Source organism: Hyperolius riggenbachi, chromosome 5, assembly GCF_040937935.1.
Source record: "Hyperolius riggenbachi isolate aHypRig1 chromosome 5, aHypRig1.pri, whole genome shotgun sequence".
In the NCBI taxonomy this organism is placed as follows: Eukaryota; Metazoa; Chordata; class Amphibia; order Anura; family Hyperoliidae; genus Hyperolius; species Hyperolius riggenbachi.
In genome coordinates, this window is record NC_090650.1 from 214,633,148 (window position 1) to 214,705,236 (window position 72,089).

A 72,089-nucleotide genomic window follows, 5' to 3' on the forward strand; every position below is an offset into this window, starting at 1 on the left:
GGGCGTATTGCGGTCGTTTAGGCCGGGGGCGGTCCTTAAGTGGTTCATTAACCTGCCTGGCGTTCTATTAAGATCCCCAGGCTGGCGACCGGACGTTTTTTTTTTTTTATAAAAAAAAAACGATTTCATGCAGCCAACTGAAAGTTGGCTGCATGAAAGCCCACTAGAGGGCGCTCCTAATCTGTATTTCCGATCGCCTCCGGCGATCAGAAGTAACAAGAAGGGCCGCGATTTTGCTTTCCACGTCGCCATGGCGACGAGCGGAGTGACGTCATGGACGTCAGCCGACGTCCTGACGTCAGCCGCCTCCGATCCAGCCCTTTGCGCTGGCCGGAACTGTTTGGTCCAGCTGCGCTGGGCTCGGGCGGCTGGGGGGACCCTCTTTGCGCACGGTGTTGGCGATCAGGTAGCACACGCGGCTGGCAAAGTGCCGGCTGCGTGTGCTCCTTTTTATTTTGAGTAAATCGGCTCAGCAGGGCCTGAGCGACACCCTCCGGCGTCTCTGAACGAGCTCAGCTCATCCAGAACGCTCAGGAGGTTAAGCAGAAGCCCTAAATTAATAAATCAAATTGGTCAATGGGTGCTAAGTCTGTAAAACGGGCACATGAATGGCCCTAAAATACCATAATATATACAAAATATATACAAAAACCATTAAAAGAAACTTCTACCCCCATGGGGCCTCCTGAAGCTTCTGGGGCCCCCTGCAGCTGCATCCCTTGCAGGGTCTATTGTTACACCCCTGTAATAGAAAGACATGCTGGTTCATTGCCACAGGTACCTTAAGCTGTGTACCCATGTCGCGATTTTCCCGATGACCAACAATTTTTTTGTGTGCCAAGTGGTCATTTCCATGATATCACGATGTGGGTACAGGAGCATGACCACGCAAACAACGCTTAGCACCACAATAATGGCGGATCAGATCGCTAAGATCCTCAACGACTCTCGCCCAAAGTACAGCAATAGCATGAAGTCCCGTTCACTCCCAGCATGTAGCGTCGCGTGATATCATGCATACCCGCCGGCAGGAAGTTGCTTCGCTGACGACCGTTGTCAAGGGGACGTCGTAGGGCCCATCGGACAGTGAGTACGAAGCTTAAAACCTTACAGTACTCTCCTTGCCCTCAATAAGCTCCCATCTTCCTTTGGAACGTTCTCAGGCTTACAGGTTAACCCCGATAAAACTAAGGCATTAAATATCTCACTACCTCATAAACTTATGCAAGCTCTTCAGGACGCCTTCGAGTTCCAATGGGAGCATCAAAAACTCCCACATTTAGGCATCTACCTTACAAACTCATATGAGACTCTATTCCAAAATAATTATCCAGCATTAACAAAAGAACTGCTCCAACTTCTGGAATGCTGGAAGAGATACTCCATTTCCTGGCTAGGTAGAATTTCGGCGATTAAAATGACGCTTCTCCCAAAACTTCTCTACGCTTTTCGCATGCTGCCTATCCCACTGTCGCCCTCTTTCCTCGACAATATCCAAAGCAAGCTTAACCACTTTATTTGGGGTTCCAAAAAGCCAAGGTTCCGCAGTCTCTACTTATTCCGGTTACGACACGACGGAGGCCTAGACGCTCCTAACCTTAAGTACTATTACAAGGCAGCACAACTTTCCCAACTAACCCTTTGGCATCTAGATACCAACAGACCCTCTTGGGTTGACATTGAAGAAACCCTCACTAATCCAATCAAGCCCTCTAACCTTCTTTGGATCACTCCTGCTGGCAGAGGCTCAATTACTAATCCCATCATCAAACATTCACTGTCAGTCTGGGATAGTTGCAAATACTCTGGGAATCTCCTTTCCCCCCACAGATCGTTGGCCTCCTTTATGGGCAATCCCTCTTTCCCCGCGGCTTTGGAATCCCCGGCCAGCTTCCGCTGGTGGGTTACTTCAGATCTAACTAAAGTCCTCGACCTTTCCACCGACACTGGAATGAAGTCCTTGGCTTCCCTACGAGAGCAAAAGCGGCTCCCCCCTAACGAAAACTTTCGCTTCTTGCAGATCTCCCATTTCGTAAAAGCACATCTTTCCTTTACGGAGTCCCCATTAACTAGGACCCCATTTGAACATATTTGTGCCTCAGACCCGCATTCCTCAGGTATCATCTCATCTATTTATAAATCGCTATCCCATGAACAATCTAAGCATAAGCCAAAATATATCACTGACTGGGAAAAAGATCTAAAAATCTCAATGGATTCTGAGGACCTTTCAGATATCTGGACCAATATCCCCAAAATCTCTATGAATGCAGACTTAGTGGAAGTAAACTACAAACTACTTTTCAGATGGTATATGGTCCCCTCCCGGCTGGCTAAATTTAATAACGACATTTTTCCCAACTGTTTTAGGGGATGTAACTCTCTAGGCACACATGACCACATATGGTGGAAATGCACTAAAGTTCGTCGACTCTGGCTAAGGGTGTGCACTTGGGCCTCATCCTTAGTTAATCAACCAATACCGAGAAATCCTGTCCACACCTTATTGGGCCTCCCTTATCCTAACCTTACTAAATCGCAAAACAAGTTAGTTAATTTTATCTTTACCGCTACTAAGCTGACGATAGGAGCTGCATGGAATTCCAAAACGGTTTCCTTTGACCTAGTTAAAAACAGATTAGGCCGCACTCTCTTTTTTGAAAAACTGCGAGCCAGGCTCGAGGATAATATGGCTAAATTCAATAAAATATGGTCTCCGCTCATCGAGTACCTTTTGGGGGCAGACAATAGAGCTAGAATTGCCAACCTCTAGCCCCGCCTTGGATCCCAAATCGTGCCCTACTCGCCACAGCTGAAATTCGACACTATTGGCTCTCCTCGTCCCATACCCTACCCCTTCCTCCATACCCTACCCCTTCCTCCATACCCTCTCCCTTACTGATCTCTTTCTGCTCTCTCTTTCTGCTCAATCTTATCTTTATATCCCTTGTACTAGAATCACCTTTTAATTATAAGTACCTTATCTCCTTAAGCACAAGACGCGGACTATACCCGCAATCCACCCCTGCCTCCACTGGGAGTCAGGTTACATTAGCCTCCCACTATATCTTAACGAAATAGGCTCCTACCCAGCCAGATTTCTGGCCTAATGAAAGGGGGAGAGATATTTTGTTCTCATTATATACGCACCAGCTACCTTTTTTTAATGCAAGAACACTAAAAAAGTTATGCTACAACTATGGTTCTTCGTTACATTTAATGTCTCTGATTATGAATTTTCTGTACTACAGAAGCTCAATGGATATACCTCCCCCTCTTTTTGTACTGGTCCACTATTGTCTAATTCCAACTTTGACACTTAACTTGTCTTTGTTATTCTTCATGATTGTTACCAAAGTTTTGTTTACAATTGTTGTACGCATCTTGCTTTATAAAACCCAATAAAAAACTATTGAAATAAAACCTTACAGTACTTATTCTGAATACCAGCTTTTGCTGCACTGCAGCCTCTAGACACAGTTGCAGGGAGATGTTCCCTGTGAGTAAAAGGAATCCTGACCTAAAATAAATGTGAGGGTACCAGTGCTGACACCCTTTTCTGAAAAATGCTACAATCCTGATCGCTGCAGCTCTAATCTACACGATACGATTCTTTGTTCGATTCGATTATAATACTATTTACGATCTGATTAAATCCGACATGTCCGATCGGGTTTCAATTCGATTCAATTAGAATTGCCATTGCAAAACAATGGCAAATCGAACTGAATCAAATCGAATCCCGATCGGACATGGATTTAATCAGATCATAAATAGAATCGTAATCGAATCGCACAAAGAATTGTATCGTGTAGATGGGGCTTAAAAAAGATACGTGCAGACACTATAGATCTTTGTCCTCTAAAATGATCATTAACCACTTGCCGACCGCGCACTCATACCACGCGTCGGCAAAGTGGCAGCTGCAGGACCAGCGACGCAGTTCTGCGTCGCCGGCTGCAGGCTAATTAATCAGGAAGCAGCCGCTCGCGCGAGCGGCTGCTTCCTGTCAATTCACGGCGGGGGGCTCCGTGAATAGCCTGCGGGCCGCCGATCGCGGCTCACAGGCTAAATGTAAACACAAGCGGAAATAATCCGCTTTGTTTACATTGTACGGCGCTGCTGCGCAGCAGCGCCGTAAGGCAGATCGGCGATCCCCGGCCAATCAGCGGCCGGGGATCGCCGCCATGTGACAGGGGACAGCCTGTCACTGGCTGCACAGGACGGATAGCGTCCTATGCAGCCCAGATTGCCAGGGGGGACAGGGATGAGAGGGAGGGGGGGAATTTCGCCGCGGAGGGGGGCTTTGAGGTGCCCCCGCAACACCCAGGCAGGCAGGAGCGATCAGACCCCCTCAGCACATCATCCCCCTAGTGGGGAAAAAAGGGGGGCGATCTGATCGCTCTGCCTGCACCCTGATCTGTGCTGGGGGCTGCACAGCACACCCAGCACAGATCAGCTAAAACAGCGCTGGTCCTTAAGGGGGGGTAAAGGGTGGGTCCTCAAGTGGTTAATGATCCCATCAGACAAATATCTAGCTTCAGTGGAGGTGTTCCAGGATGCTGTGTAGCCATTAGGCCTCATTCACATTGCGTTCCGCTCACATTAGCATTCACGTCTGGCTTTTTTTACGCACATTTTTTTTATTCCCGGCGCTTGGGTGGGCGTTGTGTTTTTGTGAAAAGCGCTTTTACTAAGCGCTTTTCCCCGAGCGCTTTTTTTATTCACTCCCTGATGCAAGTCAGGAGGTGAACTCTTTGACCCGGGAAAGAATGAATACAATGTATTTATTCTTAAAAAAGCAATTGCTGCACAAAGCGATTTTGTGAGCGTTTTGCGTTTTTCCTATACCTTCCATTCAGGCAAAATTGCCTCAAAAATGGTACATGCAATGCTTTTCTGAACGGATCTGAAAAGATCCGCTCAGATGTGAACTCTCTCATAGAGAATCATTGCACAAGTGCTTGCAGGGCGATTTTTGAAAAATTGTCTGCATTTAAAAAAATCACAAAGCGCCTCTAGTGTGACTGTGAACGAGCCCTCACTCTGTGGGATCACTAAACAATAAGCATTAATGACTGCTATTGCTTTTCACTTTCTGTGCATCCCCTGTTCATTGTCTTTTTTTCCTTGCTGTACATGCAGAAAATCATTACATGTGTTTTCGTATGTGATGTTGCATTGTGGCAACATGCTGCCAAACTGCACAAGTGTGATCCCTCACTTCAAGGACCCCTCCAGCAAAAAAAGTAAGCAGTTAAAATATGACAGAACCGACAAGTTTTGGACTAGTCCATTTCATCATGGTAGATTCTCACGGTCTTCTTTGTTTTCAAAAGCATTTCCTGAATGGCAGTTTAACTCCCAAAATAGTAAGATACCAGTCAGCCTCTCTACTCGCTTGCACACCATTTTGTCAGTTAGATTGAGCATGAGCAACAGCCAATCAGGAAATGCTTTTGAAAACAAAGAAAACCCTTAGACTCCCCCATGAGGAGATGGACTAGTCCAAAACCTGTCGGTTCTGTCAGATTTTAACTGCTTACTTTTTTTGCTGGAGTGGTCCTTTAAACAATACTAATTGCCTGGCTGTCCTGATGTTCTCTTTGGCTGCAGCAGTGTCTGAATCACACACCTGAAACAAGCATGCAGCCAATCCTGTCTGAGGCCCAGTGCACTCCGAGCGGTTTTAGCAGTGATCCGCCAACCGCATCCGCCTGTGAAAACGCTTGGCTAATGTATTTCAATGAGATGGTGCACACCAGCGGTTTGAGGTTTTTAGCAAACCGCAAACGTGTCTTCTGCTGCACGTTTGCGGTTTGCAGAAGCGTTTCTGCCTTAATGTAAAGTATAGGAAAAACGCAAACCGCTCTGGAAAACGCTACTTCAGAGCGGTTTTCCAGGCGTTTTTGTTACAGAAGCTGTTCAGTAAGGGCCTGTTCAGACTGTCAGCGTATGAAGAACGCGTATAAAATCAAAGAAACGCAAGTTGAAAAAACGCATGCGTTTTTCTTGCGTTCTAATGCGTTTTCAATTGCGTTTTGCACACACACGTGACCCAGGGGAAAAAAAAGAATTATGGGAACCGCAGAGGGAAACGTACGCTAAAAACGCAATAGTACGCATTTTTGATACACGTCCATAGACTTTCATTGCGTCCGTTTCTATGCGTGACGCATAGAACTGCATGCAGCAATGCGCATAAGAAACGTATGCGTCTTATACGCATACATGTGAACTAGCCCATTCAAAAGCATTAGGAGCCGTTTCTATGCGTTTTTGGTACCCGTACGCGTTCCCTGAAAACGGCTAGGAACGCGCATAGTCTGAACAGGCCCTTAGCTTTTACTGTAACAATATGTGTAATCTGCTACACAAAAACGCACCCAAAAACGCTAGGCATGTTTAGAAAACATCTCTAAACATGCCTAGAATTGCTCTGAAATCTGCTCCAAAAACCGCTAGCGTTTTGAGGATCTGCTAGCGGTTTTGGTGTTCACTGGGCCTTACTTCACTCAGAAACATCCCACCTGCATGCATGTTCAGAGTCTATGGCTTAAAGTATCAAAGGCAGAGGAGCAGCAGGACAGCCAGGCAATGTGCATTGTTTAAAAGGAAATAACATGTCAGCCTTCATATCCCTCTCACCTCAGGTTCCCTCTGTGCTGGTACACATCTACAGCCAATAATTCTATGCATGCATAGAGGATAAAGTGTGTCTTCACATTCCATGCTTCTTCTAGCAATCTTTGTAAATCACACAAGGTTTTTTTTTTTTTTTTTCCAGTCTGTATTTAAAAGTAAAAGTGTGTGGAGGGGACCCAGCAGCATCTCTCACGCATTGCATGTCGGATGCTTTCTATTTTCTGCCAATCCTAACAGGTGACTTACTGGACGGCCTCGTAAATTGTGGCTTTAATTGAGTCCTATTGAGGTTTATTCATCCCTGTTCTCAGGTCAAGTGCTCCTTTCACACAGGGCGGAAGAAGCACTTGGGCTGGAAGGAATGGCGTGACCCTTTTCCCTCTTTATAGTAAATAAAATAAATGGCTTCCTCAGCGCTTTCCACTGAAGGCAATTGTAATCCAAAAAAAAAAAAAAATGACATCAATGCAATTTTCACCGGTGACTCGCTATGATTAAAATGTCTTTGCAGCTTGACAATGTGCAAAATTGGACATTTTCATGTATTGTTCTAAGGCGAAAAAAAAAGAAAGAAAGAAAAAAAGCAAAGCGCTTCTAAATATATATGTGCACCCGGGTCATTAAAAATAGGACGAGGTGGATGCGAGAAGGTGGGTAGCGGCATCTCTACCTGGAGTCCTCTTCTGCTGTTTGAAGTGAGACTTTCCACATAGAAGCCCCTTAGGGTTTCATTGTAGTCATTAAGCCCGTGCGCCTTTTATCTGCTTCTTTCAATTAATTGAATGTGCCAAAAAATAAGTAAAAAAAAAATCAGATTTCTTTAGTAAAAAAAAAAAAAAAGAAAGAAAGAAAGTAATTCCCATAGCCTAGTAGTGAGTGATTTCCTGTAACAGTAATTAAAAGCGTCATGTCCTGGTCAATGCAAGCAGCACTGTCAGCCTCTAGCTATGGTTTAAATAAAATCATACATTGTACTTGAGACTGCAACACTTGTAAAGCACGGTAAGAGCTTTTTGTTTTATTATATGTGCTGTGTTGTAAAGTCACAAGAAGGACCGGCTGAATGAATGTAAATATGATGTCTATTAATGGGCTAATTATCTGTTAGTGTACATGGCAGGCTAGCAGACAAGTAAAGTAAGGCTGTCAGTATGGTGTGTTTGGGAGATGCTTGGAACAAGTTGTGCGTGCCTAGGATGATGAAGCCATAGCACTTCTGTATAGATTGGGTACCACTGATGGAAGACAGCGCAGCCTGCACTCTTTCTAATATCACTCCCCTCGAGTTGTTTGCTGGGAAACACAAGATTATCCAGCACTTCCAGACAGATGAGGGGAATCACTAGCTGGAAAATAAAGCTGGCTTTTTATGTAAATCACAGTGAGCTAAAGAACTGCAGCTAAGGCAGAATTCATGGGAGGTGTGTGCATGAGATAGTACAGAACTGGAGACTCTCTCAGTCAGACTTTGTATACTGTTGCGTGTCTATAAAAGCCATCTTAATCTATAATTTGATGACGGACCGCTTTATTATGTATATATACTGATCGCATCAGGTGAGGTGCCCATCAGTGATACACTCTTGATAGTACAATTTTACCAAATCTATGTAGTGGAAAGTTAAATAGAGTGATGTATACTTAAGTAGTCCGATATATTACATAAAAGTGATACAATTGCACAGTCAAGATTGTATCATTATGGAGCATCTTTAAATATAATTGATTATTATTTTCTTTTCCAAAACTTGAGTGAATACTGATGCAAATAACGGAAGCTCCTCATAGCAATCCACGTATTCTGCCTGTCGGAGTCCATGGAGGAGGGATCGCTAGTTCCAGCAGGAAAGTAGAAATGTAATAGTTCTGCAGAGCAGTGAGGAAAGTGGAGCTGAGATCTAAAGTGGATGGGCTTGAACTTTTTTCTTCAGCCTAAGTAAATTTGCAAAGTAACAAGAACATGTGGCTATACAATAGAGAAGGTCATGTTCTTCTGGATGAGTTTAGTTAGAAGACAATGACTGAAGTCTTAACAACCTGTGTATTAGATATGGGTCATTAGAGGGTGACCTTGAACAAGTCACTGTAAATCCTTTGACTTCAGGCACTGCAGTGGGAAGCTGTGCAATATCAGCTTCGGTAGCACATTATTATTAGACAAGCTCAGTCTTATAAGTGTTGCGTGTTACTAGTGCGCCTGGATGCACTACAGGCATCCAATGTATACAGCTAGATGATAGATAGATAGATAGATAGATAGATAGATAGATAGATAGATAGATAGATAGATAGATAGATAGATAGATAGATAGATAGATAGATAGATAGCACTCATTATAGAATGTGCATAAAACACCCCTGGCCAGCCAATCCCTCTAATCGATGTGTTGCCCCCCTGCTGTGCCATTTTGATAAATAACATCTATGTTGACCTTTTGCATACATCTGATATCCTAGTCAGGGTGATCTCTGTGGGCCTCTGCTCTGCTGATTGATCCTTGAACTTGCCTACAATATATTAATTACAGTAGTATCATATATTAATCAGAGGGATACTGAATTGTTAGGCACACCCTATGCAAACATGTGATTTGATGTGAAGTTTGCAGGAGCAGTTTGGGATAGGGATAAGTTAGCAATGGTAGTAGATTGCCTGCAGGAGTCCAGGTCTTGTGGCCATAGGTCACACACTCATGTGCAAAGCTAGAGGACTTATCATGCCAGGTGTGATGCCTGTGTGTATTGTATGATCTCAGCTGTATGATGCCAGGTGTGCATTGTATGATCCCATGTGTGCATTGTATGATCTCAGGTGTGCATTGTATGACCTCATGTGTGCATTGTATGATGCCAGGTGTGTATTGTATGGTCTCAGGTGTGCATTGTATGATCTCAGCTGTATGATGCCAGATGTGCATTGTATGATGCCAGGTGTGCATTGTATGACCTCATGTGTGCATTGTATGATCCCAGGTGTGCATTGTATGATCTCAGGTGTGCATTGTATAATCGCAGGTGTGTATTGTATGATCTCAGTTGTATGATGCCAGGTGTGCAATGTATGATGCCAGGTGTGTATTGTATAATCTCAGCTGTATGATACTAGGTGTGCATTGTATGATGCCAGGTGTTTTGTATGATCTCAGCTGTATGATGCCAGGTGTGCATTGTATGATGCCAGGTGTGTATTATATGATCTCTGCTGTATGATGCCAGGTGTGCATTGTATGACCTCATGTGTGCATTATATGATCCCAGGTGTGCATTGTATGATCTCAGGTGTGCATTGTATAATCGCAGGTGTGTATTGTATGATCTCAGTTGTATGATGCCAGGTGTGCAATGTATGATGCCAGGTGTGTATTGTATAATCTCAGCTGTATGATACTAGGTGTGCATTGTATGATGCCAGGTGTTTTGTATGATCTCAGCTGTATGATGCCAGGTGTGCATTGTATGATGCCAGGTGTGTATTATATGATCTCTGCTGTATGATGCCAGGTGTGCATTGTATGATGCCAGGTGTGCATTGTATAATCTCAGGTGTGCATTGTATGATCTCAGGTGTGCATTGTTTAATTTCAGATGTATGATGCCAGGTGTGTGGTGTATGATCTAAGGCAGGCATGGGCAAACTTGGCCCTCCATCTGTTACGGATCTACAAGTCCCACAATGCATTTGCCTTTATGAGTCATGACTGTCGCTGTCAGACTCCTGCAATGAATTGTGGGACTTGTAGTTCCTTAACAGCTGGAGGGCCAAGTTTGCCCATGCCTGATCTAAGGTTTACATTGTATGATCTCAGGTGGGCATTGTATGATCTCAGATGTGCATTGTATGATCTCAGATGTGCATTGTATGATCTCAGGTGTGCATTGTATGATCTCAGATGTGCTTTGTATGATTTCAGGTGTGCATTGTATGATCTCAGATGTGCATTGTATGATCTCAGGTGTGCATTGTATGATCTAAGATGTGCATTGTATGATCTCAGATGTGCATTGTATGATCTCAGATGTGCATTGTATGATCTCAGATGTGCATTGTATGATCTCAGATGTGCATTGTATGATTTCAGGTGTGCATTGTATGATCTAGGATGTATGATCCCAGGTATGCATTGTATGATCTCAGGTGTGCATTATATGATCTCAGATGTGCGATCCCAGGTGTGCATTGTATGATCTCAGGTGTGCATTATATGATCTCACATATGATACCAGGTGTGCATTATATGATGCCAGGTGTATATTGTATGATATCAGATGCATGATGCCAGGTGGACATTGTATGATCTCAGATGCATGATGCCAGGTAGGCATTGTATGATATCAGATGCATGATGCCAGGTGGGCATTGTATGATCCAAGGTATATGATGCAAGGCGGGCATAGTATGATCTCAGATGTATGATGCCAGGTGGGCATTGCATGATATCAGATGCATGATTCCAGGTGGGCATTGTATGATCTCAGATGCATGATGCCAGGTGGGCATTGTATAATCTCAGATGCATGATGCCAGATGGGCATTGTATGATTTGAGATGTATGATGCCAGGTGTATTATGCCAGGTGGGCATTGTATGATCTGAGTTGTATGATGCCAAGTGTGCATTGTATGATCTGAGTTGTATGATGCCAGGTGGGCATTGCATGATCTGAGTTGTATGATGCCAGGTGGGCATTGCATGATCTGAGTTGTATGATGCCAGGTGGGCATTGTATGATCTGAGTTATATGATCCCAGGTGGGCATTGCATGATCTGAGTTGTATGATGCCAGGTGGGCATTGCATGATCTGCGTTGTATGATGCCAGGTGGGCATTGCATGGTCTGAGTTGTATGATGCCAGGTGGGCATTGCATGGTCTGAGTTGTATGATGCCAGGTGGACATTGCATGGTCTGAGTTGTATGATGCCAGGTGGGCATTGCATGATCTGAGTTGTATGATGCCAGGTGGGCATTGCATGATCTGAGTTGTATGATGCCAGGTGGGCATTGCATGATCTGAGTTGTATGATGCCAGGTGAGCATTGCATGATCTGAGTTGTATATGATGCCAGGTGGGCATTGCATGATCTGAATTGTATGATGCCAGGTGGGCATTGCATGATCTAATGTGTATGATGCCAGGTGTGCATTGTATGATCTGAGGTGTATGATGCCAGGTAGGCATTGCATGATCTGAGTTGAATGATGCCAGATGGGCATTGTATGATTTGAGATGTATGATGCCAGGTGTATTATGCCAGGTGGGCATTGTATGATCTGAGTTGTATGATGCCAAGTGTGCATTGTATGATCTGAGTTGTATGATGCCAGGTGGGCATTGCATGATCTGAGTTGTATGATGCCAGGTGGGCATTGCATGATCTGAGTTGTATGATGCCAGGTGGGCATTGTATGATCTGAGTTATATGATCCCAGGTGGGCATTGCATGATCTGAGTTGTATGATGCCAGGTGGGCATTGCATGGTCTGAGTTGTATGATGCCAGGTGGGCATTGCATGGTCTGAGTTGTATGATGCCAGGTGGGCATTGCATGGTCTGAGTTGTATGATGCCAGGTGGGCATTGCATGATCTGAGTTGTATGATGCCAGGTGGGCATTGCATGATCTGAGTTGTATGATGCCAGGTGGGCATTGCATGATCTGAGTTGTATGATGCCAGGTGGGCATTGCATGATCTGAGTTGTATATGATGCCAGGTGGGCATTGCATGATCTGAATTGTATGATGCCAGGTGGGCACTGCATGACCTAATGTGCATGATGCCAGGTGTGCATTGTATGATCTGAGGTGTATGATGCCAGGTGGGCATTGCATGATCTGAGTTGAATGATGCCAGGTGGGCATTGCATGATCTGAGTTGTATGATGCCAGGTGGGCATTGCATGGTCTGAGTTGTATGATGCCAGGTGGGCATTGCATGGTCTGAGTTGTATGATGCCAGGTGGGCATTGCATGATCTGAGTTGTATGATGCCAGGTGGGCATTGTATGATCTGAGTTGTATATGATGCCAGGTGGGCATTGCATGATCTGAATTGTATGATGCCAGGTGGGCATTGCATGATCTAATGTGTATGATGCCAGGTGTGCATTGTATGATCTGAGGTGTATGATGCCAGGTGTGCATTGTATGATCTGAGTTGTATGATGCCAGGTGTGCATTGCATGGTCTGAGTTGTATAATGCCAGGTGAGCATTGTATGATCTGAGTTGTATAATGCCAGGTGTGCATTGTATGATCTGAGGTGTATGATGCCAGGTGAGCATTGTATGATCCCCGCATGAATCTGTACAGGACAGAAATAAAAGTACACAGCAGCGCTTGGAGTGGAACAGGCTAGCAGCAGCTTTCATTTATTTTGCCCCTTGTCAGCCTGTCATCATTTGTGTTTGTGATGGTGATAGATGATGTGGGCTCAGCCATAAAGACTGAGCCTGTGTAGCTACATCAGAATTCCTGTTCAGAGATTACATAAGGGTTCTCAACACGCTTTAAAAAGTGATGGGGTTCACCCTAGGCTCAGAAACTCTGGAGGAAAGTGTAATTTGAAAAGCAATCCGCCGCGGCTGGATTGTACACTCCATCCTCTTATATTGCGCTGAAGCATTTGTTTCCTTTGCCTTGTCTGGAGCTGTGTTGTGTGAATGGCTCTCTGGTGTTCCCGGGACGTTTATTGTCTGCTCCCTGTAAATACTAAATAAACACCTTACTGCTTGTCACACATTAACTGTGAGCATGCTGGGGCCAGGGTGACACGGCTGCAGGAGATTGCATGCTGTGTACAAGAAAGGGGACATGGCAAACACACATCCCATATAGCACACAAGGGAAGGCATGAAACAGAAAAGACAAGTGGGGACAACTAAAACTATAGTGTGATTCACATAATAATAATAATCATTATCATGAAAATATTTAACATTAGCTATCATGCATTTACACTGTGCTGTTTGTGGCCTATTTAGGTCAGATCATATACATGCGTACATTTCATACAAGCTGGCTCTATCACTACCCAAACTAATGCATAGGGGAATGCCAGGGCACATGCAGACAATGATACTCTGTATTTGCAGGGGCACCCCGTTCCCTTTGACTGGCAATAAGTTCATTGTTGTAAATTGTGAATAGGTGTTACTATCTGTACTCACCGAGTCCTCTAAATAAGGCTAATTATGAATGTTATACCTGCAGTGGATAAGCCTGCACCTTTATCTGGCTGTGTCACTGCACAATGAAATCTGACCTTTTTGTATTATGCTAATATTTATCTGAATAAAGACTGGGAAACCTTGCCTTTTTATTCTCTCCCTCTAAATGGAGATGATATAGATAGATAGATAGATAGATAGATAGATAGATAGATAGATAGATAGATAGATAGATAGATAGATAGATAGATAGATAGATAGATAACATATATAATCAGTAAATATGTAGATACAAGTTTGAAAAGTTAATATTTAAAATGATATAATTAGTGATTAGCAAGTTCCAGGAATTTGTAAAGAGAAAGATAAATGGATGGATAGGTATATAGATAGATAGATAGATAGATAGATAGATAGATAGATAGATAGATAGATAGATGAGAAGGGTTTAATGAAAGATGAGTTGATGAAAGTAAATGAGTGATGTTTTAATAGAAGTTTCTGGGGGAATAATTGTGTGGGCTCAGTGATGTGCCTCTGCTGAGCTGCGTTAATCAGTGAAGCACCGTGCTCAGTGGAGCTGTACAGTTTAACGTCACTCCAGTACAGAGGGTTAGTGAAGTGATTGCGGTGCCTGGGGACTGAGAGCAGCACTACTCCACTCTAGTCAGGTAGGATACACACAGAAATGTCTCCATTACTCCCTCGTAGCCCCTTCCAGAGTGAGACGGAGCAGGCGAGAGCATATCTCTAGTCTTCAGCCAAGCCAGCAGGGAGAAGACTTTTAGCTGCAGTCTGCAAGAAACCCAGGTAAAACACCTTTCTGTTATTTGCTGCTTTCACAGAATAATAGCCAGGTGGGGTGGGAATATAGAAAGAAATCTGCCCTTCAATTGCGAGAAAAGATAGAAGCAGATTCATATCAAGGAGATCAACTGTCTCCCCACTATGATGACATTTGTAAGCGTTCGCAGCTAGATTGCACTTGACCATGATGTATGTTATTGATGAAGGGATATGCAGATCTAAAGTTTGGTGTTTGAGTAAAATGGTGTTAGCCTCCATTATATAACCGAGGCTGTATGTGATCTTTTATTCTGCACAGGTAAAACTTTGCCTGACAGCATTCACTTTAACTGGCATCTGTGTTAATGACTTTAAGTCAGTTAGTGCTGTGGCGGTGCACACCGCTCAGACTTCAAACTTTGCTGCTAGACCGACACTAAAGTTATTGCCAGAATAATTAGACTTCGGCAAGAGTTTACGGCTGGAAATCATGTCTATAGGTGAGTATAGGTATGCAATGTCTAGTGCTATTTTTGTATCTGTGCCCTGCACACCTCTTTCTTCAGTCTGCTCTTTGTAACCATATGTATTATATATTTACAGTCAGGCTGACTGTCTTTCTGTGTGTTAGTAAATAAAGATGCCGCTGAAACATACACAACAGCAGCATAACAGTCCAGGTAACAGTAACAACAAGTAATAAGTGCAGGCGTGCTGACTGTATTTGGATGCTCCGCTGATGTGATGGGTAGCAGAAGGACTCGCTTTTCCTGCTATCTATCTAGCAATCTTGTGGAGCTCTTGTAAGATAAGCGAGGCCTTGGCCAGGCAGTGTATTGTGCCATTCACATCTGACATGCCCTAATATGCCATATGTTTGGAAATGTTAACCTACACAGAGATCATGTTCTGGGCATTCCCTAGAAGCACAAGCCTTGTGGAAAGTTTCTCCTAACTGACAAGTTTGCACAGCAAAGGCCACCCGTATCGATCTGCTTTACTTTATCAGCCCAATTTCCAGTGTGCTCATTGATAAACCGAGTCGTTTAGATGTCTATTAATGATACAATAAATTTTGTTGTCCAATTTTATAATGTCTTTATAATATGAGGGACTGCCTAAAATACACAAACGCCACTCTAAGCTTGGATTGCATGACTTTCCAGTTTCCTTTCATTTGACAGTTTTTGTTATGCAGATCAGACGTTTTCCAGGCAAGATAGACACTTATTAGAGTGGCATGCTTGTCAGCTGTGTGATTGCATATGCCATTATCAAGGCCCGAGAATAAGGAAATCCTGGTCACTTTAATGATAATTTTATTGCTGCTTTCTCTGGAGTGAACACGCTTCTAGCTGTGTCCTGCTCCTTATATCTAATGCTGTACAGCCCTGATCATATCATCATTACCTATAAAGTTACTTTATGGAAGTCATTACCAAATGACTGGAGCATGTAGGCATGTCTGGAACTGTTGCTGCTTCAAAACGTACTTCATTACAGCGTACATATAAAGTCACACTGAACTATATACATTATTAAGCAAATCTGACACCTAGTACTTTATTAGCTACTGAGCCAGCCCATTGAAAGCAGCGTTCTGCGCGTTATTATAAATGGCAAAAGTGTATGCAAGTTTAGACGTAGCAGCAGCAGAGTGCATGAAATGGATCGCTAGCCACCATAGCATGTGGCTGTATAGGTGAATGCAACGCGATGACAAGTACTTTCATCTGTAAATGAAAGCAATTAAGCAGTATATATTATATTAGGCGTACAGTGGTCTCCAGATAGTCATCAATCATCCTCAATCGAGCTGTCAGGAGTGGGCAGATTCGTTTCTGGGAGGCAGTCTTCCAGCTGGGGAAAAGAAGAGAACACCGTCATTAATTAGAGTGCGACCCTGGGGCTATCCACATGTCTGAACCCAGGAAGCTATCTGAGCAAGTCAGCACACCATGGAGAGAGAGAGGGAGAGAGAGAGAGGGAATGAGAGAGAGAAAGAGAGAGAGTGCACTGAACTGGTCCATCCTGTCCTTTGTCAGGGTGTACATAGCTCACTCACCCCATTTATTCTCACTCTGATTCTATCCTATGCCCACTGCAGCTACTCCTGGCTCTCTCACACCATTCATGTTAAAGGGAACCTGAAGTGAGATGCATTCAGAGGCTGTCATATTTATTCGATTTTAAACAATACCAGTTGCCGGGCAGTCCTGATGAACCTTCAGGCATCACACACCTGAAACAAGCATGCGGCTAATCCAGTCAAACTCCAGTCAGAAACACCTGATTTGTATGCTTGTTCAGGGTCTATGGTTAAAATTACTACAGCCATAGGATCAGCAGGACAGCCAGGCAATGTGCATTGTTGAGAAGGAAATAAATATGTCAGCCTCCATATCCCTCTCACTTCGGGTTCCTTTAATGTATAACCGTCTCAGCTCAGGAGGATTCGTGTGATTTCCACAGTGTACTGAGGTTTGTTACAAGAGACAGGAAAAGTAATAAAGTAACAAGTTATCACTGAAAATGACCCGTGTTGTGGTTATAGACATTAGAGGATACGACATGCTCTCTGACTTGATACATTTTGGGTAAAGTTATAAACAACATCAGAACACGATCATTAGATTATGTTTGTTCTGAAATACACGAACTGAACAAATAAACAAATATAGAAAGGACTGAACAATTATACAAATACAAAAGGACAGTATAGCGCTTATTGTAGCCAGAAGATTTACGTTCGACTATAGCCGTTCTACAGACCAATATAAAGTCTGATTTAAAATAGACCACAGTGACATTCAGATTCCGTTTTAAAATGAGAATTTTTAGACACACATAAAAAAAGCGTGAGCTACAAAGAGCATCCCTGTAATAATAATCTCTCAGGTCTGATCATAGCCAGCAGGTCACATGTACCGAGCTGTGTTTTGGAAGGTGTTTGAGTTCACTGGAAAGCCACATTTCTGTCCTTACATGGCTCTCATTTGTAACTGAGACCGATTATTTAGCGCGAGGTGGGGAGAAACAGATGCTCATTAATTAATTTCTAATTAAAAGTGCTTACCACCCTTCAGTGAGTAAAGGGAGAAAAAAAATCATTAATGGGTGTTTTGGCGATTGTTTAAATCAAATCATTCATTTCCTCCACTTGCACGAGTGCTATAAGAACACACTATAATTAGCTTGTAAGATCACTTGAGCAATCCATAAAAGCAATCGTTGTAGATCAGTATTTTGCACCCTTGGATGCACAGCATCCGACTCTGGACAGGAAAAGACACTTCTGGCAAGGAAAGGGTTTCGTGACGTCACTTCGAGCCCCGTTTAAAGCTACTTGTTTCTGGCCTGATGGGGTTTTTTTCTATATATTTATTTTTTTTTATTATTTTTCTTCCTTTGTTTTGAGCATTTCGATGCTGTTAGATGTCTGACATGTTTTACTGTCTGTATGATATTTTAATCGTTTCCAAGTGCTCTGAAGGATTAACTTGGACACGTGTAAAAAGCATTTTTTGGAGGAGGCTAATATTAAAGATGGTGTTTTGATTCTTCTTCTCTAAGCATCCAGAAACCTGTGGCCAGCCATCCATCGCTTGGGAAGAGAAGCCAGCTAAGTTGCAGAAAGTCCCTCACCTGCTTTTCTCCCTGGGATCCGGGAGTTTATGTATCATGTCATATCCTCAGTTTGGCTATCCCTACTCAACCACACCACAGGTAAGACCTATCGCTGATAAGCCAGACAGCAGCAAATATTGCACATTAACCTCAACTGGGCAACTGCTGGGAAGATAAACGTGCATGGTAATAGAGATGGGGGATTACAGTGATTATTCATGGATACAATCCACCCCAGCCTTTATAAGTATCTTATGCCCTGCAATTTGTTATCAGGGAATTCTATATTACACTATGTGTGATCCCACGTGTCACATTTATGCATGGGTTGGGAGAGGGGCAAGTAACAGTCCTGTATGCCACAATGTAGTAGTATATTTAAATTCGAAACAACAGATGATTTTTTTATTCTCCTATTTATTTGTTCCTCTTGATATATTTGAATTAGCGATATTGTTTGCAGTCCGGACCATCATTTTTCTACAGTTTTAAATGAGCGCTTTTCTTTTGCAGTTCTTAATGACCACCAATTCACTCTCTACCTGCTGCGAGTCCAGTGGAAGGAGCTTGTCTGATACAGCTGTTGCAGCCTCTGCCCAGACCCCTGTCTATTGTCCTGTGTATGAGAGCAGGTTACTGGCCACTGCTAGGCATGAGCTCAACTCTGCTGCTGCCCTAGGAGTCTACGGAAACCCCTATACTGGCTCCCAGGGCTATGGGAACTATGTCACCTATGGCACGGACGCCTCTGCTTTCTACTCGCTGGTAAGAGCATCACTTTATTGTAAAACCGCTTACTATATAGTGCTGCTGAGGAAGACATTCCACTGTGTGACTATAACGCAAAGCAAGATCATTACATAGATACACTTTAAGGACACACGCCTACTTCAGCTGTACATAGACACACGCACACGCACACAAAACACAAACACACAAAACACCACAAAATACAGTTTAGCACACACATTTTGGTCTTTTTCTGCACAATGGCAGATATACAGTTATACAGTTTGCATGGACACACACTTATAAGTATATAACACTAACACATTAATTATATAACATACACTTTAGTACATACATTTGTATCTACTTTGTACATTGATAGACATACAGTTTATTTGCATGAACTCTCTCTCTCTCTCTCTCTCTCTCTCTCTCTCTCTCTCTCTCTCTCTCTCTCTCTCTCTCTCTCTCTCTCTCTCTCTCTCTCTCTCTCTCTCTCTCCTTGCATGGACACACATAAATAGACACATGCATATACACACACTAGGAACACCCCTGCATCATGCTTTTCTGTTCCATTTATCTGATAGTATTACAGCTATTCTGCAGATTAGCATACACTATTTATCTTCCCTATTTTCAGAAGATAAGCCGGAAGTGACAGCATGAGATGGATGTTGTCAGTTCTTTTATCTTTTTTTAGTAGAGCAGAATATGTATTAAATGTGTATGGATTGTTTCTCTTATCTATAAACATATTAACCATAGAATGAGTTTTGGAAGAGGATGTATAATGCTGCCATTCATTATATATCTATGAGCCATATACAAATCTGTCATGAGAATGAGCTAATTTGTCTTGTATTTACAAATGTTATATTAGTATTATTATTATACAGTCCCTGTATTATGCTGATAAAATAAAATCATCACTGGAAGTGAGTAAGGGTAGTTGTCTGTGTGTTGTAGCAAGCACAATAGATGAATGCATGTGTATATAACAGTGTATATAACAGTATAAAGAACATTTGACCTTTTGTTGCAGAATACATTTGATTCAAAAGATAGCACCGGATCTGCACATGCTGGCATCACCCAGACTGCTGCCTATTACCCCTATGACCATACCCTCAGCCAGTACCAGTACGACAGGTAAGCACTTTACAAATGCCACTTTTAGTAGTAATAAACTATAAGTACCTTGTTTAAAAAAAGTGACAATTTAAAAAAGAAAATTTCAAAATGAAGTGACCATAAAGTAAACTGAGATCATTTAGTTTGGTTGACGGAGTGTTAGAATTTGCATAACTGTGTATAGAGTCATTGATGCCATAGGTCTGTTTATGCCACATGATGTTATTATGTAAGTTCTGACTGTGGCTCTGCCATGCTTGCTCCTGTCCTGACACTAACTTACTGTAGTATAAGAGTTGTCAGACATATATCCAGTGCAATGATGTCCAGCTGCTTGGCCTGTAGGCATCCCCTGTAGTGTAGGAGAAACAGAGAACATGTGTAGAGTGCTTGTTTGGGCTGTGCAGATTTGTACAAGTGGAAGGTCACAAAAAGGCAGAATGTATGAGTTAGTTACTACTGTAGCTCTATTCCTTATGAGTGTATCAAAATAATAAAGCTTCTTCCAAAGCTAGTGGTAGCCTGTTAGTAAAATGACTGATACTACGCTGTGCTAATATCTCAGCAAGCATGTCTACAAGTACATACTAATAGTTTTGTTGGTCTTAAATGTATTAAAAGCAATCACAAATCATGCAGTCTGACTGTCTCAAGCACCCTTTATACTATGTCAGAACAATTAATATTACACCTAGGTAACTGTAACTTGTGAGACATATATATATATATATATATATATATATATATATATATATATATATATATATATATATATATATATATATATATATATATATATATATATATATATATATATAACATAGTTAGCCTATTTCCATTTGTTTCATTATCAGCAGCCAATGAACAGTTTGGACTGCCTGTGCAAGATAAGCAATTGATTTTACATGACTTTGAAAAAGTTTTAGCCAATGGTCCATTTACATCAGCTTTCTAGATTATTTTGAAGTCTCCTAAAGTTAGTTTCTTAATTTTAGCCACATTGAACAGCATGTTAAAACAACCAAATCTTTATTTATAAGCAGCTGCTCAGGGATTTCATTAGATCATTAATGCTACATGCCAGCATTGAGTATTGCTACCTGGTTATTCAGATTTGTTTATCAATACGCCAAAAAGTACATTTTAATGTGCACCAAACTGTTTCTCTTACACAGCAAAGTTAACACTGAAACTAGCCCATATTCACGGGCATCTCATGCTACACCTAAGCCAACTGAGCACTCTCTATCTGACAATTCCAGGTATAGCAAATACCAGCATCCAGTATAGACGTTCATGCTCAGGTTATCGTTACACCTGCCTGATCACTGGATATTCTTGCTATGTACAATGCTAAGAGCACAATGCAAAATGCAACAAAAATAGAACAACGACCAAATACCTTCTGCATTATTTTATTGTTATAGCCTTCCATTTGCTGCTCATTCATGATTTGTTCTTTATTGCATTAAAGCCATTGATTTGAAAATGTCAGTAATCCAATCTATTTACTAAGGAATTCTCCATCTGTTTCAAACCTTCCACTTAGTCTCCATCATTTTGTTTGTTTGAAGCAAATGAAGGGTTACTGGTAAAACTGTGTTATGCATGCTAAGCATAGGTATGATCAATAACAATGAGGGCTGCTAAAACCCTGAACATTGTACAATCTTAGGCCAAGAACATGCTGCGTGCTGTGAGTTCATTTTCTTACACTGAAGGGTCTGAGATCATAATATACTGATCTCCAGCTGGCTGCTACATGCACACAGATATAATTGATATCTGTCCCTACCTCAGCTGCCAGTGCACATTTGCAATTCTGCATGTACAGAAGGCACCCAAGTCAATCTGAAAATGTCAATGTGCTGTGACACATGGAGATGTGGTGAGAAAGGCCCACTCTGTCCCCACATGGACGCAAATGCCCGTGCCACATGCAGTGCGCATGTAGCAAGATAAAGACTCATTGCTTCCAGCTGTGACAATGCTTGTGGTGGTTATTAATTAACTTCGCTATCGGGACAGTGATATATGTATGAAAACACCACTTTCCATTTTACTTCTATTGACAGAACCATTAGTAGATTTTTTATTGCTATTCTTTATATGTAAAGCACCAGCTTATAGTTTAATGCTGTACATTAAATAATTAGTGTTAACGACAAACACAAGACAAAAAAATGTACAGGAAGAACCTTGTCCACATTTTTTCCATTCTAAAATGGATAAGCTTTAGATGTGATGTAAACATTAGGGACAGATTATCTAATGGGAGAAGGTAAAAAAAGCAGGTTTTAAAAAGATTAAAGCTACTGAATCTGCTAATCAGACACATTTCTATTGGTAAATTATTATATCATAGCTGCAATTATTTTTTGAATCAGTTTTATTATTGGATCCATTTATTTATGGAGGAAGTGCTTCAGAAATATTATTGCTTGCAGCAGCTTCCTGACTTACATGGGATAATACTGTTCCCTTGGTTAATAAACCTGAGGCAACTTTGCAATTCTCTCCATGGTCATATTGACAAAAGTACTGATGTGTGGGAAGCAGGGAAAGATAGCGCAGGCTGACAGAAGTCTTCAGGGCTTGATGTGGTCTGAGGGAAAGCCTTTATCACCTAATCGGCTTACATGTGTCCTGTGTTGCTTTGAAAGTAAACAGAGAGAGGAATGTGATGCTATGAGCAGCTAAAACTTTTCCTTTAACATTCTTTGCTTCTATAAGGCCCATGTGAAGTCCTTTTTTTATTACAGAGCTGCTATATGCTGTAGGTGGCACTAACTATTGGCCGCCAGTCATTTAACTGGGTACTTAGGCTTAATGATGCCAGTCGGGGAATAATAGGCAGTTGCTACAGCACTGTTTCAGAAAATGTGTTCAAGCCATTGTTTAATTAGTGCTTGTGATTTCACACCACCAAATCACAGGCCGATAATGCTAGTCCAAGAAATTGTGTTCAGTCTACAATGAATTTCAATGTTTTGCTTTAGCAGGGAAGGCTAAAGTTCAGCAACTCGCATGCACTTAGGTGAGCTCATTAGTTCTTTTAGACAGAGTGTTTCTTCTTGCCAGTTACACAACTGTAAAGATACCAGTTCAGGCCTTGCTGAGAAACACCAGACACATGCATTGTTACAGTATTTCATTGCTACTTGCCAAAAGTATCATTAGGCTATACGTTTTTTTTTAAAATAGATTTTTATTATTATCTTCTGCAGCACTTTTACATAGTATGTTTAGTCATGTCACTAACTGTCCCTCGGAGGAGCAAACAATCTAATCCCTACCATAGTCAGTCACTGTCTTATGTTCCCATGGCCTACCATTGCATTTCTTAAAGAGGGACTTAGATGTATAGTAGAATGCAGTGAACTATTCAAGATACCCACCATTCTGGTAATTTTCTTGGTGTCATCATGAGAAACACTTCCTATAGCTATACCTTGCTGTATATTTGTATGTAGCCCTGGCCTCCCACTGAGGCTTATCCTATGCTCTTTATTATGCCCGTATAGGTATTTTGTTGTATATAAAGGAGCAAATAGCTGAAGGAATAAACATTGTCTGTGGCAGCATGCAAGATTGGAGGAGGGTATCCGGAAATACTGGGAACTTTAATGGAGACCTAGGCCCATATGCTATTAACGTTTTCTCTCAGTTTTCTCCTAGGTGATATTTTCTTATCAATAAAATGCCTTTTAAAAAAACCACCAAGCAAGATAGTACTGATAGTACATTTGATAGTACTTCTTCACATACTTTTTAGTACTTTTTCAATTGCAAAGTTATTTCACAAACAATGGCCCATATGCAATTAACGTTTTCTCCTGCATTTTCTCCAAAGTGATAATTTTAAACTTGTCAATAAAATGCCCTTTAAGCCACTAGAAAACAAGAAAATACTCAAAATAATTTTGATATTTTTTTCCACCTACTTTTCGGTAATTTTCAGTTGCAAAGTGCTGAAAAGTTATTTTAAAGAGAAGAAGTTATGTCCTAGGAGAAAACTTGGGAGAAAAAGTTAATTGCATATGGGCCAATGTTTCCTAGGAGAAAAGTCATGAAAAAAGTGAATAGCATATTCATGGGCCTTAGTTTTTGTGCTCCACAGCTATAACAAGCTTGCGGTATTTGTCAATCCTTAGATGAGGTCATTACTATAGGTGGATTCAGTTTCTCACATAGTATAAACAGTTAACTGAATGATCCCTTAATGTTAGAAATAGTGATCATTTCATCTTAAAAGGTAAAAGAAAATAATATAAGTGCATGAAATTCATGTCTTTGAGTCTAAGAATGTAATAGGTTTCACTGTAAGTAGTTGGGTCTCTACAGTGCTGGTCAGCTGGATAGCGTACTGGTAAGGCTGTTGATGTAGGATTTGAGTCCTTGACCAGGATTTGAATCGGGAGGTAGTAGTCTTTTTTTTACCAGTGATTCCTATATAGAAGCATGAATGGCTTTCTGCTGAGCAGTATAAACTTGCCTATGAAGGTGGGAGATAGAAAGATAGTAAGCCTCCTATTGTAAGTTACCATGAAAAAAATAATAGCAATTGGCAAAATAAACCCAGTATTGCTCATTGCTGAAGAGCCCATAGACAGTAAAGACCCGACTCCTTAAACACCCTCCTTAGCAAATAATACAGCCTAGGTCAATCCCATTTATACTGAGAAATGCAGAAACAACATATGCTACAATAAATACACTACATTAAATAAATCTTAGAAAAAATAAGAGGTAACAGTGCCATGCAATTGCCATTACATATTCCCTATATTGCATGTGCAGTCATGGAAGCAAATAATTGTAGTCAATTCAGTGTTTGCTTGCAAAATCTCTGATTTGGGAGGCAAGAGAGCAGGTAGACAGAAGCAGTGAGTGGAAGAGGGCGGAGCTGTTTGTATTCAGCAATCTTCTTAAAAACAGCTGCCTGTAGTCACTTGCCTACTGTGCCTATTGGTAAATCTGGTCATGTTCTGGAGCATTGTTTGAGCGCTGGGTATTCCTCTGCAAACAGTAGTCTGCTACTTGTAGGTAATGTCAGTAAAGCTTGAAAAGAGGTGAACAGTAGGGTGATCAATATCGGTTAGCTGCTGACCTGTCCTGTCCTCTCAGCAGGCTGAAAGATGATCTTCATTCATGTTGTGTTGTTCAGGTGCAAGAGGCACACAAAAGGATATGATGGCAGCTCTGTGTTTTGAACTAAATGATTGGACTGCACAAATGAAAAGTGGCAGGCAAACCATTTCATCTGTAGCGAGAAATGTTTCTATTTGGCCCACTTTGGTGCACAACTATAATATAGGGTATAATTGTCTGGGTGTCTAATTTTGACAGTTGTGCTTGGTTAATAGGCAAATACAGGGCCATATTTATCAATTAAGGGTTGTTTAATTTAAAGAGAAAAAATGTTAAACTTCATCCCGGTCAGTAGCTGATGCCCCCTTTCCCATGAACAATCTTTACCTTTTCTCAAACGGATCATCAGGGTGCTCTGTATGGCAAATATTGTGGTGAAACCCCTCCCACAGTGTGATGTCAGCACCTCACAGCTGTGAGGTCCTGACATCACACTGTGGGACCCTTGTTGCATTGTGGGAAAAAAAAGCTTTTTATAACTACCAAAAAAGCAAGCAGCATCTACTTCCAGTGACATCACCTGCCAGCAGTAAAAATGTCACCATGTGATAAATAACTGAATGTAAATCAGGGAGGGGAAAGACTTTACAATGAGCAAATACTGGCTAAATCATTTATACGTAATTATTGTAAAAATTAAGCACTTTATTATTACATTATTTTCACTAGAGTTCCTCTTTAAGTATCAAGGATGGAAGGTTAGCATCAGTAATATAATATTTTGAATAATATATTTGTTAGTTTTGAGGTTAGTAGACGTTAGCATAAGATGGTTAAGGTTACTCTACTCCAACAATAGATCAGAATTACAAATCTCAGTGCCTTGTTTAATACTTCAAAGTCCTTTGTTACTAGAGGTGCCAGACTCCATGCAGAAAGAAAAAAAAGTGAATGGAATAAAGGCCATATGATAATTGTGCCTTAAAAACATATTTTTATTCCATAAAGACAATAGGGCAGAAATTCAAATCTGATGCAACTTTTTTTCAAGCAAGTAGACTGCACAACTTGCTTCCTCTTTTCACTTTAATTGGTCAAGGTTAGTCATAAGGAAAAGTTTTACATTAGGGAAAAAGTTTACGGTTACACAACAGAAAAGAGTAAAGAGCACCATTAGCAGAGAGTCTTAGCTAAAGCGTACTTGAACTCTTGCACAGCACACAATGAAAAGACTTTATTCAATATTTAGTCACTGAAGAAATTCACTGATTGGTGTTTGTTTAGCCAGATCAAAGTGTCTAATTACTTTTCACCAGCATCTGTGAGTAGACTGCAGAGTACTGAGGCTTAACCCTTTCAGTGCTCCCTGGAGAGTTAAACCAAGTTAAAACGTAAGTTTTTTAGGATTTTAATAAAATGTAATGAAGATTTTTTTTTTTTTTTTTTGCCGTAAAGGTTATTGTGCAGCTAAGCTTATAGAGCAGAGAGGAAATTCTGAGTATAGTTTCACTTTAAGCTCAGGAATGGGTTAAAGTTAAAAGGTAGGTTAGGGTTAGGACATGGGAACAAGTTAATGTTAGGTGGTAGGCTGGGATTAGGCATTGGTAAGTACATTTACTGGTAAGGAGATTGGTTAGCATCAAGCAGTTGATGGAGGAGAAGTGCCAAAATCACAGAAATGCAAAGTCAATACAGTAGAGCATCAGAAAGCACATTTTACTGATCAGTACTCTAGTGCTGAATCTAGCTTGCACTGCAAATATATGTGCCAATATTTGTGCTGTATATTATCTGTGCACTCAGCTGTCTGCTGAAGTTCAGCTATAAATGTGCAGTGGTGTCTGTGAAAAAATAATCTCTATATATAATTTGCAAGTGTCCCTGCGTCTTGCTTTGTCCACGTGTCAGTGCTTTTTTTGTACTGCGCATGTGCAGGGACGCAGAGACACTGAAGGCATGCAGGGGAGGACGGGGCCAGAATAGGTGGGCGTATGCGCGCACGCGGGGCGGGCGCAGGCGCAGTGACAGACCTAGCCCGTTTTTAAACTAGTCACTAGTATTTATATATTTTATTATAGGTGTAGCCAAATCACAAAGAGAGCAGCAAATTCTGTTTGTGTTTTATCAGATTCTTACAAGCAAATGGGAAATTGATTTACTAATGACTGTTGTTTACATGTGTAAGTAAGCACCAGCACACTACATTGATTGGAGAGTGGAGAAGGGATTATCTTGTAGCACTCAGCTTGCACAGGGCACACACACTTCATTATAGTAAATGATATAGAGATGAAGTATTATATGAGTAATACTCGTGAAAGCAATCTACTTTTATCAGACTTGTAGAACTGTTCCCTGAAACACAACCTGATTGCTACTAGCTCATCCATTTTTTGTACATTTTATTGCAGGGATATAAGAAAATTGACTCCTACTAACTAATTTTTGTGCTTTGAGTAACTGCAAATCATTATCAAAACCAGGGTTTTCCCATTTCAGCTTTACTGTCGCTTGCCTGAGTAGTGGGGTCACTATGCATTCCTCTGATACTGCAAAACTCACTATTTGCACTGTGAGAAATAATTATTGTGCTCCTGTATTCTATTTCTGTACACCTAACTAATGATGAGACTGCATAATTTGCAGTCTTACCTCAGCAGCTATACCATCTGTTATGTTTGCAGCAATTTACTTCCGTAATGACAACATTGCGGCATTCATTTTTGCAAGCAAGTTTCAAGAACAGCTTTTGCAATTAAGTAAAATCTGATTGACCTGAGAGTCCCTTGGACTGCAAGAAAATTCAATCAGCCAATCCTTAAAGAAATTATCCCTGACTGTTCATTGGAAGGAGCAGTGTTTTCGCTACCAGTACTTTTTGGAACTTTTTCAATTCTTAAGTGTTTAAAAGTTATTTTGAAGATCAGATGAACATGATTTTTGAAGAGAAAACTCAGGAGAAAAAGTCAGTTGTATAAGGGCCCCAGTGAGAAGGCAGGATGCATGGGAAATGCCAGGAAAAATCGAGGGCAAAAGGAGGAGGGGACAGTAGAGAATGAGATGGTGTAATGATCGGTGTAACACAGAGAGGATCTGATTACCGGTGATCTGCAGTATCACCGAGAATACAGATATATACCCGATTATTGATGATCTGCAGTATCACCGATAATCAGATATATCTCTAACCTCTAGACACCTGAGTAATATGAGTGCTTGGTGCAACAGTAATACTTTGAGGAGAGCCTCCGTATAGAGGATGCAAGGCAGTAAGAGATACTGCCCAAAGAACAGGCTCCTTCCAAAGGCCTGAGGCTCCCCAAGGGGAGGAGTCAGGCTGAGAGTGGGAAGGACCAGAGTGTGAGTGACACCAATGGTGGAGTGTCACTGACAGATCTGTGAACTATCTCTAAACAGAGGAGATAGTTCTCGAGGTCGGACAAGCCAGGTCGGCAACAGACAGACAGATCAGATACAGAGGAAAGAGACTGATAGGCAAGCAAGGTTTGGCAATGGAGTATCAGATATAGCGAAGTACCAAATCAGAGATCAGAAGAGAGGTCAGGAAAAGCAGAAGGTCATAACAAATAATCAACAATTGTCTAGTCTAAAGGTGTGAGCTCCTTGATCATCAACACCCTGGAACTAGTCTGAAGATATAACAGGATGGTAAGCTAATTCCTAGTCTTGGGTGTGAGCTCCATAGTCATCAACACCCTGGAACTAGTCTGAAGAATAACACAAATGATATACAGTATTCCTAATCTGGGGTGTGAGGTCCGCGATCATCAACACCCTGGAACTGATCTAGAGAATAACACAAATGATATACAGAATTCCTAATCTGAGGTGTGAGGTCCTTGGTCATCAACACCCAGGAACTGGTCTAAAGAATAACACAGAATCTGACAAAAAGGTCTGAGTGCTTCCACGTAGTGATCGCAACGGCAGACAACCAGAGAATGACCAGCACCCAGTATATATAGCAAGGCGCTCTCCAGCACCTCCCCTAAGTGCTGGACCAATGGGAAGTGGTGGAATTGTCAGCTGACCGGCTTGGTCAGCTGACTCCCTTCTGGCTGTCATAAAAGCTCTGCCTCTCAGCGCGCGCGCGTGTCCTTCTGAACCTGTGTGGACTATCAGTCCCAGCCACACCACACCTGTGCTGCAAACCATCCGCTGTGCTGAGCGCAGAACCAGCCACACCGCTATCAGAGCATGCGGCGGTTCCTCCGCGTTCAGCCATACTGCCAGATGTAGGCCTATGCGTGCAAACCGCCACGTCGGACGCGGAATCCGCCACCTTGTTCTCAGGACATGTGGCGGTTTCTCCGCATTCAGTCATGCTAGCGGATGCAGGCCCACGCGCGCAACCTGCCGTGTTGGACGCAGAATCAGCCGCCTTGCTCTGAGCACCCGCGGCGACTTTTCCGCGTTTTCTCACAGATGGCTAGATAGTATCATGGAAGTAACAAACATGAGCCTGGACAACCTTCAAGAGGCAGTAGAGTATTTTGAGTTCTCGAATGCCATGGGTCACACTAATAGCATAACTCGTGGTACTTACTGGTGGAAGTAAGGATACTATTGCTGTGTGCTGTCTGTGTGCAATATCACTGCTGTTACTTGTGGTCCATTCTGAACAAACAAAATATACAAATACATGGTATTCCCACCAATGTTGGGAAACATTTATAACATGGTTATAATGTGGTTTTACAAATGTATCATAGTAGACCATGCTTCATTCCAAGGACTAAAATGCAGCACAACTTTGATTAATCTGCAGCTCACACATGGCAAGACCAGTTTTAAAAAGAAAAATGCATTTTTTGTGTGTAATCCACAAAATTTTACGGATGTACGCAATCCACATTTCGGATTGGAAGCCGTGGTACACTTCTGATTCTCTGATTGGCCTAATACTTCAGAATCTTGTGACTGGCCTAAAGATTCTGAGTCTCAGTAATGCGTTATTCAGTGGAATTCCAATTATCGACTTCTGATTACCAGTTTCCCCTGTGGAAAGCCAATTTCTGATCGGAAATTGAAATTTGGAAGCTCATCCCTTCCCTAGTTATAATCACTAAGCTGGACATGGGCACTTAGGCTAAGCACAAACATTAGATGACAGGAATACCTGATTAAACATTAGAGGTATACTTGTTATTCTAGGTAAATTGTCGTTGAAGAGAATTTATTGGGAAACATGACTCAGCTGACCTGGTGACTAATTCATAATACTCTAAATGGCTAGTAAAACTCAGTAGCTACTGAATAGGTTTGGCACATTTTTAGGTTGCATATTGTTTTCATGCAAACCTAGAATATTCTTCATCTCATTGATCATCTGTAGTCAGGATCATGTCTAATTTCTGCTTCTTCTTTAAGCCAACTCAGGAAGCAGAAGTGACACATATAAAACAGCAGAGTTAAGAGGTGCCCAAGGTGTATATAATACGTTAAATGTTATAAAAGTAGGTGACTCACTGCCAAGAAAGACACCAATGTTTTAATAAAAGTGAATGGACGTTGATTAAAACAGCACACTCTGTCATGCCAGGAGCCAAAGCAAGAAGGCATTGCCTTCTATTTTTTAAAAGAATTTAGTATTTTCTGAATTTAACTCACTTCTTCAAATGCTTGGTACCTGTTAATAAATGTTTGCTCCCTGGGCATCTCTTAACTTTTTGTTTTATATTCGAACATTGCGATGAAACCCATCTTCAGATTCCTGCATTCACATGAATCTGAATGAGTATCTACAACTATTTTGAACACAGGGTGCAGCCCTTCATAAAATTTGCCCCAAAGTGCACTTAGTGGTTACCCACACTCAGGCAACCATACACTAGCCTCATCACTAGTTCCATGTAGATCTATTCTGCCAGAAGTGATACATGATAATATGATTTCAGCTATTCATTCAGAGACTTATCAGTCCCCTGCTTAAATAGATCAAGTTTATTTTATTAATTCCTCTTTAGAAGAATAAACTGAATGTCTCTGTCCAATACTCATTATGACAACCCTACAAAGTAACATACAACTTGTCTTAAATATGGCTTTGAATTGGCGTATGTGTTAATTCCTCCAATGGTGTTGCATAGAAAATCAATAGTTTTGATGGATGATTTCCTGGGAAGGCAAATTGCTGAGGTGCACTGCTCCTGGAGTGGTAATGCATGATACCTAAAGAATGTGAGAACAGGTCATCCTGCTGTGTAGCATGACACCGTAAATTGGTGAAGCTGAAAATGTAGTGCTATCCTGGTTTTTAAGGAGCTGGAGCGAGGTCAGGCAACACCAGACACAAGGTCGGCTTGTTGGCACATAAAGCTCACAGAGTACCTTGAGGGAATCTCCTACGGGACTCTATAATTTGTGCATTTTTGGGTGGGACTGTTCTGCCCACTACTGGGCAAAATGGGCCTTTTAATACCAAAGATGTCAGAGGGCCCTCAAAGGACATGGTTCCCAATGTCTCTTTGAAGTCTAACTTGAAGAACTTGTTAACTTGGTTCTGCAATCAAAGGGCTCCCCTCTTAGGGATGATCGGAAATTCCCATTTCCAATTCCGCAGAAATTCCTATTTGCACCAATGCCAATTTCCTTTTTTCCCCGATTTCTAATTTTCTATTTTCTCGTTTTTTGAGGAGTATTTTGTTAAAATGGAAAAGGAAAAATGGAAAATTACTGCAGTGATCCAATTTTTGAAAAAAAATTCTGCCTCTTCTGATTGGTCTAATGCTGTTCTATGACGGGGCTAATATTACTAAGTTGTAGTAAATCGTATTTCCATGGTATTCCAATTTCCATATTCCGATTTCCTTTTTCCAATTTCCAATTGGATATGCCGATTTTCAATTGGAAAAGTGGAAATTTCAATTCTGCAGAATCCGAATGAGCATCCCTACCATCTCCTTCAGGAGAAGCCCAGAGGGCCATTCATACAAATGTATACAGTGATTTTTGTTTGTTGTTTTAGTAAGAAGAGCAATCAAATTCTTAATTTGTGAGGTCTTTTTCTGGCTTGTCAGCCTGAGACCAAGATAGAAATCATTATGTAAGTTGGATTCCTGATGTTATGTCTAAAATTGTGCTTCAGAACAGCAACATTGGACAAAGTAAATAATTTACCATATATAGCTCTGCCCACTGTCCTGAAGCAATGCATTTTAGGAGTTTAGTTTCCACAAAGGGAAGTGACACATGTAATTATGGTACCTTCTGTTTTAACCACTTGAGGACCTAGGACTTTCTACCCCTTAAGGACCGGCCACTTTTTTTCCATTCAGACCACTGCAGCTTTCACGGTTTATTGCTCGCTCATACAACCTACCACCTAAATGAATTTTGGCTACTTTTCTTGTCACTAATAAAGCTTTCTTTTGGTGCTATTTGATTGCTCCTGCGATTTTTACTTTTTATTATATTCATCAAAAAAGACATGAATTTTGGCAAAAAAATGATTTTTTTAACTTTCTGTGCTGACATTTTTCAAATAAAGTAAAATTTCTGTATACATGCAGTGAAAAATGTGGACAAACATGTTTTTGATTAAAAAAAACCCATTCAGTGTATATTTATTGGTTTGGGTAAAAGTTATAGCGTTTACAAACTATGGTGCAAAAAGTGAATTTTCCCATTTTCAAGCATCTATGACTTTTCTGACCCCCTGTCATGTTTCATGAGGGGCTAGAATTCCAGGATAGTATAAATACCCCCCAAATGACGCCATTTTGGAAAGAAGACATCCCAAAGTTTTGACTGAGAGGCATAGTGAGTTCATAGAAGATATTATTTTTTGTCACAAGTAAGCGGAAAATGACACTTTGTGAAAAAAAAAAAAAAAGTTTCCATTTCTTCTAACTTGCGACAAAAAAAAATGAAATCTGCCACGGACTCACCATGCCCCTCTCTGAATACCTTAAAGGGTCTACTCTCCAAAATGGGGTCATTTGTGGGGTGTGTTTACTGTCCTGACATTTTGGGGGGTGCTAAATTGTAAGCACCCCTGTAAAGCCTAAAGGTGCTCATTGGACTTTGGACCCCTTAGCGCAGTTAGGCTGCAAAAAAGTGCCACACATGTGGTATTGCCGTACTCAGGAAAAGTAGTATAATGTGTTTTGGGGTGTATTTTTACACATACCCATGCTGGGTGGGAGAAATATCTCTGTAAATGACAATTTGTTAATTTTTTTTACACACAATTGTCCATTTACAGAGATCTTTCTCCCACTCAGCATGGGTATGTGTAAAAATACACCCCAAAACACATTATACTACTTCTCCTGAGTACGGCGATACCACATGTGTGGCACTTTTTTGCACCCTAACTGCGCTAAAGGGCCCAAAGTCCAATGAGTACCTTTAGGATTTCACAGGTCATTTTGAGAAATTTCGTTTCAAGACTACTCCTCACGGTTTAGGGCCCCTAAAATGCCAGGGCAGTATAGGAACCCCACAAATGACCCCATTTTAGAAAGAAGACACCCCAAGGTATTCCGTTAGGAGTATGGTGAGTTCATAGAAGATTTTATTTTTTGTCACAAGTTAGCGGAAAATGACACTTTGTGAAAAAACACAATTAAAATCAATTTCCGCTAACTTGTGACAAAAAATAAAATCTTCTATGAACTCGCCATACTACTAACGGAATACCTTGGGGTGTCTTCTTTCTAAAATGGGGTCATTTGTGGGGTTCCTATACTGCCCTGGCATTTTAGGGGCCCTAAACCGTGAGGAGTAGTCTTGAAACGAAATTTCTCAAAATGACCTGTGAAATCCTAAAGGTACTCATTGGACTTTGGGCCCTTTAGCGCAGTTAGGGTGCAAAAAAGTGCCACACATGTGGTATCACCGTACTTGGGAGAAGTAGTACAATGTGTTTTGGGGTGTATTTTTACACATACCCATGCTGGGTGGGAGAAACACCTCTGTAAATGACAATCTTTTGATTTTTTTACACACAATTGTCCATTTACAGCGGTATTTCTCCCACCCAGCATGGGTATGTGTAAAAATACACCCCAAAACACATTGTACTACTTCTCCCGAGTACGGCGATACCACATGTGTGGCACTTTTTTGCACCCTAACTGCGCTAAAGGGCCCAAAGTCCAATGAGTACCTTTAGGATTTCACAGGTCATTTTTGTTTCAAGACTACTCCTCACGGTTTAGGGCCCCTAAAATGCCAGGGCAGTATAGGAACCCCACTAATGACCCCATTTTAGAAAGAAGACACCCCAAGGTATTCCGTTAGGAGTATGGTGAGTTCATAGAAGTTTTTATTTTTTTGTCACAAGTTAGCGGAAATTGATTTTAATTTTTTTTTTCACAAAGTGTCATTTTCTGCTAACTTGTGACAAAAAATAAAATCTTCTATGAACTCACCATACTCCTAACGGAATACGTTTGGGTGTCATCTTTCTAGAATGGGGTCATTTGTGGGGTTCCTATACTGCCCTGGCATTTTAGGGGCCCTAAACCGTGAGGAGTAGTCTTGAAACAAAAATGACCTGTGAAATCCTAAAGGTACTCATTGGACTTTGGGCCCCTTAGCGCAGTTAAGGCAGCCATACACTGGTCGATGTGCCATCAGATCGACCAGCTGACAGATCCCTATCTGATCGAATCTGATCAGAGAGGGATCGTATGGCTGCCTTTCCTGCAAACAGATTGTGAATCGATTTCAGCCTGAAACCGATCACAATCTGTTGTGGTGGTGCTGCCGCCGCTCCCCCCGCCGGTATACATTACCTGAGGCTGGCTCCCGGGCGTGATGTCCCCGTCATGTGGCACCTCCGGCTCCGGCATCCGCATAGAACTTAAGCTATCACACCAGTGACAGCGGAAGTTCAAATAGAGCGCCCTCTAGTTGTACTTCCGCTGTCACTGGCATGACAGCGGAAGTTATACGAGGATGCCGGAGGTGCCATGACGGGAGCAGTGACGGACGGGATGCCCGGGAGCCAGCCTCAGGTAATGTATACCTGATCGGATCGGCCGCCGCTAGCGACGCGCTCCCTACCCGCGGGCGATCGAGGGTAATTTCCCGCACGGCGCGATCGACGGACCGATCCGATTTCGGGAGGAAATCGGATCGGCGGGTGCGTGTTGCGCGAACGATTGGCAGCAGATTCGATCCCAGTGATCGAATCTGCTGTCGAAACTGCCGCAAATCGGGCCAGTGTATGGCCACCTTTAGGCTGCAAAAAAGTGCCAATCATGTGGTATCGCCGTACTCGGGAGATGTAGTATAATGTGTTTTGGGGTGTATTTTTACACATACCCATGCTGGGTGGGAGAAATACCTCTGTAAATGACAATTGTTTGATTTTTTTTACACACAATTGTCCATTTACAGAGAGATTTCTCCCACCCAGCATGGGTATGTGTCAAAATACACCACAAAACACATTATACTACTTCTCCTGAGTACGGCGATACCACATGTGTGACACTTTTTTGCAGCCTAGGTGCGCTAAGGGGCCCAACGTCCTAATCACAGGTCATTTTGAGGCATTTGTTTTCTAGACTACTCCTCACGGTTTAGGGCCCTTAAAATGCCAGGGCAGTATAGGAACCCCACAAGTGACCCCATTTTAGAAAGAAGACACCCCAAGGTATTCCGTTAGGTGTATGGCGAGTTCATAGAAGATTTTATTTTTTGTCACAAGTTAGTGAAAAATGACACTTTGTGAAAAAAAAACAAAAATCAATTTCCGCTAACTTTTGACAAAAAATAAAATCTTCTATGAACTCGTCATACACCTAACAGAATACATTGGGGTGTCTTTTTTCTAAAATGGGGTCCGTTTCTGGGGTTCCTATACCGCCCTGGCATTTTACGGGCCCAAAACCGTGAGTAGTCTGGAAACCAAATGTCTCAAAATGACTGTTCAGGGGTATAAGCATCTGCAAATTTTGATGACAGGTGGTCTATGAGGGGGCGAATTTTGTGGAACCGGTCATATGCAGGGTGGCCTTTTAGATGACAGGTTGTATTGGGCCTGATCTGATGAATAGGAGTGCTAGGGGGGTGACAGGAGGTGATTGATGGGTGTCTCAGGGGGTGGTTAGAGGGGAAAATAGATGCAATCAATGCACTGGGGAGGTGATCGGAAGGGGGTCTGAGGGGGATCCGAGGGTTTGGCCGAGTGATCAGGAGCCCACACGGGGCAAATTAGGGCCTGATCTGATGGGTAGGTGTGCTAGGGGGTGACAGGAGGTGATTGATGGGTGTCTCAAGGTGTGATTAGAGGGGGGAATAGATGCAAGCAATGCACTGGCGGAGTGATCAGGGCTGGGGCCTGAGGGCATTCTGAGGGTGTGGGCAGGTGATTGAGTGCCCTAGGGGCAGATAGGGGTCTAATCTGATAGGTAGCAGTGACAGGGGGTGATTGATGGGTAATTAGTGGGTGTTTAGGGTAGAGAACAGATATAAACACTGCCCTTGGGAGGTGATCTGACGTCGGATCTGCGGGCGAACTATTGGTGTGGGTGGGTGATCAGATTGCCCACAAGGGGCAGGTTAGGGGCTGATTGATGAGTGGCAGTGACAGGCGGTGATTGATGGGTGGCAGTGCCAGGGGGTGATTGATGGGTGGCAGTGACAGGGGGTGATTGATGGGTAATTGACAGGTGATCAGTGGGTTATTACAGGGAAGGACAGATGTAAATAATGCCCTGGCGAATTGATAAGGGGGGGGGGTCTGAGGGCAATCTGAGCGTGTAGGCGGGTGATTGGGTGCCCGCAAGGGGCAGATTAGGGTCTGATCTGATGGGTAACAGTGACAGGTGGTGATAGGGGGTGATTGATGGGTAATTAGTGGGTGTTTAGAGGAGAGAATAGATGTAAAAACTGCGTTTGGGTGGTGATCTGATGTCGGATCTGCGGGCGATCTATTGGTGTGGGTGGGTGATCAGATTGCCCGCAAGGGGCAGGTTAGGGGCTGATTGATGGGTGGCAGTGACAGGGGGTGATTGATGGGTGATTGACAGGTGATTGACAGGTGATTGACAGGTGATTGACAGGTGATCAGGGGGGATAGATGCATACAGTACACAGGGGTGGGGGGTCTGGGGGGGGGTCTGGGGAGAATCTGAGGGGTGGGGGGTGATCAGGAGGGGGCAGTGGGCAGTGGGGGAGATAAAAAAAAATAGCGTTGACAGATAGTGACAGGGAGTGATTGATGGGTGATTAGGGGTGTGATTGGGTGCAAACAGGGGTCTGGGGGGTGGGCAGGGGGGGGTCTGAGGGGTGCTGTGGGCGATCTGGGGCAGGGGGGGGGAGAAATCAGTGTGCTTGGGTGCAGACTAGGGTGGCTGCAGCCTGCCCTGGTGGTCCCTCGGACACTGGGACCACCAGGGCAGGAGGCAGCCTGTATAATACATTTGTAAACATTACAAAGTGTATTATACACTTTGTATGCGGCGATCGCGGGGTTAACATCCCGCCGGCGCTTCCATATAGCCGGCGGGATGTTGCGGCGGGCGAGCGGTGACAGGCGCCGGCGGAGGATCGCGTCACGGGTGACGCGATCGCTCCTCCCATGCACTTAGAAGGACCGCCACCTCTGTGGGTGAGCCGGACCTTCAGGGCTCCACTTCCCGGCCGCCTCTGTGCGTTAGGCGGTCGGGAAGTGGTTAAGAAAGCAATGCAGTACTTTGGTTATTGTCGGTGAATTCCCCACCTGCTTATTTCACTTTTCAGAAAATCTATTAGCTAAATGTGCCTGATGCAGTTGAATTATCCTTAATAGAGTATACAAAAAGAGTCCGCAGAGGATTAAGACGTTCTCTTAAGTATCTTGTAGCAGGTGCTGAAGTTGGGAAGGTAACTATAAAGATTTCTGTAGAATGACTGTTAAGTGTTGGGTGGAAAGCATGGCCACTATAGAACTTTAGACCCAAATTGGGAAACCTTTTGCTTTTCCCAATTTGTCTCCTCTGTAAGGCCTTGTTCACATCATAAATTGCAATCGTTGATGCCAGCGTTTGCCATTTTGTGAGCAAATTTTTTTAGCACTCTGCGCGTTAGCTTTTTTTGTAAGCACTTTTCTAAGGACTTTTGCAGACCGATTTGTTTTTTCACTTCCTGACATCAGTCAGGAAGTGAACTCTTTGACCCAGAAAAGAATAAATACAATGTATTTATTCTTAAAAGCGCTCGGGAAATCGCTAAACAAAGTGCTTTTTTAAGCGCTTTGCGATTTCCCTATACCTTCCATTGAGGCAAATCACCAGAAAATGGTACAGGCAGCACTTTGGTGAGTGGATTGGAATCGAACCGTTCAGATGTGAACACTCTCATAGGGAATCATTGCACAAGCGCTTTTAGGGCAATTTTAAAAAACCCGAAAACGCCCTTAGTGTGAACAAGCCCTTACATTTGCTTCCCCTTACTATGTGTTCCAGTATTCCAGTGCACTCTGTAGAGTTTTGTTCTTTGTCTCACCTTTCCAATGTCCCACAAAAGTGTGACCTAGCTTTTCATAGTCCCTAAATTATGTGCAAGCATTTTCAGTGCCCCAGTGTTGTGTCCGCAAGCCTTTCACTGTTCCCCAGTTTCCCAGTGACACCACCCCTCCAGCTCTCATGCTCAATTCTTTCTAGCTACAGAGTCTCTAATCCCTGCAAGTGAACATGGCTATTCGAGAAAGTCACCTCCTCTGACTAGCTATCCAATTGTCCAACATGCTCATTGGTGAATGGAAAGCAGGTTGTGGAAGTGGTTCCAAAAGAGCCAAGTTAATTGGTGCCCAGAAATAGTGTGGAGGAAATTGGAGGTAGGATGCCTGGAGGTTGTGTGTGAAGAACAATAGGCAGTGGTCCAGGAATGGGATAGTCTCCTCTACAGTACAGGAATGCTTATGGTACCCCCTGATGGAAGCCATAGTGGAAAAACTATGTTCGAGATTAGCCTCCACTATCCCAGCCCTCAACTGTCAACTGCCTCAACTGTCCTAAAAAATCCTGTACCTCCAGATGATGAATCTGAGATAACAGAAGGACAGGTACAGGTAACAGAAGGTACAGGATTTTTTTACTATGCAGAAAGAATGCCATGAAGCACCAGATTGATTATCTGCAGACTAGCCCACAGACATTTCGGAGTAATGTCTGCAGAAACTGTGTGATGTCTGATAAAACATCATTTGTTGGCGATGTTTCAGCTGGCAAACGTGAGCCAACAGTGCACTGAAGCAGCAGAGAATGCAGTTTCTCCATTCATCGCTGGGTAACCTTGCTACGGATATGTGACGCTAACATAACACTCAGCCAAAATAATCCCATTTGATAATCAGGTTTTTGGCTGGGAAATAACATCATATACAGTAAGAGCTGAGTTTGAAAAAAAAATCCACACCAGGTGGGCAGGAAGGGTTTTTTTTTGTTTTGTATTACAATCCAACATCCTAACATCAGTCTGTCTTTTTAAATGTTTTTTTATTTTGCTCTGCATCTGTGTTCTTCTTCTGTGCTTCTTCTTCTTAGCTTACAGAATAGTGCCCCACAGCCCTAACCTGTCACTTGCTTGACCAAACTGACACAGACCCCTGGCATAAACCTATTTGAGTTTACTGCTAAGGAACTTCACTGGTTCATACAATTTGACTAATGAAAATACTCAGCAAATCTATTAATCCTTGTAGAGACCTTTTGAACAAGTTACAGCAGGAAATTCAAATATATGCAGTTCCTGTAGCTAGTTGTTAGCTTGTGCTGGAGAAGCGATGGGTATGAATAGTGGGGAGGCATTCGGCAGGCATAGTTTTACAGTGGAAGAAAATATTACTGGGGTGGAGGCGCCTCAAAGGATTATGTAAAATGATTAAAAACTGTTAAAAAAGCAAGAAAACTTACCCCAGGGCTGATATAAGATACAAAAAAAATGTATTCAAAAACACAGGACAACACATTTTGGGATATCCACTGCTTCCTCAGGTCAATAAACCAGTGCCTCAGGGTAAAAGTGAATTGGCTTGGAGGCGTGCATCTCATATCAGTCCATTTCTTGGGGTAAGTTTTTCTAGCCTTTTACACAGTTTTTAATCATATTACGCATCCTTTGGGGTGCCTCCCTACCAGTATTAAATCTACAAACCCCCATGAGGGCTGAATTTTAGTTTGGACAATTATTTGTTTCTATATTTTCCCATCTACTATCCCCTTTTTTGGAGTGTGATCTAACCACACTAAAGCAAGTCAACCCTCTCTTGGTGGTAGGTGACACCACCTTCAAGCAAAAATCAGTGGTTGTCGTTCTGCAACCCAGTTTTGTGAGTACCCTATTTGTTTTCTTTTGTTTCTGCATTATTTGACATACTGCACCATAAGGGACTCCTAGTTCTCTCTTGTTTTGTTTTTATCTCCCACTGGAAGAATGACAGGTACTCCCCCAGACCCTCATCAGATTATGCACTGCATTGTGATACTTTTCTTTTTACATTTAACCCTTTTTTAAATATTTAAGGGGTCATACATTTATATCCACCTGCATTGAAGAAACTGATTACTTTTCTTTAAGGTGCCAACCAGATAGCACCATAAACCCACCATTCAACGAAGCGACTTACATTTTGGGGCACATGTTACTGTGGAAAACCCCTTGTCCTTAACATGTGCTATGCTAGGCAGGGGTAGGGAGATTTGTAAGGCTACCACCATCCCATATTAAAATCTATGTTGATTGGTATTGGTCAGGAGGTGGAGATTTAGACCTGCTGGTTCCTTCCTCATAGCCACACAACCTACATCTTTAAAAAAAGGGGAGGAGAAGCTACTGTGCTTTTATTTTATTTTTTATATAATATTGAAAAGTTAATATAAAATATAGCTTGCAGAAATCTTTCCATTCTTTGCAACACAAACTATGTTTAAAAGGCAGTATTGACAGCCGTCTCCAAGTGTGAACTGCAGTCATTGCCTGGAGCTTAAAACTGCATAAAGATGCTCAGGAATCGCTGTATAAATTCCTCATGTGCCATCTTGTGTAGCACACACTGATTGTTTTCCTTGCATTTGGGATTTTTTTCTTTGATCACAGGACATCACCAGTTAACACAGTCATAGCAAAATAGTCATCACTTGGGATGATCCATAGGAAGGATTGACCTTTATTGATCTTTTTTTTTCTTATACTAACCACTAATATTTGAGTGAAAGAGTTACACAGAGTTTACAAAAGCAAGACAAAATGTGACAATGAATATATAAATTATAGATAGATAGATAGATAGATAGATAGATAGATAGATAGATAGATGGATAGATAGACGCACACATACACACACATTTAAGATTCAAACTTGTCTCAAAAGAAATAATTGTTTTTTGCATCAAAGCCTTGCACACAAGCTAAGGGGTGTGTGCAAGACAACAAGATATTCAAAATTCAGTTGGTTACTTCCACTCCTCATTCCAGCGACAGCTGTGCCTTTGTTTACATGGCTACCCCCCAATTTCAGTCATACTTCTGTTTATTTTGCTGCTTCCCCATTTCAGCCCCCCCCCCCCAAGTCTCTGCTTACATGGCTACCCTCTCCCTCATCCAGGGACATCTGAGCCTCGGTTTTCTTGGCTGCTTGGTGATCCTCAGGTCCCTCCCGTTCTCAGAGACTTCAAGGCTTTCTGCATGCAGCTGCCCAATGCCTACCATTTTCAGGTAGACATCAACCATAACTATTTATGTGACTGCCAGGGACACCAAAGGCTCTGGTTATGTAGGTGTTTGGTAGTGCCATTTCCAGGTAGTCTCTTAGTTTTATCACATAGCTGCAGCCTGGTGTTGCCTATCCCCCCCACCCATTCTAACATGCACATACTTTCTAATATAAAATATAGAGAAACCGAGAGCCCAATATAGTGTAGTATGTTAAAACATAAACAAAGTAAGGCAAATCAGTGAGAAGAATATACTCACAAACGTGGGCTACCACACAGGCAACCACTGTATAAGCAGGTGAGGAGATTAGACCTGTCCTCACTCAGGATTAAGAAGTCGCTCTCTGTAGATGAGAAAAAGGGGTAAATCACCCCTCCACCAGGGGTGGACACGATTTTGCAGTAGGAGAACAGAGGCGCCAGCAGAATAAAAGTGGATAAAAGCTTTAAAATTTGCTTGGAGGAAGTGGTGGACTTACCTCCATAAAGCAGACACGAAAGACTGTCTGAATAGTAGCAATCACATTTATTATATGGTACCCCAAAAGTGCAACGCGTTTCGCAGGCCGAGCCCACTTCATCAGGCAATAAAGTGGGGACAAAACAGAATTCCAGCAGGCGCTACACCTGCTACTGCTGGAATTCTGGCGCCTCTGTTCTCCTACTGCAATACTTTCTAATATGAGGGACATACTGAGACACTATTTATATGCCCTCTTCCTCCCCCACACACATGGTTAGCCAGAGACCCCCTAATACGAGGGACACTGTGTCTGTTTACATAAATGCCTGGGGGATCCCAATTTCATTCTAGGGGGAAAACTACATTGTAGCTCAAAGTGTGAGTAATCTTTCTCCTTGGACTAGGAGAAAATTTCCTAGGAGAAAATGTTTAATCTTCAATTTATAATAACTTTTTAGCACTCTGCAATTAAAAAAGGACCAAAATGTAGGTGAAAAAAGTGTTATCAAAATTATTTTGAGTATTTGTTTGCTTGCTGATGGTTTAAAAGGCATTTTATTGAGAAGTTTGAACATTTCACCTAGGAGAAAACTCAGGTGAAAAAGTGAATTGCATATGGCCCCTAGTGTTAATACATATTTCCATTTCAATATGCAATTAACTAACTCGCTTGCAGGAGCATAACTAGAAATTACCATGCCCCTCTGTAAAACTTTGGACAGAATTTCCTGCAAGTTACTAGTATTAAGTACCAACACTAGTTTCCTGGGTTGGTGGATCCCTGACCTAGACACTATCTGATTGGAGTTTTTATGTTCTCATGGTGTCTGTGTTGGTTATCTCTAGGCATTCTTGCTTCCTCCCACATAAAAAACCCCCCCAAAAACATTTAATGTGTTTCTTCTGAATTGGCCTTAGGCTAAAGTAGATATTTGATTGTGAGCTCCTCTGTGGGACAATTGGTAACATGTTTATGACCTTTGTATAGAGCTGAGGTAGATGTCTGTGCTATGTTTTTGTTCAGTTGCTATTCAGTTGAGTCCAACTCTTTGCAACCCCATGGACCACAGCACACTAGGCCCCTCTATCCTACTACCTCTCAAAGCTTGTCCAAGCTTATGTTTTTTGCTTCCATGATAATGTCTAGCCATGTTATTCTCTGCCGTCCCATCTGCCTGTTGCCTTTGACCTTTCCCAGCATCAGGGTCTTCTCTCTTCTATTATGGCCCATATGCAATTCACTTTTTTCCTGAGTTTTTTCCTAGGTTATATCTTCACACTTCGGGCCTGATCCAATTAACTTTTTCTCCAAGTTTCTCTAAAGCAGCGCAGCTTAGTTTGAGCAGCATGAGTTAAAAAATTCCCAGCACACGCTACAAGCAGGAGTGCAGAGTAGTGTGTGCTGCTAACTTACGTGTGCTCCCCTTAAAGTACCAGCTGCTCCTATAAGCCCACCCTCAGCCCCATCAGGTCCTGTGGATTTGAAGTATGTGAACCCAGCACTTTGATTGGCCCAACAGGCTGCCTGTCACTTGACACGTACATGATCATGTGTTAAAAGTTAATCATTGCTGCTAGTAATAGCAACAACCATTCATAAAGTTAGGCAAAAAAATAAAAATTTTAAATAAAAAAGAAAGAAATTAAAGTGACATGGTCCCAATAAAATAAAAAGTGTTTTTTTTTATCCCCAGTTAAGTTTTAATCCTAGCCTAGCCTATTAACCCATTGTTAACCCCTGCAATACCTACAGGGAGTGCAGAATTATTAGGCAAATGAGTATTTTGACCACATCATCCTCTTTATGCATGTTGTCTTACTCCAAGCTATATAGGCTCGAAAGCCTACTACCAATTAAGCATATTAGGTGATGTGCATCTCTGTATTGAGAAGGGGTGTGGTCTAATGACATCAACACCCTATATCAGGTGTGCATAATTATTAGGCAACTTCCTTTCCTTTGGCAAAATGGGTCAAAAGAAGGACTTGACAGGCTCAGAAAAGTCAAAAATAGTGAGATATCTTGCAAAGGAATGCAGCACTCTTAAAATTGCAAAGCTTCTGAAGCGTGATCATCGAACAATCAAGCGTTTCATTCAAAATAGTCAACAGGGTCGCAAGAAGTGTGTGGAAAAACCAAGGCGCAAAATAACTGCCCATGAACTGAGAAAAGTCAAGCGTGCAGCTGCCAAGATGCCACTTGCCACCAGTTTGGCCATATTTCAGAGCTGCAACATCACTGGAGTGCCCAAAAGCACAAGGTGTGCAATACTCAAAGACATGGCCAAGGTAAGAAAGGCTGAAAGACGACCACCACTGAACAAGACACACAAGCTGAAACGTCAAGACTGGGCCAAGAAATATATCAAGACTGATTTTTCTAAGGTTTTATGGACTGATGAAATAAGAGTGAGTCTTGATGGGCCAGATGGATGGGACCCGTGGCTGGATTGGTAAAGGGCAGAGAGCTCCAGTCCGACTCAGATGCCAGCAAGGTGGAGGTGGAGTACTGGTTTGGGCTGGTATCATCAAAGATGAGATTGTGGGACCTTTTCGGGTTGAGAATGGAGTCAAGCTCAACTCCCAATCCTACTGCCAGTTTCTGGAAGACACCTTCTTCAAGCAGTGGTACAGGAAGAAGTCTGCATCCTTCAAGAAAAACATGATTTTCATGTAGGACAAGGCTCCATCACATGTGTCCAAGTACTCCACAGCGTGGCTGGCAAGAAAGGGTATAAAAGAAGAAAAACTAATGACATGGCCTCCTTGTTCACCTGATCTGAACCCCATTGAGAACCTCTGGTCCATCATAAAATGTGAGATTTACAAGGAGGGAAAACAGTACACCACTCTGAACAGTATCTGGGAGGCTGTGGTTGCTGCTGCACGCAATGTTGATGGTGAACACAGATCAAAACACTGACAGAATCCATGGATGGCAGGCTTTTGAATGTGTCCTGGCAAAGAAAGGTGGCTATATTGGTCACTGTTTTGTTTTTGTTTTGTTTTTGAATGTCAGAAATGTATATTTGTGAAAGTTGAGATGTTATATTGGTTTCACTGGTAAAAATAAATAATTGAAATGGGTATATATTTGTTTTTTTTTAAGTTGCCTAATAATTATGCACAGTAATAGTCACCTGCACACACAGATATCCCCCTAAAATAGCTAAAACTATAAACAAACTAAAAACTACTTTGATATTAATGAGTTTTTTGGGTTCATTGAGAACATGGTTGTTGTTCAATATTAAAATTATTCCTCAAAAATACCACTTGCCTAATAATTCTGCACTCCCTGTATACCTGTTTATAAACTTTTAATGACTGCCGCCTGTAGCGATCGGATGCGATCGCTAGGGCGAAAGTTTGGGGCTCCAATACTCTGCAGATGTATTGCTCTGCCATTGCCTAGCAATGCATCTGTACACCACTATGGCCCCTCTAACTGTCGCCTTAGCAAATGCATCTAATCACTACAGATGCGCGGGCTGAGGATAACGGTCCGCTACATGCTCAGCTATTAATAAAATATGACCTATCAGGTATCATTTTAACCAGAAAGGGCTATGGAATTAATTTTGATGTGTTTTATAACTGTGGGACGTGTAATGAAAATTAGGAAGGGTCGAAAAAATGAAAAACAAAATGGATTTCCTGCATTTAGCCCTAATTTTTCCCCATAAAATAACTATAAAAATAAAATAGTTTATGGGGTAAAAACTGTGGAGCGTGAACCAGTTAAAAAGAAGTTGGAACTATATCTCCTAAGTGAAAAATATTTTAGCATTAGCATTCTGTGTATTCAGCATGTATGTGCTATAAACATCACAAAGTAAAAATGATATTGTATACCTTTGTCCTATCTCAGTTACTCACCAAGATGCCATACAGACATTATTTATCTACACATTGTGGAACAGTGTATCATGGCCAACATGTACACTATTTAATAAGAATGGATGGAGAGCCATCATAATTTTCCTCAAAACGTTAAGGTTGGATTCACCCTACAAGGTTCAGTACTGTGGACAGTGCCAGCATGGTGATAATGCTTAAACTGTCACATCCCATAGAGCACAACACCTATTCAGATACTGTATGTCCACTGCATTGAGCATATCATAGTGCCATTGTTATTATTATGTCTGACTTCTATCCAGTGTCCGGAATTTATTGTACGTGCAATGAGTTCGCATTTTATCCCTACAACAAAAGTAACAAACACCAGAAGGAATGGACATGTGGGTACTTGTCTGAATGGTTCCTAGGATAGGATCTGTCAACATGTCCATTGGTCCATTGTAGTTCATTCCATGAAACACACTGTTTTGGCTCTTAGTGTGGACTGGGCCTAATTTTGGTTGTTCTAGCTTATGTCATGTAAACAAAGTACGGTATGACCAACCCAAGCTGTTGTGATGTATGCTAGTCTTCCATTAATTGCTATGGATTGAGTAGAATGGCCAGGCTTATATAGTTGTGCAGTCTGCTATAGTCATATCTCCTGGCAGCAGCAGGCGCTATTCTGTGAAAATCAAAGAATATAAAGAACAGTTATGAAGTCCTGTTGCTGGTGAACTGCAAAATATAGCAATATCAAATTTTTCATTTTGACCTTTTCATTTAAAAAAGGCCAAGTTTTTGGGGGGCATATACATACCTTCAGCAACCGTTTTAAAAACAAGACTGGGGCAACTACAGCAGGTCATTGAAGATTATGACACTTGTAGGGGTCCTCTTCAGGTCCTAAGATCTTCAGGGACACGGTGTTGCTCACTGGCTCCAAGTTTCAAAAATGCTGTCAAGTGTGTTAGATTATTTGCAGAGGTGGTTTTCAGATCTACTGTATTTTAACCTGAATTAATGTTGTAGTTACTCTTGCTCACTTTACTGGATCAAAATTATGCTTAAAGGACACCTGATCCAAGGCAAAGCTACTTAATGTAAGCGCAAAGGTATGTTCATGCTGGATCAACATACCTCTGTCTGTTGTCCAAACCCCCCCCCCCCCCTCGACTCTCTGCGAACACACCTTGAAAAATTTGACTTTCAGCTATAGTGAAATTTTCAGACAGTAAGAGGCAGGCTTGCCGCAATGTTCACTCCTATCACCCTCACTTCTCACTGTTCTTTTCTTCCACGCCCCATTCACTTCCAATAAGTGGTGAGATTAGTAGGGTGACAAGAGGGAACATTGCTGCAAGCCTGCCTTTCCTGTCTGAAAATGTCACTTTAGCCAAAAGTATATTTTTTCAAGGAATGATTACAGAAACCGGGGGAAGGAGGAGCGAAAATGATGCCCAGAGGTACTGTATCTAGGTCCAGCATGAACATACCTCTGTCCTTACCTTAGGTAGCATTGCTCCGGTCAAGTGCCCTTGGTTTTTGGACGTCTGCAGAGTCCTGAAAAGGATACATAATTACAGTTTATGTTTTTAATTTTGACTTAGAAAAGATTATTTAACAAGGAATCATCCAAGTCTGTGCTTCTGATATTGATAATTTAAGGTAAATCTTTCATCAGTCTTGTGTAAAATCATAAAATCATCTTAGAGCGTGCGGCTTTGCTCTAAGGCCAGTCATGTATGGTCCAGCAGAAGTGATCAACTTCAAATAAATCCAATCAGTTTGATCACAGCTGCCTGAAATTGTTTTACCATCTAACCCTAGTTTATAAAATGTAACCACAAAACATTTAGTTTACAAATTATGTAATTATAGTTGACAGGCCTCGGTCAATCATAATTCTGTACAAATCAGAAATGGTATTATTACAATGCAGACATGTTTGCAGTTTGAGCTTTTGGGGTGAAGGTTAATTCACATTCCTGTAAAAGCTTTACATTGACTTGTTAGTATGGCCCAACTCAGAGGCAGCAAAGAGAAAGCACTGTGCTTAGCTTTTTTTTTTTTTCTTTTTTCACCATTTTGTGCCTCACTAGTGAATTAGAGCAAGGTTTACATAAAACCTAAGATTTAGTAGACATTGATTAACAAAATGGAGGGGAATGACAGCCCTGCTCTGGTATTAACCCCTTCATTGCTCAAATCATCCATTAACAAGGGGGTAAAGGGAAGTTTACTAATTTGAGCTTAATGAATACATTATTATTTTTATTTTTTTTACAGTATTCATTTGGAAATTATTTAGGCAATGTTTTTCCCATTGTAAAATCTTTCCTTTCCTGATATACATTACATTTATCACAGGTGGTGACATCTTCACTGTTGGCAAGGTGCATCACTGCAGAATGTTTGTTTGTTTGTTGCATGTTCTGAAATGTTCAGAAACAACACTTGGGTCCATATGTTCACTTTTTTTCCCCTTAGTTTTCTCCTAGGAGATAATTTTTCATCTTTTTCAGCACTTTGCAATTGAAAATATACAAAAAGTGGGTGAAAAAGTGCTGTCTGAGTATTTTCTTGCTTGCTGATGGCGTAAACGGCATTTAATTGATAATGTGTGAAAGTATCACCTAGGAAAAAACTCAGGAGAGAAAGTTAATTGCAAATGGACCTTCCAGAGTGCACTGGAAAGAGAAGGCTTCGTGACATCATAGCCTATGCTAGACATCACTGGGCGGACAGGGTTACATACCAATATACAGGTCCTTCTCAAAAAATTAGCATATTGTGATAAAGTTCATTATTTTCTGTAATGTACTAATAAACATTAGACGTTCATATATTTTAGATTCATTACACACAACTGAAGTAGTTCAAGCCTTTTATTGTTTTAATATTGATGATTTTGGCATACAGCTCATGAAAACCCAAAATACCTATCTCAAAAAATTAGCATATCATGAAAAGGTTCTCTAAACGAGCTATTAATCTAATCATCTGAATCAACTAATTAACTCTAAACACCTGCAAAAGATTCCTGAGGCTTTTAAAAACTCCCAGCCTGGTTCATTACTCAAAACCACAATCATGGGTAAGATTGCCGACCTGACTGCTGTCCAGAAGGCCATCATTGACACCCTCAAGCAAGAGGGTAAGAAACAGAAAGAAATTTCTGAATGAATAGGCTGTTCCCAGAATGCTGTATCAAGGCACCTCAGTGGGAAGTATGTGGGAAGGAAAAAGTGTGGCAGAAAACGCTGCACAACGAAGAGGTGACCGGACCCTGAGGAAGATTGTGGAGAAGGACTGATTCCAGACCTTGGGGGAAGCAGTGGACTGAGTCTGGAGTAGAAACATCCAGAGCCACAGTGTACAGGCGTGTGCAGGAAATGGGCTACAGGTGCCGCATTCCCCAGGTCAAGCCACTTTTGAACCAGAAACAGCGGCAGAAGCGCCTGACCTGGGCTACAGAGAAGCAGCACTGGACTGTTGCTCAATGGTCCAAAGTACTTTTTTCGGATGAAAGCAACTTTTGCACGTCATTCGGAAATCAAGGTACCAGAGTCTGGGGGAAGACTGGGGAAAGGGAAATGCCAAAATGCCTGAAGTCCAGTGTCAAGTACCCACAGTCAGTGATGGTCTGGGGTGCCATGTCAGCTGCTGGTGTTGGTTCACTGTGTTTTATCAAGGGCAGGGTCAATGCAGCTAGCTATCAGGAGATTTTGGAGCACTTCATGCTTCCATCTGCTGAAAAGCTTTATGGAGATGAAGATTTCCTTTTTTTAGCACGACCTGGCACCTGCTCACAGTGCCAAAACCACTCATAAATGGTTTACTGTGCTAAATTGGCCTGCCAACTTTCCTGCCCTGAACCCCCATAAAGAATCTGTGGGATATTGTGAAGAGAAAGTTGAGAGACGCAAGACCCAACACTCTGGATGAGCTTAAGGCCGCTATCGAAGCATCCTGGGCCTCCATAACACCTGAGCAGTGCCACAGGCTGATTGACTCCATGCCACGCCGCATTGAAGCAGTCATTTCTGCAAAAGGATTCCCGGCTAAGTATTGAGTGCATAACTGAACATAATTATTTGAAGGTTGACTTTTTTTGTTTTAAAAACACTTTTCTTTTATTGGTCAGATGAAATATGCTAAGTTTTTGAGATAGGAATTGTGGGTTTTCATGAACTGTATGCTAAAATCATCAATATTAAAACAGTAAAAGGCTTGAACTACTTCAGTTGTGTGTAATGAATCTAAAATATATGAAAATCTAATGTGTATCAGTACATTACAGAAAATAATGAACTTTATTGCAGTATGCTAATTTTTTGAGAAGGACCTGTATACATAAAAGAAGTATTTCTGAAGCTGAAACCAGGATAATTTATGTAAAATTGGGTATCCTAACTAATTTAGTACATTGTTCTTTTGGTGCCTCTTTAAAATCTGCTTTATACATCTGTAAAACAAAAAAAAATATATCATTTTTATCCTTGTCTTGTTGTTAGCAGTGTTTCCTCAGAAGTGTTTTGGCTTCTTTTGACTTCTCAGGAGAGTCAGGGGTGCACTCAACTTCTTTTTGACTGCTGCATTTGCCTAGATTAAGCTTTATTTTTCTTAACTCTTGCGATGCAAAAATTAAATAAACCCCAGACAAGTTAGTGGTAAGACGAGCAGACTATGCACCCATGTTTATGTTTATCATATCACATTAATTCAGGCATGCTTTAAGAAGGGCTTTGGAATCTATAATAATTATTATTGTCATTTTCACTGTCGTTGTTTTTATTATTATCTCAATTTAGTAGTAGTAGTAGCAGTAGTAGAAGTAGCAGTACAAAAATGGGGGTTCAATGTCTTTTTCAGCACATTCAGAGTGGCAAACAGATTTTCTAAAATCTTGTATGCTGTGAATAACAAAGAATGTTAGTTTCTTCACTTAATATATTTTTGGGTGGAAAAAGTAAAGAAAGTATTTATTGCTTCTTCTTTTTTTGTTACTTTATAAATATGATGAAAAGCCAAACCAAGAAAGATTGTGGAAAAATGTGTCCCCTATGATGAAATGGTGGGCCAAGTTCTATTGTATATAAATATGCCACAATGTGTTATTTAATGGGAAGTTAGTTAGGGCTGTGCCTATGCCAGTTTTCTTGGCCATTGTATTGATCCTCTAGTGCTGATAACGTCTGAGTCATTCACCCAGAAAAAGTGTAATATTATGATATTGATGTTTAGACTCCAGTTTGGTTCCACAGACTGAATGCTTTTTCCAGATCAGTGATGGAGAAACTGTCAAACCTTAAATATCAGCATGGCAGGCAAACACAGATGGCATTTTTAGTAGTGAATAAAAATGGTGGCATCCATATTCCTTTTGCTACAGGTTATCTTTACACTACTCACACCCATAAAAGCCTCATTTTAGTACTGTAGGTAATGTAATGCAATAGGATATTATTGAGAATTAATTATTATGTATAATTACCAGTATGTATAAATAGCATTATAAAAAAAAAGAAACGTTGAAGCTCTAATTCATAGATCCTGATCTCACTGACTAGTAATTGCCTTCTCGATCCCAGTCGGTCTCCCTAAAATGTTCCCCCTTTAGTCACATGGACATGCAGGGGAGGAAACCATTGCTGTGTGAACTGACGCTATGCCTCCCTACAGACTGACAGTATAATGCCACTGTCTCTAGAAGGGAGGCACCTCCCCAGATTTATTAGAAAGATGGGTAGTAAGTTGGAAGCTAGAGGTTGCTAAAGATCTCATGAAAGTCAATGAATTGGGGCAGCAATTATTTCCTTTTCTTAATTAGCATTTTTTTTTTTTACAAAACTTTCTGAGGCGCAGTTTATTTGAAATCATGTTCTTTTATATCTACATAAAATATCCCTGAACTTGGATTTAACTATTTGCTGTTTTGACCACTCTATATTAACATCAGCTGTGATTTTAATCATGCCTGAGAGATGTGTGGTAAATATAAGATTGTGCTCCTGATGAGCACAGGCTTTCTGCTAGCATGTCTGGTGGAAGTATATAGTCACCTCTTCCTGTCTCAGCGGTGATCACAGTGGTCCAGTGTTCCATATCAGCCTCCTCTTTGAGTCCTGAACACGATCAGGCCATGACCCTGTGCAAGTAGCAGAGTAGACTGGTTGGAGTATGGGGCATGTGAGCACCGTGATGCTCACTGGCATGGGAAGAGGACTATATTACTTCCCCAGCACTGCTTCCAATGTCTAGCTCTGCAGGAGGGGAGGAGGGAACACTGGGCCACAAGTCATTACTGGGGATTACTATGATCAGAGAAAATAAGTGGGTATTCTATAGAGGGCACTATATAGAGACACTATAAACAAGGAGCATTACATAGGAGGCACAATACATCCGAAATGAAAGTGACTGTGTAGGGTGGCTCTATATGTGCAGGCAATGTGGGGGAGGGGCTAATGCGCCATAACAGAGAGCTACATAATGAAAGCACTAGGACTAACTGGGAGACACATGAAGTAGAGGTATATAATGGGGTACTATAATAGAGGAGGTGTTATAGGAGCTACAGTATACATGGGGGCTATTACATATGGTCAAACCTCTTTTTTGAAGCCATTACCTCTACAAGACTAAGTAACCAATCTTCTTCTTTATAACTTTTGTTATTTTATATTTATACAGTACTAGTTAAAAATAGTAAACAGAGCAGAAAAAATACCTTTATTTAAAAACACATACTGTCACCACCATTCACTGTACTAGCAGCATAATTTAATTGATATGATAAACCATATAGTAACACTGACTATAGTGGCTGGAACCTAAGAAGTACAATATATGTTTCATAGTTTGCTTTATTCATTGTTTGCTTTATTTTTCTTTTAAGATTCATAAAAAATAATTATTGTGAAAAGGCAACACCCAAGGAAAGTCTAGTTTAACACTCAGGGCCCATATGCAATTCACTTTTTCACCTGAGTTTTCTCCTAGGAGATAATTTTTCATCTTCGATTGGAAGTAGTTTTCCAGTACCTTTTAACTAAAAAAGTACCACAAAGTAGGTGAAAAAGTAATATTAAAATTATTATTATTTTCTCGCTTTCTGGGCGCTTAAAAAGCATTTTATTGACAAGTTTAAAAATATCACCTAGGTGAAAACTGAATTGCATATGAACCTAAGTATTCATAAGTAGTGATAAAGTTATTGCTGAGTCAATAGGGACATGGCTAAAATGTCAATACATTGATACACTAACAAGTTTTACAGATAGCCAGCTAGTTTAGTTAGCCACTGGGGAAATGCAGTCATGGATTTTGCAATAAAACAATGCATAGTAATGCAATTTCAGCATATGTTTCCTGGATGACTATATGTGAACTCAGCTATGATTATGAGATAAATGGGAAAAGTCCAAACAGTTATGGCCATTATTATTTCATATTAACAAAGTTAACCATATTCTTACATGGAAAAAAACACTTGATGGGCTAAGATTTTGGACAATATTTGTCACTTGATGGAAACAATGGACATCAAAGACAGGACTGATGTTCAGCCACACTGGCAGATTACATTGGTCAGTCCAGAAGAGCAAAGTATTTTCTATGGCCACTTCAAATCTTTTTTTAGAAAACCTCTGGACATTTGCAAGCTGTATGAGACTTCCTACTGAAATGTGCATTTGACATACCTGCAAAGCAAAGTTTAACACAGTGTCGAGTGTCATAAACAATACTGTAATTGTATCTAAACCCCACCACCAAACAAAGAGATTATTGATATGTGACTAGCTTCCCTGCACTTTATCATGCAACTAACACATGTAACTTTTGAATTTGCTTCTCTATATCTGTATCTAGAGGAGCTAAGCATAATCTAGATCCAGTCTGTGACAACCATGATTTGATTATTCATATCAAAAATTAAACAGTTCTGAGAATATTTTAATATCTTAATATTTGTGACATAATCCAGAAGAATCTTATCTTAATATTTGTGACATAATCCAGAAGAATCTATACCCAGGCAGCAGATGGCATAGTATACCGTAAAAAAAAGATGTATGTATGAACTGTCTTTCTATTTACTTATCTGATAGAAGGCTCTGAATTTGCTGACTATTCATCTATACACCATATATCTCATGTTAAGATTTTGCAATGGATACCAAGGATAGCTCCATTAACTACAAAAATGTGAACTAAATATATGAGTTTCACATCATATTAACCAGCTCTCATCTCATGCATTAACAACTCCCAATGGCCAGGGAAGAGCACAGTACAATATAAATGAACAGCACTGGAACACTTCTCACCTTCCATCTAATGCCTTTTGTATTAGGTGAATCATAATGCAGCCATCTCATATGTACAGAGCTACGCAATGCTCTGCATACACTTCCCCTGAAGGGATTCCGAGCAGTTTTACCTTGCTCCGTCTATTATCCCTAAAGCAGCACAAAACCACTTAAGCCATTTCAACCCTTTTTTTAAGACCACATGGGTGCCAGTGACCTTTCAGTATGATATGCATTAAAAATTCAGCTGCAATCCACTGTCTTTATACGTTTTTACAATTTCATCAACAAAAGCCAGAGACATGGCTAATAAAGGAGCATGGAGGAAAATATTTATATTAACAGTTGTACCCTTAGGTCATTCAAATTTATCCTCCTAACATAGGATCCAGACGTTCTAGGCAGTGTGACGCTTGCTCACTACGATATTAACCAAAAACTATAATACTCCCAGCTCAGGAGCCTGCATGAGATGTCATTGGGGTCCTTTTTAAAATAGCACTTGTTTTATGATCGGTATTTCTATACTTGCATATTGATTAATGGCACAAAAATAGAAACCATGTGCATTGCTATGTTCTACAGGTATGGTAGTATGGATGGAGGTACACGCAGAAAGAATGCCACTCGAGAGACAACAAGCACACTGAAGGCCTGGTTACAGGAGCACCGGAAGAACCCTTACCCCACCAAGGGTGAGAAGATCATGCTGGCCATCATCACCAAGATGACCCTCACACAGGTCTCCACATGGTTTGCCAACGCCAGGCGGAGACTCAAGAAAGAGAACAAGATGACCTGGCCCCCCAGAAATAAGTGCACGGATGAGAAGAGACCTTATGAGGATGATGATGAAGAAGAGGAAGATGAATCTTCCAAAGACAATATAAAAAATGAGAAAAAAATAGAGGGTTGGTATATTTAAAGTTACAATACGCATAGTTATAATGCATGTGTGTATGTATAAAATGTAACTTTGTTCCAGAGAAAAATGTAGCATAAAGAGAAAAATTCTCCATAAATTACATTTCTCCAAATCAGCTGATTTGAAACTGGGCGCCCCATAGCAGCAATGCTATGCTGCGCGGGGCACGTTGCGGTAATTCAGGGCTCTGGTGGCTGCCAGACCCTGATTTACATCTCCCACCTCGAAGTTTAGCGGCATCGGTGAGAGCCGTCATTCGGCTCTCACAGCGCCAAACTGAACGGCGCCGAATTAATATGCACCCACTTTTCTCTTTTTTTGCTATTACTTATAGTATGCTGTGAAAATCTAACAGATTTTAGATCAGTCCATATCCTTCTTTGGGATTCTCAGTGTTTCCTTTATTCTTTACAGAAGCACCCCATGGAAGGATGCCAGCCAGCCTACCTACTCGGTTGTACACTATTTTTTTCAGTTAAACTGAGCAACTGCCATTCAGTAACTGCTTTTGAAAATAAAGAAAACCCTGAGAATCCCCTATGAGGAGATGGACTAGTCCTAAACCTGACAGCAACATGGGAAAATAATAATTTGTGGTGCATACACACGCATTTAAAATATGACATTTTTTTCATGATAGTGGTCTATCTATGACCTTTAATATAGAAACATCTTTATACAACAAGGGGATGCAGTGTAATGATCTATTTGTAGCTGAGTATAATGAAACTACACTTTATTAACCTCCTTAGCGGTAACCCCGTGTGTGACACGGGGTAAGCCGCCGGAGGGTGCCGCTCAGGCCCTGCTGGGCCGATTTACTTAATTTTTTTTTTGCTGGACGCAGCTAGCACTTTGCTAGCTGCGCCAGCACCCCGATCGCCGCCGCCGCGCGCCCGATCGCCGCTATCCGGTGCGGCGCGCGGCCCCCCCCCCCCAGACCCCGAGCGCTGCCTGGCCAATCAGTGCCAGGCAGCGCCGAGGGGTGGATCGGGTCTCCCAATGACGTCCCGACGTCGCTGACGTCGGTGACGTCATCCCGCCCCGTCGCCATGGCGACGGGGGAAGCCCTCCAGGAAATCCCGTTCTTTAAACGGGATTTCCTGATCGCCTATCGCCGGAGGCGATCGGCGGGGCTGGGGGGATGCCGCTGAGCAGCGGCTATCATGTAGCGAGCCCTCGGCTCGCTACATGATAAAAAAAAAAAAAAATTAAAAAAAAACTGTTGCGCTTCCCCCTGGCGGTATTTTTCATACCGCCAAGGGGGTTAATTACATTTTTTTAGTCCTGAAAATGTCCACATTGTTTCAAGAAATACAGGAATACACCAGTCTCTATTCCTAAGGAAACTTAAAGACGTATGTGCCTTCCACAGTCTTATACATGAATATTGTGCTTTAAAATTAATTTTGGCTAGTAAGGGTTTGAGCTATTGGGCTGCATCTACTGACCTGACCACAACAAGGTGGATGTGATAATAATAATTATTTTTTTCTAGACCTGTTAATTACCATACACACCAGTTTGTATCACAATGGAGCAGCAAAAAAGCTCCTGTAGATAACAGAAACCTCCAAAAAGAAATAGATATTTGCAAGGGCTAACTTTTTTTTAACATAATGCCTGTAAAATGTCAAAACCAGAGTGTTGCTATGTAGTCGCAAAACGCTGCAGCATTTTTGGAGAACTAAATCCTCAATTGTGTTTGGCAGTTTTTTCTTTACTGTGTATTATGCGTTGCTGCGCGACTAATGCTAGGTACACACCATGAGATTTTCTGGCAGATTTACTGGCAGATCAATTATTTCCGACATGTCCAATCTTACTTCCGATCGATTTCCAATAGAAGTGAATGGAAAACACCCTAACCCCCCCCCCTCCGATCGAATCAGGTCCTTTGGGCCTGGCCTTTGCTAAAGTTTGGTGATTTGGGTGCCCGATGCAGCTATGCATTTAATGGTTGTAGACGATCATATCCAATCGTCTACAATTATCTGCAGTGAGGATTAGGCATTAAGTGTGTGTGTGTGTGTGTGGGGGGGGGGGGGGGTAGGCACCAACATCGGAGGGTAAAGGGTTAGGTATTAGGTGGGGAGGTTAAGGTTAGGCAAAAACATCAGAGGGTTAAGAGTTAGGATTAGATTTATGGTAATATATAGTAAAATACTGGTAACTTCAATTACCAATATTGTACTATTTGCGGCTTCTCCCGCCACCCGGCTGATGCGGCCACACTGCAATATGTACTCCCACCAATGCCTAATATTAACAAACATTTGTATAGCTTTATTCTCCTGTCGGATTCAAAGTGCTTTAGAGCTGCAGCCACTAAGGGTCAATAGGCCACCCTACAGTGTTAGGGAGTCTTGCTCAAGGACTACTTACTGAATAGGTACTGGCTTACTGAATAGGAACAGCCAAGATTCGAACCTTGGTCTCTCATGTCAGAGGCGGAGCCTTTAACCAGTACACTATTCAGCCACTGTAACCCAAACCAATCCCCCCACCCATGCCTAGAGTGTGTTGAGTGATACGACATGCCAGTAAATATTGTTGCACAATCATGCACCTTTAGCAGTAAAGAATTCTATTTAATTTCATAGCATGAAGAATTGCTATGTAATGCGCATAGCTTCACATTCGTTATCCAGAAATGCACCGTAGAAATTGTTTGGATGATGTGGTCCATTATAATGTTGAGATGTGCACATTTACATACAATTTTACAGGCAGTGAAAAGTGGTAAAGAGGCTCCCAATTTCTATAAAATACTCTAAAATCAATAAAATAACAAAAATGAGGTGGCTTACCTCACAGACGACAACTCACTTTGATAAGGAAGTTTAATTGGAGATTTAGCACAGGCAATGCATTTCGTGGGACCAAGCCCACATCCTCAGGCCAAATGAAGTGCCGTTGTGGTCTAACAACCGCATTTAGGCGCCCCAAATGCAGTTGTTAGACCACAACGGCGCTTTATTTCCCACGAAACGCATTGCCTGTGCTAAATCTCTAATTAAACTACCTTATCAAAGTGAGTTGTCGTCTGTGAGGTAAGCCACCTCATTTTTGTTACTTTATTGATTCTAGAGTATTTTATAGAAATTGGGCGCCTCTTTACCACTTCTCTGCTATATCCCCCCCACTTGCCTGGGTGGGGAACCTTACGCACCTGAACCAAGGTGGGATCCCACCACCCGTGGTAATCAAGGTATGCAGGATCTTTTTGCTAAGAGAGCGACCAGACCCAGGATTGCTGGTATATCTGAGTGGAGTCAGGTTTAAACACTCCACTTGCTTGAAGCGGTCGGTTGCCCCGTGCACAACCCACCTTTGTGAGTACCCCTTTTTCAGAAGTTTTTTTGAACACATATTTATTGAGACATACTGCACCATTTGGGCTCCCGTTGTCTTTGTGTTTTTCCCCTCTAGTACTGTTTACAGGCAGTGAGTTCACATGCGACAACATAGTGCCACAGGATGCATATGGTGTGAACTCACCCTTAGTCATCTACTCACTACACACTGTTGGAGTTATCTTGTTGTGCTTCCAGCTTCCATAGAAAAAAAATGAATCCTCAATAGTAATCATTTAGCAGTTGAGACACCTAACTACATAAATTTCTTTGAGATGGAGTTTCTATAATATAGTAAATTAACTGTTGTCTATTTTTGACAATTACTGTACTAATGATGAAATCTGAACATTAAGAGCTACATAATGTTATGTGCATTTGTAGAATTCCTGTGTGATTGAGCAGATGAGCAGCTGAAATACAGAATATTGCAGGGAGCCTGATTTAATAAAATATTAATTGTCTCTTTGTTTCTGCAGATGAAAGCACTGGAAGAGAAGACAAAGACTTGGAACTGAGTGACCTTGAGGATTTTGATACAATAGAGTCTGAAAGCTCTGAGTGTGAACTAAAGCAGCCATTTCATCATCAGGCCCAAGAAGGACACCAAATGAGGACCAGAGATTGTGTCAGCGACCACTGCAAAGATGTTCTACTGAAGATGCCTTTAACAGCATCTGCAGTAGACCAAGAACTTGATAGGGCAAAAAACTGCCTCAAAAGTGTTGTTGATGAATGTGAGCAAGACTTAATGAGAGCGAGGCAGCGAGCCTGTGAATCTAAACTATGTTTTCAACAGCAAAGTCAACTACTGGATTCCAAACCCAGAATTTGGTCCCTGGCTCACACTGCCACCTCTCTGAATCAAACTGAGTATCCATCATGCATGTTGAAACAACAGGGGGTGTCTTCCCCTACTTCATCCTCTTCTTCTTCTGCTGTTTCCACCCCAGTCTGTGTTATTGACAGGCGCCAAGCTTCTCCTGTAACCAGCCTCAGAAATTGGGTTGATGGAGTATTTCACGATCCATTATTTAGACACAGTACTTTGAACCAGGCGCTCACCAACACCACTGTGTCTTGGGCCACAACCAAAGGGACAATTCTTGAAGCTGGTCCTTTAGGACGTTCAGTTGGGAATTCTAGCAATATGACTAATAAAGGACATGATACGAACAAGGAATTTATCGCGTTCCCCAAATCTGGCAGCAAAATGTTCTGCTCGTAACACTATTGACCCAACGCTCAACTTTATTATAGCAGAAAATAGGACTCGAAGTTACATTTTACCTCTAACAATGACTCTTTATTATTATTAAGATATTACGTTCAGCCATTCATCTTTGTTTAGATATCTTTTCTTGAAAAGTGTTGTTGTGACAATTATTTATACCATATCTAAAAGCACGGACTATGCTATGTGTTGGAGTTATTTGCAGTTTACAACTCAAAAGTTTACAAAAGCTACAAGTCTGAGTTTTCTCAAGGCTCTTGTCATTTGAAAAGCATGCAAGACATTTAGTAAACTACTCATCCTGACGGCTTCCTCAGGTTCTCATTGTTAGTGAATATCTCACAGACGGCACTCCTTTCAGATTTACACCATGGCACATATTGGACTTCAAACATTATCATTTCTGTCTTTTCACTCCAATAAATTGTATCAGAGACAAAAGCTAGCAGTTTTCTTTGATTGACAGATTGTCATTAGAGCCACAGGGTGATGCTGCTGCTGGCCCAGCCTGCAATCTCAGTTTCCCATCCAAAGGCTGAGGTCTGTATCAGAGTTCTCCTGTGCATGAGTAAGCTGGCATACGAAGGGTGTGCGCCAGTATCTCCAGGCTCTCCTGTATTGTGTAGAAATGGCTTATCTACTAAATGGCTGCATTCAAAAATCCAGAAATACTACTGATGTCTGTTTATGGGCTGTGGGTGAGCGAGAGTCACAGTACATAGATAGATATGATATGATATAGATTAAATAGAGAAATAGATAATAAATAAACAGACACTGTGCAGATTAGATAGATAGATAGATAGATAGATAGATTAGATAGAAAGAGATAGTACGATAAACAGATACACAGATGGGATAGATGTGGTATAGATGAGGGGGAGAGAGTTTATAGATTCGATAGATAGACAGACAGATAGATATGTTATATATTATATAAACTGACAAACATGATGATGATCGATTTGGTATAGATTAGAGAGACCTGTATAGAGATAGACAGACAGACAGACAGACAGACAGACAGACAGACAGATAGATAGATAGATAGGTTAGATAGAAAGAGATAGTAACATGGATAACAGATACACAGATAGGATAAATGTGGTATAGATGAGGGAGAGAGAGTTTATAGATTAGATAGATAGACAGACAGATATGGTATATATTATATAGAGAGATATACTGACAAACACGCTGATTATCGATATGGTATTTATTAGAGAGATAGATACCTGTATAGAGATAGATAGATGGATAGATACATACATGGATACATAGATGAATAGATAGATGGATATATATGGCATAGATGAGAGAGAGCTAGATAGATGATAGATAAACATATAATAGATATGGTATATATATATATATATATATATATATATATGTGTGCATCTGTATCGCGGGACCTTTTATCCTGCACCAGTGGTCACACTTGGCTCTCTATAGATGTGTCTGACAATGACTTCACATCTCCCAAAGTGATGTTTTTACCACCGTTTTGAGTCTAATGCTTCCCTTAGCATATATGGGGTTTCCATGAACCTGCATGAATATTTTAACACTTCAGGATAGATGATTTACCATTTCTGACATTAAAATAGGAGTGCAGCCAAGAGAGAGCGAAAGACCGTGGTGTTTCTTTCTTTCCTTTTTACGAGTGACTGGAGAGAATAACCGACTTTCTTAATAAGAAACTAAGAACACATCTCGCTTTTTTTTTAACTGTGTCAGATAGCGGTGTGCAGAGTGGGTGAGCAGAGCCCATCAGCACAGGAATACACACAGTGCCTGCATGTATATGCTTTCCTATACGTGTAGCCATGGATGTTGTTTGAAGAAATAAGCAACCCGGGGCTTTATCACTTGTATTTATAGTCTGTGGTCCACATATATATTTGCTCGTGACAATGCTTACTAACTTAAAAACATTGATTTCCAAAGACTTATTTCCATGTTCTTGTGACTGGCAATTAAAGAATGTAGCTGGTAGCAGTAGATCAGATTCTTTCCACTGCTGTACAGGTAGCTGTAATTGGATTGTATGCAGTCATATAAGCTGTCATTGTATTGACTTTCGCTCTCCTGGATGATATTATCGAGATCACTGAACCTCTCCGCTGATCTAGCTGTCAAAAGGCTCAGAGAGGAGCCCCCGGCCCTGGAAAACGTGCATCAGCCAAGATAATTTGAAGTGAAATTTTCATTTTGACAGTAAACCCCTCAATTTCTAAAGGATCTGTACCTTGTGATCTCAGTGGCAGGGGGAGGCTTTACAGAAAGCCACGTCTTCAAGTGAAAAGGGCAGGAGAACTCGAATTTCTTGTAATAGATAAAAGGGCAAAAAGAGAGTCAAGGGTACCTGACAGTAATAGCAAAAAGTGTACTCTCCAGGGAGAAGAGTGCTTGCTGCAGGCTGCTTGGCCAAGTAGGAATGTTAATGCTGACCTAACCTGCAGTACGACGACAAACCAAGTCCCTGCTCCAAAGGCTTAATGCATCTTACTGCCCTTATGTATGCAGATAAATATATCCCATACCATCCAGTACAGCACACAGCAAAGCCTGAGAAGACAGTCACTTTCTGCACTTCTTAAATGTGTTTCATATACTGAGTCAGTCTCTCTCCCTCCCCTCTCTCCACTCTCTTGTACGTCCATTCCTCCCATTCTCCCCGTCTCTCAAATTTGCAAATATACGGAAATATCATTACATGTTTGGGATAAAAATCTTTGAAAAATGAACGATCAACGATCGAATTGCAGATAATCATTATAAAATAGTTTGCAAAAGACCTCCAAAAATAGCGACCACATATATCCATCTTTCAATCTTTCAATTCAGTGGATCTGGTCTGCTGACAATCGTTCATTAAATAAGGTGTGTGCCAGATATGTCTTAATGTTTATGTGCACAGTGAATGAAAAAGGGGGAAGTAAATAGACTACAAAAGCATTTATTGGGTCCTTTGCATGAACCGATCATTTGCACTTGTACAGCCTTGTTAGAACAGTCCATCATTCAAACGTTCCTGACAAACCTATGTGGCAGATTGATTCCTTAGTTTGCAAAGATTTTTATCTGACGTGTGTATCCAGCTTTATATTTTTCCTGATGACTGAAGCCCCACACATGAAACTTTACAGTGTATCTGCCACAAGCAGGATTTGTGTCTTTGCTTTGGAAACTTTTCATTAATCTCCGAGCGGTTCATCAATAAGCCTGCACAGGCCACTTTACAATATGCAGCTGTATCTCCTAGTCCAGCAGTACAATGATGCTGTACTTCACTTCAATTTATTAACTCGAGCGAGAAAGTGTTCCTACTCATATATGGAAGCCCCATGTGACAGAGTAAAGATAACATGCAATTTAACAGAGATGTTCAGCTCCATGTAATAATAAACTTCATTTACTTCTAATTCATTCTGCTACTCCCACAAAAACTGCTAGCTAAATTTTGCTCTTATTGTTTAGAATCACCTCTTATTAAACCAGTGGGATTTTATTGATTTCACAAAGCACAGATGAGTAGATGCAGGAGCTGGTTTGGTTCATCACATTGTTATTTCATCAAGTAATGGGCTATATTTCCACACTTAGACTGGCAGCAGCAGATCCCATATGAGCCGATCAGTATTCTGCAAATGGTACCTGCTTCACTCATGTAATACTAAACATACCTGAAATAGCAGATGGTCGATTGAAGTGACATTGGGCTCAGCTATATAAGTGTAACTGTCGGGCATAAAATCAAAAATCAATTCTATATTTTTATCTGGTAAACAAGTAATATGGATGTTAACCAGGCAATCCAAAAGTTAAAAATCACTATTACTTTTCTTGTTGAGAAATGATCATTCCCCAGTTTACCAGACTCTTATTTGGCACATTGTCACACAAAGGAAGTTGCAAGGCATGTTGGGTTGTCTTTTTTGCTTCTTTATTTCCCCTCAGAGTTAACTAAAAAAATAAAAAAAACATTTATATCGCGCTTTTCTCCTGGCAGACTCAACGCGCCAGAGCTGCAGCCACTAGGGCACGCTCTATAGGCAGTAGCAGTGTTATCGTGGCCATACACGGTACAATAAAAATGTTCGATTTTCCCGTTTAATCGATCGAAATGATGGAATTAAATGAAAGTTGAAAATATTTTTTTTTTTTTGATCAAGAAATTCGAACGATTATCCTGTTTTTTCGGGAAAAGTTATCGGACATGCTGGAAAAATCTTTATATTCGATCTAACTGAATAATCAAACTAAATTATCTAATTGAAAAATTGTACCATGTATGGCCACCTTTAAGAAGATTTGCCTAAGGTCTCCTACTGAATAGGTGCTGGCTTACTGAGCAGACAGAGCCGAGATTCGAACCCTGGTCTCCTGTGTCAGAGGCAGAGCCCTTAACCATTACACCATCCAGCCACTGCCCTAATGCAGCCTGATTGGCCGAAGCCTCTTTGCCTCCTGTTTTCCCCTCCCACGCCTCTGTTCCTCTCTGATTGGCCAATATTTATCATGCTGAGACAATGCACTTTCTATTGCAGAGCTGGGTGGGAGTGCCTGAAGAATGGGAGGAGGGGGGCAATGCATACACAATCAGGCAGTGTAGAGTAAGGGAGGAAATTACATAAGGATTGGCTTCAAGATAGACACAGTTAAAATGGAGAACCCTAAGAAGGATTTTCTCTTTTTTTACTATGGAAAAATCACTAAAATCAAAACCTGGACAGTGTTATGCATATGTTATGTAAGTAGAGCAAGTATTTATTTACTTATATATGTGTTGTTTTTTTCTGAGATACTATGGCTGACAGCTCCTATTTAAACACTGTGATACATTCAAAATGTTACCCCTAGTCCTATTCTATGCCATCTATGCCATATTTATCTTTCAGCCTCTATTTGGAGAAAGATTAAAGGGAACCTGAAGAGATATTTGGAGGCTGCCATATTTATTTCCTTTTAAACAATACCAGTTGTCTGGCTGCCCTGCTGCAGCTCTTTGGCTGCAATAGTGTCTGAATAACACCAGAAACAAGCATGCAGCTAATCTTGTCAGTTTTTTGACAGAAAAATCTGATCTACATGCTTGTTCAGGGTCAGGGTTGCTAAAAGAATTATAGATAGAGGATCAGCAGGACTTCCAGGCAGCTGGTATTGTTTAAAAATAAATAAATATGGCAGCCTCCATATACTAATCTCACTTCAGGTCCCCTTTAATATAATAAAAATCCATCAGTTTGGGTTTAAAGCAAATTAGGGTTAAACCAGTGTTTAAGTATTACCCGTACTTAACTAATTGAGCCAAATTATGGTTAAACTGAATCAATAAGTGGTTATAGGAGTCGGATTGCTAATCCAGTTATTAGGCAGGGTGTCTGAACAGCACAGGGTTGCTAGGCCAGCAAAGCACAGAATATAGCGAGGCTCAGATAAAGCACAAGAAAGAAAGCCAGGAACATAAGAGGCAGAGTTTGAAACTGAGAGATTCTTAATCATTCAGCCGTGGCAAATTCAAACACACAGAGGAAAAGATGCTAAATTAACAGCGCTTTTTACATAGAGCCCAAATAAAACTGTAATCAGCGACGCGTTACTTTTCATTAAGCGACTTTGACAGCAGCATATTCAGCCTCGACAAGGGAACAGGAGCGAGGAAATAAACTGCTCTCACAGCCCGAGTCATAAGATAATTCCTTAAGCTCCATTAACAACTCTTAGCCGCAGGAAATGCTTCCCCTGAAAACATCTCCAAATCTAAAAGCTTTATCGACCTCTCAAACCTCTGCTGATGCTTCAATTTTTTTGTAACTTAAGGGATAGGCGTCCAGCAAGGTAATAGACTTTGACACAACACCTTCTCCACCAGAGAGCTGCGAGGAAAAGGACCCTCCAAATTATATTTAAAAGGCAGCCAATTATTTCCTTTCCTTTCTTTTTTTCATAATGAGCCCCTAGAGGACACATACATGTCATTAATGTCACAAAGGTTGCCAGTCGTGATTCCATAAGCAGCTCTGACCAGTATAAAAAATATGGTAATGATTTGAACTGAAGATCTCGAGCTAATGAGTGATGTTGTGATGAAGGTGCAGTGCTTTATTTGTGGAGGATACGCAGTGTACATCGGATTATCTAATAGGTTTGTGCTGTAGGTCAATTGTTTAAAAAAGCTAGAGATACAATGTCATCCCTGTGACATATTGCAATGTGCTTGAGTAGTAAATTAGCGTTTCATGACTCCCATTAAATAATACAGAGATCCATAAAGATATATGGCATATCGCTTCAATTGTTTTATTCCTGAAACATTAACGGCAAAGAAAAAAAACCTTAGGCGGTGTGGGAGAGCTGGCGTGCTTTACACATATGCTTTATAAAAGTTTATGGAGTATCGGTCACCCTCCTTGCATGTAATACATGAAGTGGTTAATTACTATTTCTATGTAATCACAGAGTTTAATGAACATTGCTAAGTGTGTCTTCCCAATAAAGCACCCACCAGCACAAAGTGCACCTGTCCACATTACAGCCATGTCCTCTATGACAGACAGGAACAATTTTTAGATAAAGGGACTGTGACAACAGCATAAGAGTGCCTAGATATGTAGAATCAGTGTCTTAAGTACAGGTACAAATACAAAAATTATTTTTGGGCATATACACCAAAGTCCTGACTGGAGTATTCATCTATAAGCCTTTTTTCATTCTCATTTAATTTTTAATCACAAAATTAAAAGATTAATCCCTGACCTTTCACCTAAGCACAGTTGTTCTCCTAACCCCTTAAACAATCATGAATTTAACTAAGTTCAACACACAAACAAAATTTGAAGCCTATTTTTGCCCATATAGTGTAACTAACTAAAACACTAATTACAGTGACCGCCTCTAACTACAGCTTAATAATATAACTAACTGAAACCTGCACATTAACCTCTCTGGACCAGGGCATGCAGAGGTTGCACCCGCCCCATGGTCCCTGGAGCAGAGGGTATATCACTGTTATCTTTTGCCTATATGGGTTTGCAATTAGTGATGGACGCAAAACTGAAAAAATGCACCTTTATTTCCAAATAAAATATTGGCTCAATACATTGTACTAGGGAAATATTTTAAATGTTGCAATAACCTGGACAAATGGCAAATAAAATGTGGGGGTATTATACACAGCAGAACGTTTTATTTTAAAACTATATTGGTCGAAAAAGGAGAAATAATGAATTTTTTATCGTTTTTTTTCCTTATTTTTCCCGTTAAAATGCATTTAGAATAAAATAACTTATCAAAATGTACCACCTAGAGAAAGCCTAATTGGTGGCAAAAAAACAACAACAAGATATAGATTGTTTTGTTGTGATAAATAGTAATAAAGTTATTGGTGAATAAATAGAAGGAATGCTGACAGGGGATATTTGCTTCTGTATCTGAGGTGAAAACACCTGCGGGCTGAAATGTTTAAAATCGCACATCAAGCTTCTTTTTTTTTTGTATAGCTACGCAAATTGCATGCGATTTGCATACAACACTTTCCTACAAAGATGCAAAGGTACGCATTTTTACTTTTTTTTACATGAAAACAATGTGATTTTCATTCTTTTAAAAAGGCATCTGAATAAAAATGCAAAACAGGAATGCACAAAAACGCATACAAAAAAACCCAAGCGCAGAAAAAAAAACACAGAAATGCGTGTCAGAAAATACATGGTTTTCTGCTCAGACAAGTGTGCTCCCAGCTTAGACTCTGCAAAGGGCCCCTTATGGATTACATTGCTAAACCCTACATTTGAATGGATTTCAACAAATTAGACTTTTGTATTGACTGGATTACAGTGTAGGAGGTAAACAAAAACTCTTACTTCTGTCTTGTCTACTATTGTTAGTAGAGGATCTGTCTCTCCTCTTCTTATAAGATACTGCCAGAGCTGTGGTATGTGGCCTGGGATGGTTCAGGAAAGGGGTGGGGCACATGCTCGCTGTCCTCCGTTACCTGGGCCACCCAGACTGCATACCTGATAAGTGACATGTTGGCATATTAAGGGGGACCCACACTTTTCATAGTCTTTGATCTGGACATCTGCTCGATTTTTGTACCAGTTCTTCTTCAAATTTCATTGCACTGGTTTTGATAAATCTGTCTCAAAACAATGGCAAATCGAATTGAATCGAATCGAATCGAATCCCGATCGGACATGTCGGATTTAATCGGATTGTGAATAGAATCGCACAAAGAATCGTATTGTGTACATGGGGCTTTAGACCCTGCAAACCAGAGGAAACTGTAATTTGTTTTCAAAAGGACTGTTCCATGCTGGTGTAATTCTCCCATTGGCTTTCAAATGGGAGATGAATTACACCTGCAATACCATTATACCATGCTAAGTTTATGTTTCATAACAAAACTAAAATACATTTTAAATTATGAACCTTAACTTTATAGTGACCGTATAGTGAAGGGGATTTTGGTGATGCCATGTTTATTTTCTGTTAAATAACACAAATTGCCTGGCTGTCCTACTTATCAGGCTCTTCAGTAGTGTTTGAATCATGCACCAATGGATACAATTAAAGCATAGAGTGTAATTTCACACAAGTAACTAACATGTGAGGAGCTCAAGATGTTGGGCAGAAGAATACAAAGCAAAGTTTAACATATATGGAGCCATATGCATAAATAATAGACTAAAAAAAAGATATTGTTTTCATGCATCCAAAGATCTGTAGGTGAGTCCCTGAGCTGCAACAAGGCCAGTCTTGATTGGTGGGTCTCTTCGTTAGATGCAATCACAGCCTAAATATACAATGTGCTTACCCAGGATTGGACACAGATTTTATTGGATAGAAAGCCTAAGAGCAAAGTTACCTAAGTTTACTCGTAGGGGCATGGACCCCAAACCTCATGGAGTGCAGTTAAAGGGAACCCGAGGTGAGAGTGGTATGGAGGCTGCCATATTTATTTCCTTTCAAACAATACCAGTTGCCTGACTGCCCTGCTGATCTTCTGCCTCCAATACTTTTAGCCATAGACCCTGAACAAGCATGCAGGAGATCAGGTACTCTGGCTTGGCTGACTCAGGTTTTACCAGATTACCCATATGCTGGGCTAGGCCAGGGTTTTGACTCAGACACTATTTATGTCAGAAGAGAAACAGGTCTGACAGGCATCTGGTATTGTTTACAAGGAAATAAATATGGCAGCCTCCATATCACTCTCACCTCAAGTTCCCTTTAAACATCATGGGACGGACCACCAGCAAAATGCTCCACAAGTCCAGTCAATTAAGCTGATAACTAACACATGAAGAGTTCTGGTATGTGAGCCGAGGATACTTTAAATTTTGCTGTGCACGCTTCTGCCCAGCCTCTTCAGCTTGCTTCAGTATTCGCTGGCTTCATATCAGAGATCCCTTTCAAGGGAACTCGAGGTGAGAGACATATGGTGGCCAACATATTTATTTCCTTTTAAAACATGCACATTGCCTGGTTGTCCTGCTGGTCTACTGCCTGGAATACATTTAGCAAAAGACACTGAACAAACATTCAGATCAGATATTTCTGACAAAAATCTAACAAGATTAGCTGCTTGTTTTAGGTGTGTGATATGGACACTTCCGACCAGAAAGATCAGCAGAACTTCCAGGCTATTGGTACTGTTTAAAAGGAGACAAATATGGGTTCCTTTTAGCATTTTTCTAAGTAAATTCACACAGGGCAGTGTGGTGCTGTTGTCAGCAAACGTATTTCTATTGTAATTATTTTTCATCTGTATGCTTTTTAAAATTCCTCCGCATGTGATCAGATGTTTCCAGTTTAGCACAGTATAATTTTGACTGTTCTAAATTGCACATTCCATTCACTACCTCACTTTCAAGAATGTAACCTGAAAAAAGAAAGAATGAAAGAAAGGAAAACATCTTGGTTTTTTTTGTATTTGCCTTTTGCAGTCGAGATAACATGTTACGAAAGATTTTGGTGTAGTATACAGAATACTTTCACTGCTGTAACACTGCAAGTGAAGATACAAAGCCTATCTTTCTTGTTTCAGTGCATTAATCAAGTATGGAATACCTTATTTCATTTCAGACAAGTCTGTAATAATACACATACACAGATGACTCTTGTAACCTTTTGGAAAGGGGTTTTCTTCTGATTTATGTTCTTGCTATGATACTACCTGTTTAGATATGTAAAATATTTTGAGATAAGTATGTTTTTGTATGCTTGTATCGGACTTCATACTAGAAGACCAGCCAGTTATGTGATCATGGTACCTAATGCAGAAATATATGCAGCACCTTTTTTCCTGTAAGCAAAATGCATTTTTTCAACAAACAAATATATATTTAGTAGTTGGATACTGAGCTAAGAATATTACCCAACAGAAATGGATGCACACTAGGTGTTTCTGGAGAATTAGAATCAGTGTCTGCAAGGATAAAACATGCTTCTTCTCATGGATGCACATATGATAATGCTGGGTATGGCACTGGCAAAGCTACAGTGTCATATGCATACATAAAAAAAAAGGCATCTGTACATTTGGGAAAATTGTATTCATGTTCAAAATGCTATAATAGTACAATGGAGATTAAAAAGTGTCTATAACTACTAACACTAACATCTCCCTTACCCATGCCTAACACTAACCTCCCCCCCACCTATGCCTAACACTAACCCTCCCAACACTAACACCACCGCCAAAGTTTGTCCCCACCGCAAAATTTTAATACAGACATATTGTGGTCAAATAGCCTCTATTTACAAGTACAGCTGCTATAAAGATGTAGTGGCCAAATAGCTGCTAATGAAGTCGATTTACTAGAAGGTAGGGATCTATTAAAAAATGACGTGAGGAAACATGGGCACGATATTGTGGTAGTAAAATAATGATCGTTTTACTGATATTCTACTATCCACTATAGTAGAATATCTGTAATTTTACTGATATTCTACTATGCCCCTCTGTACCCTAACCTTTACAGAAACCCTCCCCTATCTATGGCTAACAAGAGCTCTCCCTTATATATGCCTAGCACTAACCAACCCCACCTTCTTCTAGCACTAACCACCCCCCACTTACTTTTTGCACGAGAGTCTGGCTATAGTATAATTACAGCGTCTCATAATGTTTGTAAGCAATCTGCCACTTCCTTGTGAGCTGCTCCCTCCTCCCCTCTCCATAGAACAGTATACTATGTTCAGCTGCCACAAAACAGTGTGTGTCTGCACAGCGTTCCTTCCCCACAATGTCACCTTAGTGATCAAACAACAATCTTTAAGGGCATAATTTATTGAAAGTGTTTACTCTACGAGCCTTACATTTTGTTGTGTGCCCAAACTGAAGTATATCATTTACTTTCTGTCTAAATAATCACAGTAGGAACAGAGATAAATACGAAAGCTTTTGTGTAGTTAGAGCGGGAACATTAGAACCCCTAACAAGGTTTTATTCCTGTCTCTCATTTCCTATAGCCAGGAGCACCATGGTTCATATTAAAGCCATGGGGGTCTCAGGGGCTGGCAGTAAGTGGAATATTCTCCAATGGGGACATAGCCAGCAGTTTAACAAAAATGTTCTTCATTTCTCCATTACTTTTCATGGAGTTAACTTTTGGGGTAAAGAATGAGAACAACACTTAAAAGGGTATAAGGTTTTAGAAACAATGTCCATCTTTAAGCATGTATTTATATAGCAAATGCTCAGACAAACACTATGCCAAAAATAATAGAAATATAGAGTTCAAACACTTTACCCTTCACTAACAAACAGGTCAGATTGGGATGTGCATCACCCTGAGAGGGTTTTATAGGATAAGCTTGAGATTAAAGAACTATTGAATTTGATATAACGATGCCAAGTGATAAAGGTTAAAAAAAAATCATGATCTTTAATGAATAAATGATCACATAATAATATAGCGCTGACATCATCTTAGCACTTTTACATCAGTAACGAATTATTGAAGTGTGATATATTTATCGAAGTACACAGATCAAACCTTCTGCACAGGTCATGTAGGCAGAGGTGTGTCTAGGGTGTGGCACAACATGGCTGGTCATTTATGGAATAAAGTTCTTGATTGTGTAGTACTTTT

The 72,089-nt window shown here is 41.0% G+C and overlaps 1 protein-coding gene across 2 annotated transcripts; it reads left to right on the plus strand.

Moving 5' to 3' along the window:
• Positions 1-14,405: 14,405 nt before the first annotated feature.
• IRX4 (iroquois homeobox 4) lies at positions 14,406-60,429 on the plus strand. 2 transcript variants are annotated; one of them, XM_068234573.1, is made up of 6 exons: positions 14,406-14,622; positions 18,172-18,324; positions 18,739-18,990; positions 20,000-20,106; positions 55,059-55,384; positions 59,234-60,429. In XM_068234573.1, exons 2-6 carry the CDS (start codon positions 18,280-18,282, stop codon positions 59,980-59,982), a joined length of 1,479 nt encoding a protein of 492 aa, XP_068090674.1. In that variant the 5' UTR covers positions 14,406-14,622; positions 18,172-18,279; the 3' UTR covers positions 59,983-60,429. The 2 variants fall into 2 exon arrangements, with proteins under 2 accessions (XP_068090674.1, XP_068090675.1); XM_068234574.1 differs by having other exon boundaries at positions 14,406-14,483.
• The last annotated feature ends 11,660 nt before the right edge of the window (positions 60,430-72,089 follow it).

Excerpts from the sequence above, each read along its gene's own strand:
- IRX4 (XM_068234573.1), top strand. The coding sequence starts at position 18,280 with ATGTCATATCCTCAGTTTGGCTATCCCTACTCAACCACACCACAG. Across the intron at positions 20,107-55,058 it reads AGCCAGTACCAGTACGACAG|GTATGGTAGTATGGATGGAG; the intron begins GTAAGCACTTTA and ends TATGTTCTACAG. Across the intron at positions 55,385-59,233 it reads AAATGAGAAAAAAATAGAGG|ATGAAAGCACTGGAAGAGAA; the intron begins GTTGGTATATTT and ends TTGTTTCTGCAG.